The 72,089-nt window shown below is 38.6% G+C and overlaps 2 protein-coding genes and 1 long non-coding RNA gene across 3 annotated transcripts; 1 reads left to right on the forward strand and 2 right to left on the reverse strand.

Moving 5' to 3' along the window:
* Positions 1-10,499: 10,499 nt before the first annotated feature.
* On the reverse strand, positions 10,500-26,417 carry LOC115425637 (creatine kinase U-type, mitochondrial-like). Its single transcript, XM_030143299.1, has 10 exons — positions 26,285-26,417; positions 23,444-23,608; positions 21,489-21,687; positions 21,320-21,415; positions 21,013-21,234; positions 20,237-20,322; positions 15,646-15,769; positions 13,225-13,359; positions 13,006-13,131; positions 10,500-10,773 (listed from the first exon to the last, which is right to left on the reverse strand). Exons 2-10 carry the CDS (start codon positions 23,584-23,586, stop codon positions 10,657-10,659), a joined length of 1,248 nt encoding a protein of 415 aa, XP_029999159.1. The 5' UTR covers positions 23,587-23,608; positions 26,285-26,417; the 3' UTR covers positions 10,500-10,656.
* A 16,729-nt stretch (positions 26,418-43,146) lies between these two features.
* LOC115425670 (zinc finger protein 850-like) lies at positions 43,147-66,797 on the forward strand. The gene is made up of 3 exons (XM_030143353.1): positions 43,147-44,690; positions 56,313-56,325; positions 64,799-66,797. The coding sequence occupies exons 1-3, from the start codon at positions 43,295-43,297 to the stop codon at positions 66,138-66,140; spliced, it is 2,751 nt and encodes a 916-aa protein (XP_029999213.1). The 5' UTR covers positions 43,147-43,294; the 3' UTR covers positions 66,141-66,797.
* LOC115425675 (uncharacterized) lies at positions 45,226-59,259 on the reverse strand. The gene is made up of 3 exons (XR_003936262.1): positions 59,121-59,259; positions 50,067-50,072; positions 45,226-45,241 (listed from the first exon to the last, which is right to left on the reverse strand). It is a non-coding gene; the product is annotated as an uncharacterized LOC115425675 (long non-coding RNA).
* Positions 66,798-72,089: the final 5,292 nt, after the last annotated feature.

Genomic DNA, 72,089 nt, shown 5'->3' on the forward strand with positions numbered 1-72,089 from the left:
GGTTTAAAAGTTTAGCTTCAGCAGGAAGAGAAAAGAGAAATGAGCGATAGGTTTCGTTTTCACTTCCGCTGGCGGTGGTCTGCACCACTCCATACCCCTCTCCGTCTGGGTACGCATCTGCCAGTACCTGGAAAACAGATGGAATGTACGCAGAGGACGGACAGAACGCTGCATCCGTATCTGTCTGTGTCTTTAACGTTACTTGCAGTCAGCGTTACTTTTATCTCCGTCATTTATTTTGAAAAATCTCCACACTCTTCACACTCCACACACATTATTCCACCGCTGCGTACCTGCTGCACTGAACTGGGAATGTCACACGGCCATAAGTGGTATCAGTGCATTTGTATCGGATTAATTATATGAGTACGAATATGAGTACACACTGAGTATCGGAGCCGATAGCCAATACTCGTATCGGAATTGGTGCATCCCTAACAGAGACTGTGAAATGCATATGTGTGGACACTCTAACTTTACTTAAACAAACTTAACCCTTTCATGCATGAATTATGAGAACCTTAATCAAGATTTTTTTCCTGAGTGTTTTTATTCCTCTTTAGGCATGAAAAAAAAAGGTGAATTGAATTTTTTTTTTTAATTAACCTGTTTTTCATGGAGTTACAAAAATGTCCACTCAGCTACACCATGAATTTTATTCTTGAAGCAAAGAAACATGTATTTAAAACCCAATATCATCAAGTGATATGAAAACAGTGAAATGAAACCATGTTTAATGCAACTAATCTGATGTTTTCTCACATTTTAACATATTCTAATACTAGTTATTACTCACTTCATGGAGATAATATCCAAAAAATAAATATTAACTATTGATTTCCACTCAAGAACCAATCAAGAACAGCAAAGTTACAATAATGGTATGAATTGCAGTTTATGAGATGATGCATAAGTGTCCACTGTGTTGGTTGATATGGAACTAAAACAACAAAACCCATGAATATACAAGAGTAAAGCTGTAGAGTAACCGTCCACTGTAGTGGTCACTATGCATGAAAGGGTTAATGTTACCCTGGGTCTTTTGCATCGTACTATATAACAGAAATAATAAAATGATGAAAAAGTTTCTGATGTAACAGGCTCAGCCTCCTGACAGCCTGGCTCAGAGCACTAGGCAGGAAAACAAACTCCCACTGTTACATGAATGTAAGTTTTATGTCATGTATGGAAAGTGCAGCAAATAAACCTCACATGGTCACATGGGCTCAGCATTTCCACAGGGATTTATGGCTGAAAACATATATGTCTGTGAGTCTCAGCTCTATGCTTGTTGTTCCTTATCTGCCTCTTCAGAGAATATTAAAACATCTACTTCACAGGTTAATGTTAGCAACTGACCCCAGAGCCAGCGTATCATAACACATTACACACATTATCCACACTCTGCTTATGTGTGATTAACTCTCATCTGTCACAGTGGTTTATGTTTACAGTGGCACACAAAACAGGACAATGACATGGAAATAAACAGCAGATAAACTGTGATAATTATTAACAGTAATTCACTTTTATTACTGTGATGCGGCTGATGTGACTCAGAGGTTGAGACTCTGACATGTTTGTACTAATGTGAGTTATGAAAGGAATTCTTATATTTGTTTTGTGTGATGAGGTTTGACAGATTTACTGTATCTTTTTTTGCATCTGTTTTTTGGACCCAAGTTGCCTTTGTGGTGAACATGCTGTAAATCTGTCATTATTTGTCAATAGAATTTCACAATAACACATTTTTTTCTTCCTCTAATGTGGTGATACAAACAGTTCACACAGAAGTAAGAAGAGCTGAGTCATGACCGCACGCCTCATGTTCTGTAGAAGGCTAGATTGTGTGATCACACCCCAGCTGTTTGATTTGCCTTTTCTTTCAAACACATGTAAACTTTACAAGTGACTGAACCCATTACAGCCATTATGTACTGGACAATACAGATCAAAGTGGATCATGTTAGAGCTGGGTGTGCCGTCACAGGGTTCTCCTTCAAAAGTTAAATCTTCATCTGTAGTTCACTTGCAATTTAGTTATGCAATCCAGTTTTTCTTTACAAGTACAGATATCAGAGTATATTTAAGACTGATTCAAAGTACAGGTTCTGAAATGGACAGAAAGTCAAAGGTTCCTTTTGTCTATGGTCCAGTCTCTGTTTCATGTCTGTGTTATTCTATTATATTGTCTCTTCTTAATGGATCCTCTAATATAAAACAAAGGTCACAGGTGTGTTTTCAGTTTTTGACTTGTAACCCTTTAAGATCAAGACCACCATTCATTCATGGATTTCCCAAAACTTTTTGTCCTCAACAGGGTCATGGGGTCAGAGACTCCATCTGTGGCTTAAAAGACAATTTTTCTGAAATTTTATATAATATATAATTTTATATTATATAATTTTTCAACCACAAATCTACTCCTATTCTTTATAAAAGTAAAGTGCAGACACTAATTTATGTGGAAGTCTAAAACATCTGTTTTCAATCTTCTAAAAAGTAAAATGATCACATTTTGACAGTATTACTATTTTTGCCATGTTCAGTCTTTTACAGTATTTTAGTCTTATTATGTAATCTGCATTGTATGCCTTTTACATTGCTTTTTTGTAGCTTCCTCTTTTACACTGTTTTGTTAAATGTGATCTGTTGGGATGGTTCGCATCATGGAATTGCCTTCCTCTATGCATCCATTTAGGCTGACATCTGTCTTAATGTTGTGAAGACACACATTGATGCAAATCAAAGTCACTAACAATAATCAAATGCAGTAAAACTAAAGGAACAAGTCTGCACTGAAACTGTAATGAGCTGACCTTACAGATGTTTTGGTTAATACGCATGACATAAAAGTCAAACAATGTTTGAGAAATTCTTAAAATACTCTGCCAATAAGTCTGAATCTAAACACCATGGTCACCATGTAATAAATATAATAGAATAAAACACTAATTTATTAGTAAAGTTTAGAAGGAGCCCTTTAAGCTGTTTAATTAAATTAAATTGAATTTTGTTTTATTTTATTTTATTTTATTTTATTTTATTTTGAGAGGCTGAGTCTTGACACACTTGGTCAAGTCTGGACTCCCTCAATCCTCACTTTACTACCTTTGATTTCTCCTCTACTGCCCTCTGCTGCCTTCTCTAATCAACTACACAAAGAAATGTCATTAAGTTCTTGGTTTCATTACTAAATGCATTGCATTTCAGCAGTTTTTGCTTGTGACTTTAAATTATTTCTGAACAATATGGACAAAGAGAACATTTACATGTGCATTTATTTATTTCAAAACTGTAAAAACAGTTTAAGTTTAGTACATGTAGAAGGTAAACAGGTAAAGTAATTTTACAAATACACATAATTACATATTTATGGAATAAAAAACTCTTTTCTTATTCTTCTTAGTCCACTGGGTGTCTGCCTCATTATAAAAGTTATATCCAATGTATGAGGATGGGAGTGTGAAACTGAAGATGTTTGGCTTCAAATGAAGAGAGTAATGATGGCCAGGGGCGCTAGGAGGAGAGGGAGATGGATTCCAATGTGTTTTGCTCCGTTACATGTGTCTTCAGAACAGCATCTGATACCCACAGAAGAAACTACATTGCACATATCACTTCTCATGCACTCTTTGGTGATCAAATTGTCTGCAACTGCAATTTAAATAAAGGAAGAAAAAATTTAATCAAACATTTAATCAAAGGACATGGTTGTGTCAAATGACAGCGATGCAGTAATAGTTGTCATTTCAGAGATTATAGAAAAAATGTAGGGCAGTGAAAGTGAACCATACCTATTGAGGTGGCGCAGCGGTCATAATTAGCAGGACATTCCCGTATCTGGTTGCATTCACCTGGGTTGGCGCTCCAGCAGGTGTAACACCTTAAACCACACACTGAAGGCAAAGGACGAATCATTTTACACAAGAACAAAAACAACAACAAAAAAAATCATCTATGTATTAATTAATTGGCTTCTGTGCTGCAAATCTACTGTTGTCGTTAATTACCTGTTGATATCATCATACAGATGAAAAGCAGAGTCCAGCACAGTCTCATTTTGAGTCCAGGGTCTCAGCTCAGCACGTTAAAACTTGTCAGATGTCTGGATTCAAATGGACATGATCTACTTCCTTGTATGTTTTTATAGCCCCAGTATTCCTCAGACTGTTGGTACAGAACCAGTATATTGTTATGTGTGCATCTCATGAGTGGGGAGGGGCCACCAGATATGGCTCATTGTTGACACAGTGTTATTCAGTTGTAGGGGAGGCCGGGCTTGATTGGAACACGGCTCTTTTCTGAACCTTTGATTGAGAGGGCATATTAGCAACATTGCATAGTCACCCTCAATGATTAATACACTACTTAAGCCATACATGTCTAATGTCTATCAAAATTTTTATTTATTTTTTAATTGCTCCACCAAAAAATAGTCAATTAAATTCTCCCACAGTGTAACTAAGTTTTGTATAGCAACTGTTTGACAGAAGTAACCAAATCTGTTTCATAATATATATTAACAGAAAAGTTTTAAATTGCTTTGTAAGTCTGCAGTTGCAACTAGACCACATAAAAAGTTGGGTAATGTTTGGCTACAGTTGTCATAGCAACTTTTCAAGAACACTTTTTAGCCCGCTGAAGGCCATCAAAGTATCCCTGAGGTTAGGGTGTCACACTTTTCATTGTATTTGTATCAATATATGTTCTCATTTCTTTAAAGTGTCCCTCCTGATTAGGTAGTATATGTCATAATCTTTCTCTATATCTGTGTCACACACTTTTAACATTTGTTTTTACACATTTGTACACAAGTGCTCAGATGAAGTTTGTTTTGGCATCTGTGTTGTACATTGTTGTAAAGAAGTGTAAAAGAGACACTAAAGAACTACGGAGTAAATGTAAGGATTTTGTATAAGAATGTCAGAGTCCTCCACATAAAGGAATCAGACTTTGTAAATGCTGTCATCATGGATGTAGGTGAGTCAGACAGTCAGCTGAGGAAAAAAATGATCTAATATCAACTCCCAGCATAAACAGAACCCAACAAAAGCTTATGTGCGAATTTTAAATATTGAATCCTTACTAATAACACTGGTCTACAGTTTTGTTTTGTTTTTGTTTTTTGTTTTTTTTTTTTAAGAAATGATCTGCTTCAAATATTAAATGTGCTAAATATTACATCTTTGAATAAGATTAATTGGAAAACAAATGATCAAAGTGCTGGTTTGCTGATGTTTTCAATGTGTGATAGTGTTATTACATATATATGTATATATTGATTTATGTACATTTATACAATAGATTTATAAATGTTCCACTGATAGAACCTGTAAAGTGATTGTATTGTCATGTGTAGACAGTGTTTTGAAGTAGATCTGGTAGCTCTGACACTAATGTTCCTTTGGAGTTGAACCCATTCTGTCGTTAATTCTCAAATTTCACATTTTGACCACAGACTGTATCTTGGAAACTTCAGCTGACCAACATTTAGGTCTGGATTTATCTGTATCAGTGACTCACACATGGTAAAATTTCACTACTTTTATTCTTGAAGCATTTGACTTGTAGACCAGTGGAATCTATCGCTTATTGTTGCTTCAGTTTACATATTCACAGCATTTTATTTTTAGAAACATGGGCGTACACTGAAGTATATTCAAATATTAATAGCTGAGACCTTAACCTTCTCCTTACTGCTGGTTGGAATAGTCAATCATATATTATGTTATGCATAGTATTTTGAGTGCGCCAACCAGCCCTGGTCTCCCATATCAATTCATCATGAATCCATTTTACAAAGAAATTCCACTGTCAGTTAAAGTTTGCTTAATGTGAACTGAAAGTGTTAACTATATTCATCGTCTGTTTGCCAGACAGTTACCTGAAACACTTCAGATGTTTTAAGTGTTCCAAGTGAGAGCAAATCTACCACACCCAGAGATGTCAAAGGGAAACTAACCAAAACATATTTGCAATGACCTTGGCAGTCATTTTTATTAGCAGCTGTAAAAGTCTAAGTTTGGATGACTTTGTATAAGTAGTGTATGTGAGCTAATGATTCTGCCAATGAGAGCATTCCCATTGACTGTCAGTGTGGTCTAAATATTTACTATCCTTTATAAGAGGTTCAATTTTAGAGTCTGTTGAATATATCTTTACCTCGTTCAGTTTGTAATAACTGCAGCATTACTAACACACTTTGTACATGGCCTCTCTGAGTGGCTCGGTTTAAAGGGTCCATTCACCCAAATAATTCTAACACTAATTTCTCGTGGCAGGATGCCTTTATTTAAACTGTGTAATCCCTCGTCTAGTCTGAGCATGTAAATAAGATGAAACCGGCTGCATGGCGGCATTGACCGGCCACCACCGTCTGTCCTTCCAGGAGTCTGACAGTAATGAGCTTGAACTTTGACCCCTGGATTATTCAGCCTATGATCCAACACTAAAGTCTGAATATTTAACACTTCTGGTTGTGGATTTCAGTTCAGATAAACTGGGCTGCAGTCATCCACTTCATACACTTAGGCCTATTTGGACAGTGATACAATCTTTATAATTTTGGCTCTGCATGGCACCACATTGGCTTTGAAATGAAACAACTAAGATACAACTGAGGTACAGACTTTCACATTGTAAGACCGGATAAGTTGAGTTTACTTAAAAAATTCTGAGGTAACTCATTGCCTTAAAAAATTTAAGTAACAAGTAATGAAAACTTGAACGTATTAAACTTAAATAATTGATTTGGATGGAACTGTTATTTTAAGTAAATGCCAAGTTCATTTAACTTAAAATTTATTGCAATGTCAATTGTTTTGTTTAATCATTAGACTTCATATCATCCATTCATTGGACTTAATTCCAAGTACGTTTAAATTGACAAGTATGGCATTATAATTTGTTTTGTGAAATGATTCATCTTAATTTATTATAATACATTTGGAAACTAAAATTAAGTTACTTCAATGACATTAGTCACTACAGACAATACTTTTGATTCTGCATAGTTCAGACCCTATATTGTTCTGAGTCAGTCATAGATGAACAGTAAAGCCATTGTTGGGCCTATGGCTCTCGCTCATGGTGCAGCTGTACAAAAATACAAAAACAAACACAAAAAGGCCAATAAACATTGCCATACACACATTCAGTCCAAATTAACACTAACAGCACAATCCCGCTGAACCCCTGTAAAGAAAAAGAACATATTTTCAACAACATGCACAATACCCACAATGCAATGTGGAGATAAAAAGGTGTGGTCATGACTAAAAGTTAGTGATTTAAATCCATTCAACTGAAACTTTTTCATACTTTTGACTGTTTACAAATTAGTAGAATATACTGAACATTTTATGGTAATGGAATAAAACTGAAATCATTTAAGTACATTGTGTTTTTAAATTACGACATTATTCTTGTAATATTATGGCTTTATTGTCAGAATATGACAACTTTAATTTCATAAACGAATGACATTTTTGTTAAATTATGATATTTTTTTTTATAACTACAACTTTATTCTCATAACATGGTGGTTCTTTTTGTATTCGACTTTATTCTCATAAAATTACAGGTTTTATATCAATATTTTATGACTTTATACTGGTAGTGACCAGTGTTTTTATTTTCTTCTGTGGTCCTAATACTCCGTCGTAGCTTTATTCTCCAATTCCTCCGTATTTGTAAAACTAGGTTGGCCTCAGTTTCAGTTAGTTTACAAATCATGTAGGAGCACAAGGTTCACAATCACAAAATGAAGACAAAAATCGTGAAAGATCTGATCATGAAACCAAGAGCTGCACTAAGAAGGAACGTTAGCCAAAACAATAGGTCATTTCAGGTCTGATTGGACCCAAAAATACAGCATCAATAAATGTTAGCTGACACCAAACAGGATCCACAGATCTAGGTTTGGTTTCCTGGATTTGTGGATCCATCTCCTTCTCTTTTCTTTGTCTTTCGGTGTCTGTAAAACGATAGCTCCCACTGCTTTAAGAACCTGAAAATACAATCAATCTCACAACAGCTCTGCCCCATTTTTCATTCAATATTGTTCTTCAGTTTAGACAGTACTGAAGCCAACGCTGTCACTCATCTCCCTCTTTCTGCCACTCAGTGGGTGGAACCGCAGTGACATCCGCTAGTGGTGACATCACGTACATACCCTCTATTGGTGTTCTAAAACTTTTGACCGGTAGTGTAGATAGATAGATAGATAGATAGATAGATAGATAGATAGATAGATAGATAGATAGATAGATAGATAGATAGATAGATAGATAGATAGATAGATAGATAGATAGATAGATAGATAGATAGATAGATAGATAGATACAAATATGGAATACAGAAAAGCTTTTGTCTTCTATGTTTTGATGGTCAAACATAACAGTACACAACATCATAAAGTGTTTTGGTGATTAGTTACTAAAGATTTCATTGATGTTGTAATAAGGAAATTAGTGCAAAGGAGATACTGAGGTTCAACAACAAAACAGTCACATGTATGGTTTTAAAAAATGTGTATATATCTTTGTATTTGACACATACTTTTTAAAGGTTGAATGTGTAAAATTTGTGAATGTGTGTGAGTATTTGTTGTTTGTGCTGGAGGCTGTCCTGTGCTTTGTTGGCATTTAACTAAGTATAAAATTGAACTGAATCCTCTGCGTAAAAATCAGTGTACAGGTTGGAGATAACCAAGACAGTCAGTGACTTAGCCAACACAAAGTTCACATAAGCTCAGAAGCATCCAAGACGTTATGGTATATTATGGCCATATTGAATAGCATAGCTATTAACTTTACTTTATCATCAGGGTTATTAAACAAAAGGATTGAACTTTTAACAGAACATGCACGGAACAGCATATTAACATGTACTATATAGTTCTCAGATATTCTCACAATGTTGCTGTATTCGTCACTTGAGGCTCAATAGACACCAGTCAGCCATAACACTGTCACCACCAACTAGTGAAGTGGTAATAATGCTGATTATTTAGTTACAGCAGTACCTGTCAGTTAACGGGATACATTAAGGAGAAAGTGAACATTTCGTCCTCATAGTTGATGTATTTGAAGTAGCAAAATGGACAGTGTGAGGATCTGAGCAGCTTTGACAAGGGCCACAATGCAATTACCCAACAAGATCAGAAGTTTTGGAGATGCTCTGACCTGTCGTCACTGTCACAGTTTGGCTTTGGTCTCTCAGATCCTGTCCATTTTGTTGTTTCCATACATCAGTTCTGGGGAGTAAATGTTCACTTGCTGCTCAATATACTGTATCATATTCAACCTTTATCACCTCACCTTAATAGTATCTATGTATATGTAACCCATCAACACACAGAGGTAGACACAAACTTTTCTGTGCCATCACTCTTGGATCATGACATATGAAACAAAGTACATCATTTGGTAGAAATACAAAAGGCTTCCAAACTGTTAAACACAATTTCAAGCTTTTATCGATGAAAAACCAGCATCATTTTCACCTCTCACCAGGACTACAGGGTTAAATGTCACAGTTTTCCTTCAGAGCCATGGAACAGCATTTCCAGGAAATGTGACAGAGATGGTGGTGGAATGTTTTCAGATCTCCCTGTGTGATAAGCTTCATCTTATTAGCCCTGGCAGTCTTCCATGACCCTGAAAACAACATCTCTGTCTGAGCGGAGAAAGAATGAACAGAACAGATTGTGGGAATTCTGTGTGTGGGACTAGATATTTGTGTTTAATTTCCCGTTTGTCTTTTATTAAAGCTTGGTTTTATTATCTTGTTTTGAATTTCCTTGATGATCTTATGGCAGGTCAATTAACCCATAAAGACCCAGAGCTACTTTGGTGGCGGTGCCCAAATGAATTTTTCTCTGTATTTCACGTTTCTTAAGCATTTTTTTTGTTTGTTTTTTTTAACCAATCATGATTTTCCTATGTTTAATTTTCTATATTTCATTTAGATGTTCATGAAAACTCATAGTTAATTCAAAGGTTATTATATAAGAACAGAGAAAACTGAAGAAAAAGACTTTTTCAGCAAAGATATCATTAACTGAACATAAACCCTGTGTGTCCATCCACTGTCACTGATCCAACTCCATGGGTTTTACTGGTGAATCAAGGTTGTAGAAGAGGACGGTGTTTCCACGGTAACTACGGAGCCTCTGAACGTCCAAATGGGTCATATCTGATGACCATGAAGAGATGAAGAACTGTATTTTACACCAATTATTCACATGCATTGATAGGATTATTGGATCAACAGATATCAGTAGATGGTTTAGGTTAAAGCTGGTGGATGTTTGGGTCTTAATGGGTTAATCTGATCTGGACTAATATTTTCATGTCTACTTTGCTGTTCTGGATTTAGAATTTGACTTACAATTTTATTTCTTTTTCATATTTAGTGACCCGCAACAAGTCAACATTTAGTGTATCTTATAACTTTATGGAATCATGGTGACACTGATCTCAAAAACTACCACATCAGGTTTAATCTATTTTCAATTTATTGGGTTAAGAATTCAAGCACAGGTTGGTACAATGCTCTACATCTCACGTAAATCATGTAAGACCAACATTTTTTCGACCGGTGGTTGGAATGCCAGCTCTATTCCAGGTTTCCTTTAGTAGGTGATGTGGTTCACTTCCTGAACTGAGGGATGGGGGAGGGGATCTTGATGTCTTGCCCCCTCTCCAGCCTCTTCTCACATTCAATCAGGTAGTTTACGCCATCGATCACTAACTGCACCAGCTCCACCTGTGAATGTGTTCGTACAGCATTAAAAAACAACATTATTCAGAGTCACCCAACTTTTAGCATAACCTCAGCATGACTCTATGTCACACTGACAAATGCTCAATGTTTTTTTCTTTTTTTACATGAAGTTTGTGTTGGACTCTGTATTGTGTTGGGAGCACATTTGTTTGTTAGGTGACTCCATTTCAAAGCCAACAATAGCTAATGTTGAATACTGCACTTGTAGAGGAGCAAGAGCGTAAGGATATTTGTACGAAAACCAACCCAAGTCCTCTACATAGAAATCAGTGCACAGCCTGGAAGCAACCGAGACAGTCATTAGCTTAGAAATGGAGTTAGCTAATGTCAACAAACACAACACAGACTCCAACATTAAAAGTATTTACTTTTTACATGACCCTTTATTTCTTAGTCAGATTTGACTCTGAGTCATTTAAAAAAAAAAAAACAGTTAAGTTGCGTGGTTTTAGGTCTATGCTCCAATTGAATTTGCATCGTACAGAAATGTGCTACGGTGTACTGTGTTATGAGCTCATTGTGTTTTGACCATTTCTTAGCGCTTTTCTTAGGCTTTTCCAAACCTAACTCGGCCCCAACCCGATAAGCCCAAAAAAAAGATCTCATTCGACATTTCTGTAAACCAAGGATATAAACTTGATGTAATTTATCATTGGCCTTTGAATTTTACTCTCCCTCATTGGGAAGAAGTTAAGGTAGGTGGATGGCAGCTCTATAAGATCCACAACCACCACCAGAGGCAAGTCAAAGATTGTGGCTTGATTTAAATATTACTAAATACAGGATTTTTTTTTTTTTTTTTTTTTCTACATCTCCCTAATTGTTGTAATTTCTTCACTGAAACAATAAAAATATTCACAAAGACATATCAGTTTAATGACTACTACTGATAAGTGTAAAGCACAATGAACCCTGAAAATACTACAGTACAGATGTAGTAATATGTGTATTTAAAGGAGTTAATATGAAACACATTTTGGTTTTAAAAAATTGATATTATGCATATCTGTAGACACACAATGCTGGCATTGTCATGTCTCATCAGATGTGTTAATTATGTTAATGTTCAGCGTTTCATGTCTCATCTTTGGTTTTCAGTGTTTTGTCTTTGTTTGATTTATCACTTTATGTTCAGTTCGAGTCGTTCACGTTTGGTCCTGTTTTGCACTTCCTGGGTTTTTTTTGTACACATCTCTTCCCTTTTGTTTCAGACCCTGACTTCCTCCCTTTGTGTGTTTTCCCTCCAGTGGGATTGTTAGCCCCACCCCTGGTTGTTGTCACCTGTGTTCCCCTACCTCAGGTAGAAATAGTCCTGTCTCCCTTTGTCTTGTGCCAGTTCGTCTGATTCCGTCATGGTGTTTATTGTCAAGCTGCCTACCAGGTTTTTCCATGTTAATCAAGTTTTATGCTTCAAGTTCTTCTGTTTCATTTATCATAGAGTTGTTTGTAGTTTTTTATATCCTCCTTGTGAGCTCCTTTGATTAATCGCTTTTTCATTATTAAAATACTTTGTTAAAATCTTCAGTTTTTTGGAGTTGTACATTTGAGTCCACCATTTCATATGTCAAGGACTTCTAACAGGCATTTCATTTTGGAAATAACATAAAATACTTTAAAATGGTTGAATTTTTGCCGCTTTTTGTGACACTACCATAATGTTACTGTGCGAGGGAAAAATAAAGTGAGATGATTTAACATGTTGTTTAAACCACGAACCTTTACTTTTGATTTCCTGCTTGATTCCGCTTTAACTAGGATTGCATTCTAGCCCCCATCCCCCACATCTCATTCACTCTTTGGCATCTGATGGGCTCTAAAAGCCCTAGAACAGCTTTAAGAAACCTCCAACAGTAGGTAGTGACATGTTCAGCCCACACCACTGGACCTTTGCTCCCTGAGTTCACCCTTTCTGGCAGGATTCCCTGTCAGACAATGCACAAATCCTCCAACCTGAGTGGAAAACTGTAACCCAAACCAAAACTCTAATGCTAGCCATCTATAGTCATTGAAAGTACTTGAGGTTTGTGCACAGAGGAGATGGACGGGAGGTCAGCTCAGACTACAGGAGATGGTTAACCTGGAATGGCCAATACCTGCCTGGATTACAGAGCAGCAGGGGGCCTGGGTGTTCACAGCCCACACGTGTCTGGTCTCTCTGACTGGCTCTTTGCTGCTCATTTCTGTTGCTCTTATGTTCAGTTGTACAGTTCTTACCTCTGATTTGCCCAGACGGTCGAGGTTAGAGATATCAACAGTATCTCCAGAAGCAGCCGTGTCCACACCTCCTGTTCCTCTCTTCTGTAGCCTCAGGTTTTCAAGGATCTTTTTGAAGCGAGGGTCCTACATTGGGAATAGTAAATATTCCTTTTTAGAAATTAAAATAAGTAATAATAAATAATGAGGACTAGATATTGTTGAAATCATTGAAATTACCCTGCTGAGGAAGGGCAGGCGGATGTGAACCCCAGCCCTGAGTCCTGTTCCGAGGTTGGAGGGGCAGGTGAGGATGTAACCCAGACGCTCGTTCCACATGAACTCCCAGCCTCGCTCCTGAATCAGCTGCTCCACCTGCAGCAAAAGGCAAAGGAGACATTTTTATGCATTTTAAAGTGTTAATGTTACATTATGTAAAATTTTTAATCATTTTTATTAGGGTTTTATTTATTTATTTTCTCAGATTTGTATTATTCTCCCATTATGATTATGATTCTTCTGACAGTAAAACAGATTGTGAGGAAAAACCTGAAACTAAAGATGAAATTAAAAATTAAGATAATACAAAAATAAAATGTAAATGTTATTGTATTTACAGTCTATAGCTGTAATCTCAATTTATTGTTTACAGTATGTGTACATTATATGCACAATGTCACATATGAACATTTTCCCCTGTAAGTCGCTTTGGAAAAAAGCGTCTGCCAAATGCATAAACATAAACATGATGCAAATTGGCCTTGAAATTTAAAAAATATGTTTTTAAAAAATCTGTATTGTGGACAGTCATATGGATAATTGAGGATGGTGGTGCAGGTGATAAGTCTGTTCAGTTCAGCCTCAGTCCACACTTTGATCTATATGATAGATACTGAATCAAACAACTCATAAATCATCCATCTCACATTCAAATATTCTGTATCCATGTACGGAGCTCCAAATGGTGATACAGGAAACACCAATTTCAGCCTATAAAATCTGAAAATATGCAAATCTTATTTTCCTGAATTAGTCCATTGCTTTTTGTCTTGAGAAAATTGATACATAAGACACCTTTGCAGCTGTCCGTGGGTACTTCACTTCCTATGGCTTTGGATCTGAATTGCAGGGGGGTACTTCAACCCATTAAACTGGGCTCCAAATTTTTGGGAATTGTCTACTTTCGAGATAAAATTGGCAAAATCTTACATACTTTGATAAGATGAATGCCATGTCTTGTCAGATGTGTTAATTATGTTAATGTTCAGTGTTTCATGTCTCGTCTTTGGTTTTCAGTGTTTTGTCTTTGTTTGATTTATCACTTTATGTTCAGTTCGAGTCGTTCACATTTGGTCCTGTTTTGCACTTCCTGGTCTTTTTTTTTTGTACACATCTCTTCCCTTTTGTTTCAGACCCTGACCCTTTGTGTGTTTTCCCTCCAGTGGGATTGTTAGCCCCACCCCTGATTGTTGTCACCTGTGTTCCCCTACCTCAGGTAGAAATAGTCCTGTCTCCCTTTGTCTTGTGCCAGTTTGTCTGATTCTGTCATGGTGTTTCATGTCAAGCTGCCTACCAGGTTTTTCCATGTTTGTCAGTTTTATGTTTCAAGTTTTTCTGTAAAGTGTTTTTCATAGAGATTTGTTTGTAGTTTTTTATATCCTCCTTGTGAGCGCTTTTTGTTAATCCCTTTTTATTATTAAAATACTTTTGTTAAAATCTTAAGTTTTTATGAGTTGTGCATTTGAGTCCTCCATTTCATATGTCAAGGAGTTCTAACAATGAACTGGAAAACAAATGATAAAACTGATGATTGGCTAATGTTTCCAAAATATTTAATGACAAAGTTTTATTATGTCGATACATGTACATAAATCTTGTGTTTGAAAGAATCCTTCTATCTGAAGTGTCACCCTGGCAAGGATTAAACAAAAGAAGTCTCCTGACTTATTGTAACTAAATGTATTAGGAAAATACGAACTGAAATGTCACTGAAAACATCAGTTCAAACAACAGTTTTTCAGTCTGTACGTGGCACTGTTTGGCTTGTCTCTTGTCTCTTATCTGTTGTTTACACAGTTTGGTTCCACCTCTGGTTCATCAGGTAAAAAATATGAGACAATTTGATAAAAGTATCACACACTGACAGTGATAAAAGCTGCTCCATGTGACTTAGATCAATGCTCATGGTGGCTTATGAATTGTAACAAAGTGTATAATATGTCACAGAGGGCACGTTCTATCCAAACATTAGCACAGATGAATATGTTCAACATTATACAAATGTTTGGAGTCAGAACCCGTAGCTCAGACACATACATCCTTTCAATTAATAATCGTTCTCTCATTACTTCATATAAAATTTCAATATTTGATTTATTATTGTATATTGATAACTTGAGCCAACCATCACTTTGGACTTTTTTTTTAAGTCTTTGAAAGTAGGTAAAGTTGAACTACTTTTATTCTGGAAGCCTTTTGCTTGCAGACCAGTGTTATGAATGCTTGCAATAATAGCTACCCTTCTTTTTCTGATGCTCTAAACTATCTGCAATACTTGCTCTGAGATTTACTGCATGCTTTTCCGTTGCAGATAAACACCAGCGTGTTTTTAAGATGCGCACTGAACCATAAAAACAGCAGCTATCACTGAGACATGCATACCTGCTTCAGACCTCTGCAGAACCTTTCAAACACTCTCTTCATGTTTCCTCCTTTCTCCATAGATATGATCCGAGTGTGGTCCTCCTCATTGATCCAGATCAAAAAGTTCTTCTCATTATTGTGCCTGAGACAATGTAGACAACAGATCCAGTTGTAAATGGCAAATTGCACATTAACAGACCAAACGCCTTTTGTGTTAAAGTGTTGGACGTAGAAAGAGAATAGAGGGAAGGGGTGGTGAAAAAATGGAAGAAAGAAAAGCAATTTGCAAGGATTTGCAGAACTAAAAATAAGACCTGGGTAACTACAGACAGATTGCAGGTATGATGCCCGTAGGGTTGGCTTATTAACATCAGTTCTCAGAATATATGTACTTTTTTATTCCATCTTTTTGCTTGTAAAGCAAAATAAAAGACACATCTCATGGACTTTAAGAGTGTTTTCCTCCTTAATCTGTTTTTGCATGACATTAAATCAAATACAGTGTCAACTAATTTACTGCATACTCCACTTCATTCCAGTCATGTTAAACTCTCCAACCTATCAGACTGGATGATCATTGTACTCTTACATCAAACAGTATTTCTAAAATCTCTACAAAGGCAAACTCTCAAGGTAAAGATGCCATTGCTCCCCGTCGTCATTATCTGCTCTAAAGAGTTTTCTGCATTGTTAGAAATATTTAATGTAAGGGCATCCACTGGCAAATTATTTGTGTTTCTTTTACTGTGTCTTTGGTCATAATTATGGGTGGGACAAAACATTGATATGGGAATATATCAATATCAATCTATTAGGCAGGTAGCACTTACAGCTAGAAGGTTGCATGTTCAATTCTGCTAGGTGCTGTGTGTATTTGGATAGGTAAAATGCAAAGACTGAACTTCCCTATGGAGACAATAAAGCCAGTTAACTTTAACCCAAACCCTTATATTGTATCACATGATATGAACTTCCCAGCCAAAAAAAAAGTTACCCCCTGTACCACCTGTGGTCTGATGAGTCCAGGTTGACCCTGTTTCAGAATGATGGGTGCATCAGGGTGAGGAGAGAGGTGGATAAGGTGATTACCCATCATGCTTAGTGCCTACAGTACAAGCCTGTGGGGGCAGTGTTATGATCTGGGCTGAATGTCAGTGGATTTTTTTCTTCCCTGATAATATTTGAAGATGAGAAAATCAGGGTTCATTAGGCTGAAAATGTGAAAGAGTGGTCCGGGAGCATGAGACATTTTCACAGATGGATTGGCCACAATAGAGTCCAGACCTGAACCCCATTAACAATCTGGGATGTGATGGAGAAGACTTTTCCCTGGATCATCTCTGCACCTGCTGCTGTGCTCCTGCCTCTCTTCTCCTTCATTGTCATCACTCACTTATCCATATAATTATGATAGTGTTTATTCTATTGTTCCATAGATGTTCTAGTTCAGTTATCTGTGCATCAACTGCATCCATGCATCTCCCCCTACTTCCCCCCTTCTCCCCCAATCTCTCTCTATCGCTCTCTCTTTTCTCCTCCTTTACTCTCTCTAACCCCAACTGGTCCTGTCACTCATCCATCCTCCTCAGTCTGGGTCTGCTCCAGGTTTCTGCTGTTAAAGATAGTTTTTCCTTCCTCTGTCTCCACTCACTAGTGTTTGCTCCTGGAGGATTCTGTTGGGTTTCTGTAAACTGGCTTCAGAGTCTGGTTTGGACCAACTCTATGTAAAGTGTCATGAGAGAACTTTTGTTATGTTTTGGCGCTATATAAATAAAATTTGATTGATTGATTGATTGATTGATTGATTGATTGATTGATTTTACACATCAGTTCAACCCCACCATCATCAGTACAAGATGTGGATGAAAAATCAATGAAACTCTGAACAGAGATAAAGCTAACACTTATCGTGACTTTGCATAAGCATTATGTGGAAAAAAGTGATGTGTCCTGTAATGAAAACTAAAAGCACACCAACCAAATATTGCATGTGACTTTTTTTGACCCAGACAGTTTATATGAAGTTCAAGGTTCTTGGTTCAAAGTATCTTTATAATCCCCAGGGATTGATTCACAGGCAGCAGTAATAAACAGACAACAAGCAACAAACCAACCAACAACAACAAACACCACATCGAGTTCCAAATTACAGTAAAACATTTGCAAGGTTGGTAGCAGTAAGAACAAGTGGTGCCAGGCACAACAAACCCCGCCCCTTGCACACATTTCACTGATTTCAAGTAAATGAAAAGATTTTTTTAAAAAATCATTAAAAAATTTGAACTTTGACCTACCTTTCCCAAAATGTAATGACATCTATTCTGGGTCACTGGCAATCTATAAACCCAATTTGGTATGAACTAAACCAATAGTTTTGCCGCCAAAGTGTCAACAAACAAGCAAACAAGCTGAACCAAAAACAATACCCTTTGTGGGGGGTGGGGGGTAGAATAATTTCTGAACCTGTTTGTTCTGCATTGTGGTAAATATCTGTATCTCTATCCTAAAGGCAACAACATACAGTCACAACCCAAAGGAAGGCTCAGATCAGCTTTGATCAGGGTTTCTGACCTGATCCTTCATTATTATTGACACCAAATATCATTCTTTTGTTTTGATTAAAACATGCAGACACTCGACACACACAGGCTGAGAGTCTGTGTTAAAGAGCCACTGAATCAACTTTATACCCTATCGGATCTCAGGTACAAACTCTGTAAAACTGGCACCACAGTGCAGCGAATAAACATTTTAATCCTGTTTTTTGTTTTCTTTGTTTTCTTTCCTTTTTCGTGGTGTTTGTCCTTTAATGACACAGACATCAGGATGCAGTGTGTCATCATATCACTGCATGATGATACCATTGTCAGCCACCTTTAATGTGTGCACAGCCTGACACAAAAGTCCACACCTCCATTTAACTAAGAAAACACACAGTTCAGATCCTGCCACTGGATAATTACTGCACACATTCATATGTTCCTTTCATCTGAACTGATGCAGTAAGTAGCCTCTCATTTCATGAACAACCATCAGTTTAATAGTGACCATGTAGACAAAAGGACAACGCCAGGATTCACCAGAGTCAGACCAAAACCAGAGTCCAGACCTGAACCACACAGTCCAGACCAGAACCACAGTCCAGACCTGAACCACACAGTTCAGACCAGAACCAGAGTCCAGACCTGAACCACACTGTCCAGACCTGAACCACAGAGTCCAGACCAGAACCAGAGTCCAGACCTGAACCACACAGTCCAGACCAGAACCAGAGTCCAGACCTGAACCACACAGTCCAGACCTGAACCACAGAATCCAGACCAGAACCAGAGTCCAGACCTGAATCACAGAGTCCAGACCTGAACCACATAGTCCAGACCGGAACCAGAGTCCAGACCGGAACCAGAGTCCAGACCTGAACCACAGAGTCCAGACCTGAACCACAGAGTCCAGACCTGAACCACAGAGCCAAGACCTGAGCCCACTGAGAATCCTTTCGATGTGATGGAGAAGCTTTTACTCAGCAGTCTGACTCTCCCATCATCCATACAAGACCTTTGCAAAACAAAATGTATGCAGTAGTGGATATTAAATTATGTGAAATGTTTATTATGACACCACATAAACATTGCGGGGCACAAAGGATGCCACAGTGAGTCTGTGCAAATGGACTTTTTTTTTGGCTGGGTGGTGTATATCATGGGTCAGTCAGAGACTCCTACCTCTAATCACGATCATCAGAAGTGTGTATTTGGACTGAAGCTCCCAACAGTCTTTACTCTTTATCAAATCACAAAGACACACCTCTTCACTTAGTATTTCTACACATCCTGAACATACTATAAAGATACTAGAATTTGACAGATTATCTATAAAATCAGTCAAAGCTCTAGTACAGGGGTGTCAAACTCATTTTAGTTCAGGGGCCACATTTAGCCAAATTTGATCTGAAGTGTCCAGACCAGTAAAATAATAACATAATAATATACAGACAATATTAACTCCAAACTTTTCTCCATGTTTTAGAATGAAGAAAGTAAAATTACATATAAAAATGTTTACATCTAAGAACTATCCTTTAAAACAATGTGAATAACAGAAACAAACTGAAATTTCTTAAGAAAAATAATTGCAATTTTAACAGTTTTATACCTCAGTTTATCATTTACACATGTATATTATAACTTACAGATCACAGTGGATCTACAAATACACAGAACATTTAATAACAGACTGAATATTGGTACTTCAGACATTTCAGATTCATACTTGTTCAGGTTATTCTTTTTTTATGAGAAATGATAGTTTGTTTTAGTATAAATACAGTAAAATGACATAAAAATGTTTAGATTTACGAAGAGAAAATTTTCGAGTTGTCATTATTTATAGGTTCTTATAATCGTATTTTACTGATCTTACCCACTTGAGATTGAATTGGTCTCAATGTGAAACCTGAACTAAAATAATTAATATTTTCAGTGTAATTTTTGCATTTCACAAATTCATCCCGCAGGCCGGAATGGACCCTTTGGCGGGCTGGATTTGGTCCCCGGGCCGCATGTTTGACACCCCTGCTTTAGTACCAGTCTACAGTTTCTCCTGGCCTTACCAGATCCCACGAGCATCAGGCCAATCTCTGGCCATTCCAGCTGCTGTTAGCAAAGGTGACACTGGTTTATCAAACAGGAAGTGCTCCTGATTGATCAATGAAGGGACAGAAGAACCAAGGGGAGTATTAGATGGCAGAATTTATCATGGGTCAACAGAGACCGGCTTTGTTTCTGCATATGAGTATGTGTTTATGTGTTTACAGGATGGGGAAGCAAAATTTACAATGAACATTTAGTTGTTTTTTCTCAGCAGGCACTACGTCAGTTGTTTTGAAACCAAACATATATTGATGTCATAATCATACCTAACACTATTATCCATACCTTTTCAGAAACTTTTGCCCATATGAGTAATCAGGAAAGCAAACGTCAAAGAGTGTGTGATTTGCTGAATGCACTCGTCACACCAAAGGAGATTTCAAAAATAGTTGGAGTGTCCATAAAGACTGTTTATAATGGAAAGAAGAGAATGACTATGAGCAAAACTATTACCAGAAAGTCTGGAAGTGGAGGAAGCAACAAAAAACGTACCAAAGCTTTTATTAAAGCTCTCAAATCCAAAATCCTAAAGGATCCAACCAAATCCATGAGAAAAATGGCAATTGAACTTGAGTTAGACAACAAGACCGTTAGAAATGCAGTAAAATATGATTTGAAGATTTAAATTCTCATGACTTTCAATAAACTAATTGGTCATACACTGTCTTTCAATCCCTGCCTCAAAATATTGTAAATTTTGCTTCCCCACCCTGTATGTGTGCAGTGGTGTACTAACATCGATGAGCTGCTGCTGTTCTTTGTCCGTCATGTCTATCAGGCTGTAGTAGCGTCCAGACAGGTCTCCCTTCAGACCAGACAGAGCCGTCACCACCACGCGCTCCACCTCACGGCGTTCAGAACGAGTACATGCAGGAGGAAGACTCAGCCCACGGATACTACGACCGGTACGGACACGGGAAGACAACACGTAGCGCTCATCGAACATTCCTGAGCTGATCTGAGAAACAGAGAAGTTGGAAGAATGGAGACAGACATGATGGATGGGACAGAGAACTGGGAAAACAAGGAGAGTGACATCGAACCTTGGACGCATCCAGGTCAGTGGGATGCTTCATGGTGCGAGGGTCGTAGCCGTTGTGTCTGTCCTTGATGACAGGGTTGAAGAGCTCTGCAAACACCTGATAAAATGGGAATAAACCGTCACTCCTTTAAGACTCAACAGTTTGCAAAGCCGACCATTTAAACACTGACCTCATAGCTCTCCTCATCTCCAGCAACCATGCCCACAGTCTTGATGAAGGGGTGTCCAGGGTTGTCCACCCCAGTCTGGATGCACTGGTCTATGGTCCAGTTGTTGGGAGTGGTCTTGTCCCTCAGACGTGCATAGATGGTTGGGGTCAGGGCTGATGCCATACAGTTGTTGTGCTTCCTCAGGTCGGGGAAGTCAGCACTGCACAACATTTAGACAAAAGTGACTTCAACAATCATATTTTTTTTCCATTTCATTTTTCATAACCATTTCTACACATCAGAAAGGAGAAGAGGAATGATGACAGGAATAGCACTGCAACACATAAATCCTCCTAGTATCAAAGCAAGTATTAGGATATGAGGAACACTGTTGTTCTCCATTCATATAAATAATTCTGTGATCGTTTTTGTTTTGGGGTTTTGTTTGGTTGGTAACACTTTACTTGAAGATCTAGTTTATAATGTATTAAGCGCACATTCATAAGACATTATAATGCATTTATAATGCATTATAAAAGTCATTACAACAGTTTATGATCATGTACAACAACTTATACCAAGGTTAGTAAAGTATTATAAGTGTAGGCATAATGTATTATAAATTCAGCTTTCATCATGTTTTCTACATCCATACCAAAGTGACAACAGTGTCTGAAGAAAGAATCTCCAGTCCTGGGTTGCGTAACACGTTCTAACCATCAGAACTCTGGCCAGTTACATAGACACAGAGAACAGCTGTGACATGTAGTTTCTGAAACTGAACAATGCCTTAGAAACATCAATAGTACATTACAGGAGGACTTTAAGAGCTTTTAGTAAAGTGACAACACTGTCTAAGGTTATTAGCAGTTGTATGATATTATAACACAAGTATGATGACGTATGAGCAGTATCTGCTACCTCTAAGTAAAGTGTAAGTCCAAAATTATACATCAAACTGTTCTGAATAACTCTTTATTTTGCAAAAACAAAAAAAAACATTAAAAGAACAGAGACAGTAAATAGAAGTGTTACATGTTGCTTTATACATAAATAAAAAATAATGTGGCAGCCCTAAATCTTTGTTAATTCAAACACATACTTTTTTTTTTTAAAATAAATATGAAATCCCTAAAATAGATGGGTAGAGAGACCAGTGACAAAACCTAACAAAAGTTCCCCACCTAAAAAAATAAATTCCTTCACACTGCTTTGGTGTGGAGGTATAAAACATGATGAAAGCTGAATTTATAATACATTATGCCTACACTTATAATACTTTATTAAACTTGGTATAAGTTGTTGTACATGATCATAAACTGTTGTAATGACTTTTATAATGCATTATAAATACATTATAATGTCTTATGAATGTGAACTTAATGCATTATAAACTAGACCTTCAAGTAAAGTGTTACCATTTCTTTTTTTAATCAAATACTGAATTTCATGTTATGCAGATGATAAAGTTGTCTGTTGTTCAGTTTCATTTAACTTAGATTTGAGTTAAATGCAGACAAATCTGTCCAGTCCTTGTGAGGGTCGTGGGGATGTGGACGACTGTCAGTGAAGGTGACATACAGCATTTTTTTAAACAAATTTTCTTACTAAAACTTGCAGCTCCTCAATGAGTCATAATCAAAATGATCACTCCATACAGTCCATTCAGTATAAATATTCATGGATCATTACCATTGTTACTGATCACAACATGTCATTCAAGTTACACTGGAAACCTTATGCGAAGCCCATACACTTGTTTTTGCCAACTTTTTTTGGACTTGCACTGGGTTCTGTTCACCTGCTCTTCATTACTCACCCCGCCAGTAGCTAAAGAAGGTAGATACTGTCCCAGTTGAAAATAAATACGTACAAAAATGAAATAAAGATGTGTAAAGCACCATCACTTATTGTCATCTGCAAACTGTCATTTGAAATATTGGTATTAGTCAAGATTTTTGCAAACAGGCCAGTACCTGGGTGGGTAGGCCCTCCTCCTCTCAGCAGCAGCAGTCATGTCACTGAGCAGGTATCCAGACGCCAGGGCTCCTGCTCCAACGCTGGCCAACATCACAGCCGTGTTTCGGCCAGACATCATACGGGTGAATGAGTTTGCCATGGTAACAGGTCTGGGGTATTACCTGTGACCAATGATACAGCAATGATGATGTCCCCCCACTTTACACATACTAGATTATACTTGTTCATGTGGGACCACAGAGCTGAGAAGAAAAAGCACTGACAAGCAAAAAATGTATATGTATGTAAAATATGTAGAAATATTTTATAATTATATGCATTTTTCTATAATTTTATCAACTAAAGGTCTGTAAGTTCTGTAAGTCAAAATGAGCAAAATTAAATATTTTATATATATATATTTGTATATATGTTTATTTTGGAAACATATTGCTGCAAGGCACACAAATAAATAAATGATAAGAGTAATTTGACATTAGAACATAAAATAACAATGTTACTTTTTCAATAAGAAGATAAGATAAACACCTCATAACAAGATGGTTTTTTTAGTTGTCATAAGAAAACATTTGCTCATAACAGTGGCATACAACTCATGTGAAACATGCTATTAATTTTATCATTTCTTATTTTTGTACTTATTTATTACTTATTTATTTCTATTTTATTTTATATTACCTATGAAACGATTATATAGATACATTTATTTATTATATCAAAATAACTTGTTCAAAAATTTCATACAAAAAATGCACTCCATGATGTTTATGTATATACAATTATATTGTTATTGTATTGTTTTGCCTTATATATATTAACATTAAACATAAATATATTGAAACAAATATACATATATAGATTTAATATACTGTTATAACCTTTTTTATAGAAATAAACTGTGTAAGTTTTGAAGTCATATTAATCTGTTATCATGGCCTGGCAGTAATAACCTGGTTTACCTTTAAGATAATAATTCATGACATGTATATGTTCTCACTCCATATATACACACGTGACTAAACTACTAATTGCATTAGTCTATCAGACGCTCAAGTACAAAATACGCCTACAGTCGGTGTGATGAGATAATTGTAGAAGCAGATAGAAGCCATCTGATTGGTCATCTCAGGATATCCACCAGCTCAGGGGATCAAATGATTTGTGATTGGATACAGATTATGATCCAGTATACTGATCAGCTGCTCCATTCACACTAACAAATCCTCAACTGTCAAACGAATAACAGAAATAATATCAGGTACAGTAGGACACAGTTTCAAATGGACCTGCTAGATGTAAAATATTCAAATATTTATTCAGACTGCATTACAAATACATATGTGACATTGTTGTGTCTTTGGGAGTTAGCCTTGTTACCACAGGATGCAAGCAGACAGGTTAGTGATGGCAACAGTTGGTGAGGTTAATCTTCTTTCTTAGAGTTGGCATCGATAGTGCAACACATGACTCTATCTGATATTCTGGGTTGGTCAGCTGAGGTTACACAAGACCAGACGGAGGAAAATAGAGACAGAGAATCAGCAGGTGGTGAGTAAAGTCAACTAAATACTGCTGGAAAGAAGGGAAACTATGAGCTATGAAGAAGAAATGAAGATATGTGACAGAGATGGAGACAAAAGTGATGAAAGCGCTGAGTTTAGAAGAGGTCAGACACATAAAGAGTCATGATGAGGTCAGGGGTAGGAGGTTCAATGAGGAAAGAGAGTGGAAATGCTAGGATTAGAGAGATGTCCATCAACATCAACGTCTACTGTACAGAAAATTAAATAGTCTTAAAGGGTTTTACATGAGAATGTCTTTAACTTAGAAAAATAAATTTAAGGGAGGAAAAATACACTGTTTCAGGGCAATGAATCCTAAAAACAAAACTGTTCCTGTCAGTCAAGTTGTCATTTTATGTTGAGAGATGAGGCCTTTTTCATTAGTTCAAAAGTGACACAACTTAAACAACTACTCAGTTTAACGATATTAAGCGATTTTTTTTAATTGTTCAGTGACTGGACAACTAAGAAACCTAGCCAAGAAAAATTTGTTGACCCCATTGAAAGATTATTTTTCTTAAAATAAGACAATTTAGTTATACTTGAACTTTATTTTTGAATATTCAGCTTCTCTCTAGGGTTGTTTGCACAGTGTAATGGATGACACAGTTTCAGAATTTAAAGTGATGTTAACAGTTGTTGATTATTAGTTGGTTATATGTGATTTGATGAACACCTCCAGAGGCCATGATGCAAAAGGCTGTACTGTGCACTGAAATGAACATGATGAAGGACTAAAACAATGATAACAGGCTGAATAATAAACAGAGCAGACCATGTCAGTGCAATAAATGACATTACAGATGATGTAAATCAGTGTTTCTGATACATATTTTTCTGGAGACACACTGTTTCACAATCACAACCAAAGTCACACTAGGCCTTAATCATGAGAAGAGGGTTCCAGAATATTTTAAAGTCATTTCAGCCTCAGGTTAACATTGTCTTGCCTACAGGTTAATCAGTCATTAAGAGGAAAGCATAACTTTGTGTAATGCATACATTGTTATGACACATGCACACACTAAACAACTTTTTTTTTTTTTTTTTGGCCAAATAAATGCACTTAAGAGAAGGCAATAGGCTCTTTGTGTACTGCATATCCTTATACCAGTTAAGATTAATATTTTTTTTTCAGAATTTTCCACATTTTACTGCTCATCCATTGCCTCAGATCTATGAGGTTACAGTACTATAGTCTCTAATACGACAGGTATTTGAAAAGTAAATAAAAGTACAGAAATATTTGAGTAGAAGCTGCAGTGCATCACTCACCTGAGGATTGTTTGAAGGTTGGAGGCAGCAGATAGGTCCACTCGGTCCACAGAGACTTGGAGAGAGTGAGGAGGAGAGCTCACGGAGCCGCAGAGACGGGATCAGAGAGAGCTGCACTCCGGATTAGCCTCTCACTGCGAAACAGACAGACAATCCTCTTTGTACTGTCAGTCAGCATATCTGCCTGCCTCTTCACACACACATGTTCACACACACATGTTCACACACACATTCATCTGAGCTTTTCATTACCGCACAGATTAGAGGTGCAGCTGGTACTTCACACAGTAAATATCATTAAAGTTAAATGATGTGTCCCTGCAGTCGGTATAGATGGCTGTGGAACTCTTCTGGCTTTTATATTATTTATTTGAATCTTGGGCTACTCGTCTAGGTTCGAGCTATGATCCTAATCACTGGTCGTCTAAAGATGAGGCAGAGTCTGCAGAGGTCTGATGCAGCAGTTTTTATTGAATGGTAAGCAGCAAACACAAAGAACATGAACTTACTGTTTAATGAAGTCTTACATTCCCTTTTATACTTTTTAGATCTCCATTCCGGACGTTGAACCAGGTGTTCTACACTCATTACTGTAAAATTCTGCCATCCTGTCACTGACTGTTTTACTCCACCCTATAAACTCATGATCATAATTACACACAACTGCATTTTCGCACACATATTATGTTTAACCCTTCGGTATCCCGTCCAGCAAGGCCCTCACTAAGCACCAAGTGTGCCTTTTTCGCACACTTGTGGAATAATGTCAAAAAAAAAAAAATTCATACAGTTTGTTTTTAATTCTTTTACACTTTTTTTCTATTTCAACAACTTGAGCCGTAAATAAAAATACCAAATACTCAATAATTGTCACATTTTTTAACCCTTTAAATGCTGTGTTTGTAATGTAAACAAACCTTTTTTTTTTTTGGATGCAAAAAACAAAAAAAATTATTTTTTTCCAATATACTAAATAAAAAGTGGAACACATATTATTTGATTTTTGCAGCCTGGCATATGTCAATGATTAACTCCAACATCGGTTAATTTACATTATTATTTTTGGCGCTAGGTTAAAGGTTCAAAAATACTAGCATCTTTCACCAAGTGTGCGTAAAATGCACACCTATAAATCAAACTATTAAATATTCTATATATTGATTTATTTTTCTGCTCTAATTTGATTTTATTTTTGTAAATCAAGGTCAGCCCTAATCATACGTATCAAATGGAAGAAATAGTGCGTTTTAGGCACACTTGGCAGACAGATGCTAGTCCTTGCAGATTCTACAGCTGATACAGGGGTTGGACAAAATAATGGAAACACCTTAAAAAATCAACAAAATATAATTTAATACGGTGTAGGTCCGCCTTTTGCGGCAGTTACAGCCTCAATTCTCTGAGGTATTGATTCATACAACTTGTGAATTGTTTCCAAAGGAATTTTAAGCCATTCTTCAGTTAGAATACCCTCCAACTCTTTTAGAGACGATGGCGGTGGAAATCGACGTCTTACTTGAATCTCTAAAACTGACCATAAATGCTCAATAATGTTGAGGTCTGGGGACTGTGCTGGCCATAAGAGATGCTCAGCTTCATTAGAATGTTCCTCATGCCATTCTTTAACAATTCTAGCTGTATGGATTGGGGCATTATCATCTTGAGGTGAAGGTGTTTCCATTATTTTGTCCAACCCCTGTAGATTTGATGGATAGTGTGTTGAACAGATTTACACAATAGAATCTACAAGATGGACCAGAATGTTCTGTTAGATTTGAAAAGTCCAACCTAATGATTTGACTGGATTTTCCACCATGATATTCAAGTGAGTTCAGGTCAGAGGTCATGTTTGGTCATTCTACGGAGCTGGATACGTATTAAAGGCACTATTTCACTATTATGTGTATGAATGATATAGAAGTGGATCCAACTGCATCAGAGCTTTGATGGGATTTGGAGGAAATATTGGTGGTTGAAGGTGATGTCAGATGGAGCTGAGTTCAACATGTGGAGGTTTAGAGAGTTGGACAAGAGCAATATATGGAACCAGAAGATGGATCCAACAAGGAAACAAACATTCATCAATCAGCTATGTCTGAGGAAGTGTAGGACAGTGGGACAGGTGGGGACTGAAAGGACAGGTAGGGACTGAAAGGACAGGTGGGGACTGAAAGGACAGGTGGGGACTGAAAGGACAGGTAGGGACTGAAAGGACAGGTGGGGACTGAAAGGACACAAAGCCTTTCATTGTACACATAATGACAATAAAGGCTATTCTGTTCTATTCTATTCTATTCTATTCTATTCTATTCTATTCTATTCTATTTTATTCTATTCTATTTTATTTTATTTTATTCTATTCTTTTGTAATCTATTGTACCCTATTCGATTCGATTCAGATGTCTGCGTTCCTTGCCCATGTGATTTCAGCCTGTACCGATGGGCAAATGAAGCTTTCATGAAGCACTGAACCACTTGAGCCAGTTGTTTCAAAAATGGCTTCATTCCTCAAAGCTTCAGTTACAGTGCCCTCTGCTGGTGAAGTACTCTGCTAACACTAAATTAGACAGGTTGACAGGGAGCTTTAATTACATACACACACAATGTTAAAGAAACTAGCTTACATCTGTAGAAAAGACTTTTTGTTTTGAAGTTTCTGTCGCTCTGGGATTTAATTGTTTGACTGATGCACAAAGACTGAAAATTATATTCTGTTTACAAATAAAGATTGTTGAATGTAGACAGATGAAGGCGTTAGGTCCGAGTGCTGGGAAAATATGGCATAGGGTGGGTGAGCTTGTGGAACTTGGGTAGGGGGTGATCATGTGGGATGGGGACAACTCAAAGATTTTTATGGAGATTCGTAATTTTTTCAACCATTTTTGGGTTGAACTGGTTTCTTTTTTGCTTACAGCTTCTCCATATTTGGAAAATACCTGATCACATGGTACAGATGATGATGATGACGTGCATAAAAACGCTTTAGTCAGTTTGAACAGATGAGGGGACACATTTTGATGGTTGTGACAGTACATTAGGTGATCTTCTGATGTCTCCAGTGGTGGATGGGTCATGTACCGCTGCACCTCCACTACAGCATCTGCCCTGGCATTCTTTACCCTCCTTCCTTAGAGAGAGAGAGAGAGAGAGAGAGAGAGAGAGAGAGAGAGAGAGAGAGAGAGAGAGAGAGAGAGAGAGAGAGAGAGAGAGAGAGAGAGAGAGAGAGAGAGAGAGAGAGAGAGAGAGAGAGAGAGAGAGAGAGAGAGAGAGAGAGAGAGAGAGAGAGAGAGAGAATTTCCAGTGTGTCTGGAAGTCTATTCATTGTAACCAGATGGTAACTCAAAATTAATTCTTTTTTTTTCTCTCTAACTTGTCTCGTCCATCATCCTAACAGCAGAATGGTGGTCTGGTTCCTTTTGGTGCTGAATAAATTTGCTTTGCCAAGGGTAACTTCATAAAGTATATGAAGCTCCACTTGATATTCTACTGTCTTTATTATGAGTTTCCTTGAACCACATTTCGATGCCGGAAATGACATGGGAGGGGGCTAGAAAGAATAAGGTGGCGAAGACCCTCCCAAGAAAATATCAGCCATGGTGATAATTATAATGGAAACAATAACTACAACCAGAACTGAGTAAAACTGGGCAGAAGAGACAGAAAAACAAACAAACAAACAAACAAACAAACAAAACTACAATAAAATAAAATTAAATGCATAACATACATACAAAATACATACACACAAAATTAATTAATTAGTCGGAATTAATATGCAGGTTCATATCATGTTGTGTAGGAAAAACTGATAACCAGCAGTCCAAGGAGTTGAGTCGAGCTTGTTGACCAAAAACATTTAATATTCCAGATCTCAAAATAATTACATTTTGAAAAATTTAAGAAAATAAAGAAAACTCAGGAGGTTGTGATGTAAAAAAAAAAAAAAAAAAAAAAAGTGTGCGGTCTCAGTTTGGCTGCTCTTTTTCCTTCCAGACGACAGCAGGCTCTTCTCTGGTTAAACCCCAGTATCTACATGTTACTGACCTGAGTGTCTGTGCGTTACGTCCTCACAGGTTTTCCCTGGATCATCTCTGGACCTGATGATGTGTTCCTGCCCCCCCCATCTCTGTGAGTCCTTCCTGCCTTCCTGGTTAAATAAAGGCTAAATAAAATAAAAACAAATAAAAAGAGCTCTGGAATGTTCTGAGCATGTGAGGTCCTTTGTGGTTTCTGTCATCAGGAACATTGGTTTGTCTTACCAAATCCTCCCTTAACAGGTGTTGTGGCTTTTCATTGAAGTAGACGAGTGCTCTGAGGATGCATTCTCTCAAATGTTTCAATGCTGGGACATGAAAAAAGTCCAAAACAAGAAAAATACATAAAAAGATAAGCTTATGCTCACATTTTAAACAGGAGTTTACATTTACTGCCCACATGAGATCAGAATCACAAACTAAAAACGTAGTGTGACTCTTTTAATATGACCACACCCACCACAAACCTTGGCCATGGCTGCCATGAGGCTGCTGACTTTGTGCCCCGCTGCCCCACCTTCTTTCTGAACACCCTGGAACATCAGCTGGTTAGAGTAGTGATCCAATTTGGACATGAATGTGGACAACAAAGGCACAATGGTAATCCAGCTTGGACCTAAAACACAGTTTGAGTGACAAAAGGCATCAGTTTTCCACATACACATGAAGTGGACCTGAGGATGTTTTTTTTTTCTATTCTGTTAAAAGTACAATGCTACATTAGTTTCAAGTCTCCCATTCCTTTCACTGATTATATATGATTATATGTGGTTGAAAGGGAAATTAGAATTGTGAGTAAATATGGAACATCAGAACACATGCTGAGCTCAAAGCCAACATCATTTCTCAACCATGTTATGGGTGTTGTTCTTACCATTCACCAACATCCACAGAACCACTGCTGGATCTACACACAGTGTGTGTGTATCTATAAAATGTATAATTTATTTGACATTCCAAAGATCTTAAGACTTGCTACGTAACAGGCAAACATACTGAATGACTTCTGGAAAATAAACAATGGATGACTCACCTTTACTGTTTACTGTGAGTCATCATTTCATAAAATACATTTTAACAACGGTGAATAAGAACAGAGATGAATTTTCACAAATCAGCCACACTCACCTCATCCTGTGAACAGAGGGCCGGCCATCTGTCTTTAAACTCTGCAGTGAAAGGCGCGTCTTGAAGGCCTTCCTGTCGTCTGTAGGCAAAGGTGGTGTCCATTTTCTCTTTTTTCTTCTTCTTGACCTCTGACAGTAATGCTTCCTTTCTTGCTCAGGTCTGTCCTCAGTTCGTCCTGCTGGATAATCAGGACAGTAGTTGACTTCTGCCTTTTGTGGCTTCTTCACCTGGCTTGGATTTTTTCTGTTGCCAAGTTTTTCTTTCAGGGACAGGGTCAGTCAGTGTTCCGTAGTTTTGTGCAGTAATTTGCCATTTTGTATTTCAAACTCATTTTCCAGCTGTAGAAGCCAGAAACAGATCCCTGCTCCTTTAAACAAGGATGCTTTGTAATTAAAGCCCGAGTAACTTTATCAAACTCTGAACTTGAAGGATACACCTTGTATTTTTCTATTTCTGATGCCAAGCTCTCAAGAATGTCTGACTTCAGCTTGGAGTTTGGATTCAGGAGAGTGCCACTGATTTGAAAGTCACGACTGGCCTTCTCCAGTTGGATCTGTAGCTCATAACTAAACTGAGGTATTGGGAAGGTTTGGAGCCATGGCTGAGATCTAAGTGATGTCCCTGAAGAAGACCATTCAGGGAAGGAAAGTATATCAGTGTCTGCTAAAGAGGAAGATGAAGAGCATAATGAAGTGCTTACATCTGGCTCATGGACTGAAGCAGAGTGGCTGGTTTCTGAGGTCTGGGCTCTTGTCTTTGATTTCAGATGTGGTTGTCAAGTTTACAAAGTCATGGTCAAACTGGATATCTTGGTATTGCAGCCTAAATGCTTCCGATAAGCCAAACTGTGTCTGAATCTCTCCTTGAAGTTGTTCCACTGCGTCTGGTATTTCAGAAGGCAGAGTCCATTTTGAAGCATCATCTATCCCAAGTATGACCCTCAAGGTTACAGTCATTTTCACATCTAATCTGAGAAAGACAAACATGACATAAATATGAATACAATTGATAGTAATTAGGGATTTGGCGCTTCCAATATTGGGATCTTTCAACACTGACCTGATTAATCATAAATGTAATCATCTCCAAAGCAGGTGAACTGATGTCAAAGACACAAAATCGCCTTGTGCCCACCTTACTGCAAAAAGTTCTCCTCCTCAATAAAAATGTATAACCCCTGCCTTGTCCCCTCATTAACAAGTCCACAAGCACTCCAATGTCCAAAATGACTTGTACAAAACTTTCACTTCAATTTCACATTTTCACTCATACTTCCTTGCAACAATATATTTTTGTCAATTCTGTATTTGACACACTGTATGTCATATTATTTCAGTTATATTCAAATAAACTGGAATACATCCACCTTTCTTTTATTTAGTTAGCACTTTTAATTTATCATTTGGTGTCCAGTCTGCCCACTGAAGCAACACACTCCAGTCTCTGTATCCAGGCAGCCTGCAATGATTTTTATGTCCACCAGATGTCACCATTGAACAACAACCAACACAGTGTCAACACAACTGAGGGAATATGTCACACACTCCATGAGGTGTCATTTAGATATTCCTCAGGAAAGGATAGTGCGTCTATTCAAGGTCTGAAAATCCTCTCCTGACGTAAATCACTGCATATTAACTGTGCTTTTAAATCTTTGGGATCGCGTATGTCCGGACAATCCATGTCTAACAGCTTGTTTCAGGTGGGAGGAGTCAGGTGAAACTCGGGGTTTCTTAAACAAAACCTGCCAGCCAGCAGGTTATGTTCACGGAGTAAGTTACCATGGTAACAGACTCAGGGTTTGACTTACCTCTCTTTCAGGAACAGAAAACCCTGAGTTTCCCTCATCTCAGGTCTCACATTCTGGCAGTTTTCACATAACCCGCTTTCTGGAACAGGCCCCTGTTGTTTTTCCTCCAAAGACACCGCAACATGAACAACCACAGTAAACACCAGCATCTTTAGTAATTTTAATCAATGATTTTAGTCAGAAATCAGCATTTTACAATCAGTGTTTGTTAACGGTGTGTCGAAATGAACAGAAACAAATGAACAGATACAGAAATGATACCAATGAAAATGAGCAAATGTAACTTTCTTCTGTTTCAGCTCTTCTACGGCACAATAATATGTCAGAAATGATTTAATGAAAATATATGGAACAAACAAATGCAACAGCCATTTCTGTCCAACTTCATCTCAGTGTATTTATAATGTTGTAAAGGAACCTACAAAACCAGGACCACGGCCACAATAAATCCAATATCATTATCGTTACAGTATTTTATCATTAACTTTAGTGCACATAAATATTTTCTAAACAGAGAATTTAATTTTATCCAATTTCACTTTTTTATGACATTATTTAATATATTTAATTTTTTATAAAATTGTGTTTTTATTTTATTGTAGCATTTAATTTTTTGTGTTTTGTTTTTTTGTAGTTATTTTCTTTTATATTACTTAATTTTTATTTCATATTTTTATTTTATGTTACTTTATATAATTTTATATTGAATTTTACTTTATTTAATTTTTAAATTTTGTTGTAGTTTTCTTTCCTTGTTTTCTTTGTTATTCTGTTTTATTTTCTTTTTTTTTTTCATTTGTTCAACTCCACTCTACTGTTTTAACCCATATATTAGTGGATCCTTAGCACAGTTGCTTTACCTAACATCGAAACCGCCCTGAGGGAAAAATGTTTTTCTTTTTATCTTTGGTGTCCTGTGATAGAAAAATTCTGTGATACACGCTGAGAAAAAAGACAGAGTCTCTGGATTCAGGAATCAGAAGATTTTACTTGCAAGGAGTCAAGTACATACAGTGAGAGGCAGCAGCTGACTGACTAACAACAGGATGTTTAAGATCTGATGAAAGAACATGAGTATTACAACCATTGGACCAAGTGTACAAATATAATGACGTAGATCAAGTTCACCATTGGCTTAGGTATTCAAAACACAGTGATGCATGGGTTCAGTCAGCACGTTTGTACTCTTCTCCCACCTACACCATGGTCTGATCTCCTCAAGGGCAGCAGGCCGCTCTGGTCCCAAACTGGATGGAAAACAAGCAGATAGCAAAGAAATGGTCGACATATCCTGAGTGGATCTGTCCGGGCATTCTTACAGAATATGTCATCATAACCCATCCATGACTCGTGCTCTGGACACCTGGTATTTACAGGATGTAGTCTAATAGCCTAACATTACATTTTTCTAACATATCCCTCCTGTTTAGACTATACTCAGTAAATATACTTTCAAATCAAGAGATTCCAGAAATATTTTTATTATTTTTACATTTTTTTTAAATTTTCTATTTTTTGGAATCACAATAAAAAATCGAATTATAATCAATAACAAATGAGAAGAGAAAAAAAGGACAAAACAATCAGATTATAATCAATACAAAAATAACAAATGAAGGAAAAACTTAAAAAAAAAAAAAAGTATATATACATTTTTTTAATATAAAATATATATATATATATATATATTTTTTTTTTTTTTAAAAATTATATAAAATTGATCACAGATATTTATATTCATGATGATGTAAAAATCAACTAAAATGATTCAGATTTATTCAGTGATTATGAATAATTCCCATGCAATATTCCCCCTGTAAAACATTATCAGTTGATTAACGTAATGGCATTCAGTGGTAGGATTGAGTTCAATGAAAACATATTTATAACATCAACAAAACACATTTATTATATCATTTAATTCATCAAAGAGCTTTTGTTACTTATACAGGGTGGGGAAGCAAAATTTACAGTGAACATTTAGTTGTTTTTTTCTCAGCAGACACTACGTCAATTGTTTTGAAACCAAACATATATTGATGTCATAATCATACCTAACACTATTATCCATACCTTTTCAGAAACTTTTGCCCATATGAGTAATCAGGAAAGCAAACGTCAAAGAGTGTGTGATTTGCTGAATGCACTCGTCACACCAAAGGAGATTTCAAAAATAGTTGGAGTGTCCATAAAGACTGTTTCTAATGGAAAGAAGAGAATGACTATGAGCAAAACTATTACCAGAAAGTCTGGAAGATACTATTAAAGAAGAATGGGAGAAGTTGTCACCCGAATATTTGAGGAACACTTGCGCAAGTTTCAGGAAGCGTGTGAAGGCAGTTATTGAGAAAGAAGGAGGACACATAGAATAAAAACATCTTCTATTATGTAAATTTTCTTGTGGCAAATAAATTCTCATGACTTTCAATAAACTAATTGGTCATACACTGTCTTTCAATCCCTGCCTCAAAATATTGTACATTTTGCTTCCCCACCCTGTATATGCGACATCAATCACATACGTCCATTGCAAGCTTATGGTTAATAGAATGGCAGCTTCAGCAAATAAGAACATCATATGATACTTTGTACTTCCACCTTAGCATCAACATATTACTCTTCAGCTAGATTTTCATAATATACATCATAATGCGTTCACCTAAGTATCAGTGAGGCCTAAGTACTTTTCAATATCAGTGTCGCCACCAGTTTCCCACATTTGTTCTAGTGAGGCCCATCTTCTTCCCTGCCATAGGCAAATATCCCCTGGTAGAGCATTATGTTGGTGGTGGCCGCGTCGATCCAGCGAAGGATGAGACCTCCAATGCAGGGGGATACGTCAACAACCACACACCACAGTTAAGGCAATCCCCACCCCCACAGACAGAACCACAGTTTGTATTAGTGCAGACCATTTACCAAACACATCATCAAACATTTTGGTGAGGGGATCGTCAATACCGGAGTTCTCAGCCAGTTCACTGGAGAGGGCATCCAGACCCTCTAGAGCCCTTGTAATACTACCGTCAGGTGCTGTGTTGTTTGGGATGAAGGTGCAACAGAATGCGCCAAACATTTTGCTCCCAAACTAAAGGAAACTCATTTCTAAATTGCATGTTCAGTTGACCCTGCAAATGATTTTTTGCACAAAAGATTTGATTTTGCTGTGGATTCCTGTGTTTTCTGTTCCTCTGAAGCTGAAATCATTGAACATTTGTTTTTTAAATGTTCACACAGCATTTCCTTTTGGGCTGATATTTACAGTTGGTTGTCCTTAAAAATTGAAAAGTATCACATACACTATTTATTTTATGGATTCATTAGATGTAAGCGTCAAAGATATTGTTAACCTTATTGTTTATTTATTTTATTATTTGGTAAATTTCATATTCATTGTTGCAAGTGGAAAAACACAAACCCCTTCTTTAATTTGTTTATATATGATTTTATCAAGTATTACAAATCTCTACAGTATGTTGTAAATATGCCCAAAAAGCCAGATAACTTTATTCTACATTGTTTAAGTCCTTGCTGTTTTAATTGTATCTTGCCTTAGTCCTTTGTGCTCTATTGTCCCTTCAGATTTATTTATTCATTTATTTATTACATATTTTTCTTTCTGTTTCTCTTTTTTCATTACACTTCAAATGCCTGAATCTTTTTGTTTATTTTGTTTCAGATATTTGCATTAGTTCTGTTTCACCATTCCACCATGTCGCCTAATGTATTCCTGTATTACGCTTCTGTAATATTTTCCCATTCTTGATCTGTTAATTTGCTTTGTGGCAAATAAAAGTGTTAAATAAAAAATAATAATAATAAAAAAAAGGGGGGGGGGGGGGGGGCGTATTAGTGGCTCCTTTATTCGTGAACACTGACTCCAAACAGTCATTTCCGGTCCAGATGTCGCTGTGGGTCTTTAGAGGGTTCGTGTTTCCATCACGGAAAACTGTATAGGCGGAACCTTCGGACACGGACCACTTCCACCCGGACTGCATTAGAGTGTCGGTTTCCTCCTCAGACACAATCCGAACCATTGTTGCTGAATTGGAGAAAAACCTAATCTGGAAACTTTTCAAATCGTCTTGACGACGTTTTTTTTTTCTTTTTCGTCAGAGCCTGGTGACAGATGTGTGTCCTTTTTGTGCTTCTACTTCAGACTTTGATGGGATTTACAGACTGGGACGTGGAAGCTCGGCTCGTCCTGCACAGTAAGTGATCTGCATTCAAGGAAAACATTCACGGGCGGTAAGGCCGCGGTCCAGAGTTTTTTATATTATCTCCATGAAGTGAGTAAGAACTAGTATTAGAGTATGATAAAAGGTGAGAAAACATCAGATTAGCTGCATCAAAAATGCTTTTGTTTCATAGTTTTCTCACAGTAAAGGGTCAAAATATCCAGCCAGAGAGTGAACTGAAATTGACTGCTGTTCCAACATTTATTTCAATATAAAGTAGCTCCTTGTTTTAGATAATCCCTTACAGACCAACTAAAGCAAAAAAGAATTTAAAAGTAAAAATGTGGGTCATTTAGCAACACTAATCTGTCAAATTGTCTTCAAAAATGTCCCGTCAGAGAGATTTCAAAAACCGCGTTTTAATCCTATGTCACTTTCTGATATTGCGTTTTAAATACATGTTTCTTTGCTTTAAAAATTAAAGCTGCAGTATGTAGGATTGTGGCCAAAACTGGTACTGCAGTCACATTCAAAATACTGTAGAACGTGTATCCCCTCCTCCTCCCCCCAGACTAGGGGTTGCCAGATCCAGCATGAGCGTCTACTACTAGCGTTTCCACTAGTGCTTGCCACCACACCTTACATTTCATACAAAAAAATCATCACCAGACTTATTCTACATCAGTCTAATATATAACAGGCCAGGACAAACGTCCTGCCCACTCAAATGAAAGTTTGGGAAGATTCAGGAGATAGAGAAAAGGGAAATGAACATTAGGTTTCACTTTTACTACAAGCCGCACGATCGCTCTACCCCCACCACCACTACCACCACCACCAAACCACGGACGCCGAACTACGGAACCCCCTCCCCCCTTCCAGACTACTGACCCCCCCCCACACACACATACCGAACCACAGATGCTGAACTCCCTGACCCCCCAAACCACAGACACCGGATGACCGACCCCCCCCCCCCCTTTCGGATTACACACCGCTACATGCAGAGGTCACTTCCACAGAAAACACTGGCTACCATGGTAAGAGACAAGTCCTACAGCGGTACCCGGTCTGTTCACCCGTCCCGGACCGGCAGTCTCTTCACTGGGGCCAGGAAAAGACACTGCAGCCCGGCCCCAGGAGAAGGGACCGGGTGAAGAGGCCACGACCCCGGCTCTCAGTGGTTCTTACCGGTGGTCAGACTAAGGCAGGGCCGGCGTCAGTCTTCAAATCCTTCTCTGCTTTCAGCCGTCTCCATGTTTCAGTCATCTCCTATACATCTCCTTGTTTTGTTTCTCACTTTGTCACAATGTATTTGGGAATAATAAAAGGCCTTTTAGAATTATTAGCGTCAGACATTTTTGATCATAAATGTTCCAGCTGCAGCTCAGGGTACTGGCAACCTGGATGCTGAAAGGCTACTTACTCTGTGATTGGCAGAGAGGTGATGGGCGGAGCCTCAGACCAAAACACACAATGTCAACATAAACATTATTTCGGGGCTGACACTGAGCTTTTCAAATGCAAATATTCTGGCTGGACTACTACTGTCAGTGACATCAGTATTTGAAATGAACATGATTCCTTAACGTCTGGTGACAGTCAAGGCCATTTAATAATAACTTAGAACATAATTCCTACATACTGCAGCTTTAAACATGGTGTCCAAATAAGTGGACATTTTTGTAACTCCTTGAAAAGCAGGTTACTTTAAAAAAAAATATTAATCAAATATTATTCTTTTTGTCATGCCCAAAGAGGAATAAAAACACTCAGGAAAAAAATCTTGACTAAGGTTGTCATAATTCATGCATCAAAGGGTTAAGGCAGCTCCTTTAAAGCAGTTAGTGAAATTAACCTTTTGTCCAAAGCATCTGGTTTATGACTGAACCTCCAAAAATGTGAGCTCCTATCTGTTCATACCAGTACAGCTAATATCCCAGTGAAAGACCAAGTTAAGTATCTGGGAATTATAATCACAAAAATCCAACTAAAAGAACTGGTTTAAGTATTATTCCAAGGTCAAAAGATGAACAGAAATGATTCAATCACTGGTTCATCACAGACCTCTGTCTACTGGGTTGGATTCTTTTATCTACAGCCCAAGGCTTCTCCACACTTCTGTATCCGTGACACTCATTACACACATCTGCAAAAGTAATCAAGTCATCTAACTCTATAATATTTGAATTTATTTGGAAAAATAAGACTCACTACCTGCGTAAAACTCAACCTGTCAGAGATTATGATAAAAAAGCCATGGAATGTGAATCAGTTATGGCATCTCTGAGAATGCAGTGGTTGAAAGACTGTCTTTCCCAGCCCCATTCCAAAGAATTTATTCAGTAAAGTTGGAGGGATTGACTTCTTTTCCAAATGTGATTTTGAAGTGCATAAAATTCCTATTAAGTGATCGAACTTCCACAAACAAGCATTGAACTTTAGCAAAATGATATTTACCCATAACTTCTGCCCACACAACACTATTTTATGGAACAGCAGATTGATTATTATAAATAGAAAGTCAGTTTTTAAAGCTGAATGGTTTCATAATGGTTTATTATTTGTTTTTGATTTATTGAACACGGAAAGACTCCTGTTATCATATGAAGAATTCTCTAGGAAATACAATATATATAGCACAAGAAAAGAATATGATCAAATCTGTAAAGTGATTCCAACATCATTAGTTCAAATAATCCAAGGTGCTATGCCCCGCCCCTTATCTGTTCCCTTCTGACCTGGTTTGAAAGTCAATGACGTTGATCTGTTAGATGGAAGGTGCAACAATAAAATGATCTGTCTAGCTTTGAAACATAGAAACGTTGGGGACTTGAACACAGTTGCTTTACCTAACATGGAAACCACCCTGAGGGAAAAATGTTTTTCTTTTTTTCTTTGGTGTCCTGTTGCTCCCACAGTAAAGGAAAGTCATTTCTAAATTCCATGTTCAGTTGACCCTGCTAATGATTATTTGCACAAAAGATTTCATTTTGATGTGGATTCCTGTGTTTTCTGTTCCTCTGAAGCTGAAACCAGTGAACATTGTTTTTTAACAGTTCACACAGCATTTCCTTTTAGGCTGATATTCACAGTTGGTTGTCCTTAAAAATGGAAAATATTTTGGCTTTTTCTTTATATGATATTATTTATCAGGGTTCTCACTAGGATTTTTTCACAGCATAGGGGCACCATGTACGTAGGCGTGCGCCGCGTACATGGTGCAAGTTTTGTAGGGGGGTCCGGGAGCGTAAGGCAAGTAATGTTGCCAGGCGGGCATCAGACAATACCAAGGCACACAAAGGGGTGTTGATTATATTGTTCTCATTTCCTCTCTGCAGGCCTTTGCACCAAGACAAAGGAATGTATTTTTTCAAATTCAAATCTCGTTATCATTACGCTGGATGATCACACACACACACACAAAAAAAAAAAAAAAACACCGCTACGCTGGTTGAAAGACATGTTCACCTGCTGTCAGCCAGATGTAAATCTGAGTGTCATCTGCATAGTTATGGTAGGACACGTTATTACTGTGTATTAACTGGCCCAGGGGCAACATGTAAAGACTGAACAAGAGGGGTCCCAGGATGGACCCCTGGGGGACCCCACAGGTCACTGCTATTTGGTTTGACACACAGTTTCCGATGTAAACAAAATACTTCCTGTCCTCAAGGTTTTACTTGAACCATTTCAGGGCAGGACCACAGATGCCTACCCAGTCCTCTAACCCCTGGAACAGGATCACATGATGGACTGTGTCAAATGCAGCACTCAGATCCAGCAGGACTCAGACTGTTACTGTACCTGGGTCTGTGTTCAGACAGATGTCATTGGTCACTTTGATCAGAGCAGTCTCAGTGCTGTGATGGGGTCTGAAGCCTGACTGGAAATCATCAAAGTAGTTGTTCAGTAGAAGAAATTCGGAGAGCGGTTGGTAAACGACTGTCTCAAGGACTTTACCTAAAAACAGCAGGTTTGATATGGGCCGATAGTTGTTCAGTACTGTGGCATCAGGACTACTGTTCTATAGGAGAGGCCTAATGACAGTTTTTAAAGCCCTGGAAAATGTTCCAGATTGGACTGAAATATTAACTAAGTGAGTGAGCTGGTAACAAACTGTTCATCACAGATTTTAGAAATCTAGTGGGCAACTGGTCGAGGCAGCATGTGTCTGAACTCAGACTGGAGATGGTCTGTGGGACTGTTTTGTCAGTGACAGGTGTGAAATGTGTCAGCTCTAGGTGTGTGGAAGGCTGCAGTGGGAACGGTGTTGTGGGGTTAACTGAGTGTTTAATGCCCTGAACCTCGTCATTAAAGAATGTTGCAAACTCATTGCACTTGTGGAAACTAGTTCTGTGCACGTTAAAGGGCTGTGATCTGAGATCCGAATATTATGGTATAAGTAAAAGGAGCATTCTCCGCCAGTGGGATTAGTGATTCTCCAAATGTCAGACAAATTAGTATTATTGATGAATGTATTCAGAAAGACACTCAAATTACTTCTCTGTATTTTGCAGGTGGAAGTTCTATCTAAATACGGGTCTATGTTTTGGCGTTTTGATGTGCAGGTTGAATGTATCAACCTCAGATTTGGTCAAATTGGATTCAGTACGTCCAAGCTTGTGGCCTTATGTGACATCATATGATAATGGCGGTGCAACGAGTTCTGAAGTTTTGTCATGAAACAAGTAATTGTTGTAACTCATTTGTAGGGCTGTGTAAAAAAAAAAATTGATATAATCGATCTGAGATCGATCTCATTTTAATTTTGCGTAATCGATTAATAGTGGATGAGACTGACTTTTCAGAGCAGGACTGGGAGTACGCGGAACCGCGGGCGGCTCCATCTTGCCAACTTCTGGGGAAGACTTGGTCTCACTCGTGACTGGTCTGGCGCGGAAAAGATGCAGAGGAAGGATGGGGAAAACCCCCCGCTGGAGGTCCTCCCGGCTCAAGCTCGAACTCACAGTGTGAAGGAACTGGCCACCCAGAGGTTCTCTGAGGCGTCGCAGAAGCCAGTCGTTCTTGGAATAATAACTTGGATCCATACTATCACCTATGGTTGAGTATGGAGTTAGAGGAAGAGGAAAGCGACAATGTCCGACCGCTATGCTACACCCCCCCCCCCCCCCCCCCGACCAACATTCTCAGAGCGCGCGCACCCCCCAGCCCCGCTCCGCTATGACCAACAATCACAGAGTGAACACCCCCCCCGTGAGTAGAAGCCTCCAGCCATAAAACAGAATAAAGATGACAAAGAAGTCCGTTCTGAGCCACTGTAGAAACATTTGAATGTTTCTGTCCTGTTCATTATTTAAGGGCACATTCAGTAATTTACTGCTGAAATGTCATATTTATTTCCTTTCTAATATCAATATTGATCCCAGTATTGATGTGTTGCATGACTTCAGTACTCAAATAATCAGGTTACAACTCAAAATTGTACTTTGGTGTCACTAAATTACTCTGAATCAATCAATTAATACTGAATCGAATCAAATTGTGATTAATCGATTCAGAACCTCATGACTCAAAATCGAATCGATTTTGGAAATTTGCCATGATACCCAGCCCTACTCATTTGTACATTGTTTAATCTGCATCAGTTTTCACATGTAGAATGAGAGGACTGAATTTTTATGTGTTTGAAAATGTCTTATTAATTATCTAACTAGTTAATTTTGTCTGTCTGCTTAATCTAGTTTGAAAGGAATGTGTTTGTTGTGTTTCATTCCATTGCATTTCAGTGACCACCTCTTCTGTTCCTTTGTGTTTTGATGTAGAGAGAAGCCAAAGGTGGATTTTAAGTGAAACCTAAAAATTGTGTCTGGACAAAAATCACCTGATTCCATCAAACATGGATGGAAGACCCACCTGTGAGCAGTGTGGAAAGACTTTCACCAGAGCAAGTGACCTAAAAATCCACCAACGCATCCACACTGGAGAAAAACCATATGCCTGTGACCAATGCGGAAAGAGTTTCACCCACATGAATGTGCTTAAACGCCACCAACGCATCCACACTGGAGAAAAACCATATGCCTGTGACCAGTGTGGAAATGTTTTCATCACAGCAAGTGACCGAAAAATCCACCAACGCACCCACACTGGAGAAAGACCATATGCCTGTGACCAGTGTGGAAATGCTTTCACCACAGCAACTAACCTAAAAATCCACCAACGCATTCACACTGGAGAAAAACCATATGCCTGTGACCAGTGTGGAAATGCTTTCACCACATCAAGTCATCTAAAAATCCACCAACGCATCCACACTGGGGAAAGACCATATGTGTGTGACCAGTGTGGAAAGAGTTTCACCGGAATGAGAGAGCTTAAACGTCACCAACGCTTCCACACTGGAGAAAAACCATATAACTGTACCCAGTGTGGGAGTGCTTTCACCGTAGCAAGTCACCTAAAAATCCACCAACGAAGCCACACTGGAGAAAAACCATATGAATGTGGCCAATGCGGAAAGAGTTTCACCCAAATGAATGGGCTTAAACGTCACCAACGCATCCACACTGGAGAAAAACCATATGCCTGTGACCAGTGTGGAAATACTTTCACCACAGCAAGCGACCGAAAAGTCCACCAACGCATCCACACTGGAGAAAAACCATATGAATGTGAACAATGCGGAAAGAGTTTCACCCAAATGAATGTGCTTAAACGTCACCAACGTATCCACACTGGAGAAAAGCCATATGAGTGTGACCAGTGTGGAAATGCTTTCACCACAGCAGGTGACCTAAAAATCCACCAACGCACCCACACTGGAGAAAAACCATATAAATGTGACCAGTGTGGAAGTGCTTTCACTACAGCAAGTCACCTAACAACCCACCAACGCATCCATGCTGGAGAAAGGTCATATGTGTGTGACCAGTGTGGAAATGCTTTCACCACAGCAAGTTCCCTAAAAATCCACCAACGCATCCACACTGGAGAAAAACCATACGAGTGTGACCAGTGTGGAAATTCTTTCACCAGAGCATATACCCTAAAAGTACACCAACGCATCCACACTGGAAAAAGACCATATGAATGTGACCAATGCAGAAAGAGTTTCATCCAAATGAAAGGGCTTAAACAACACCAACGCATCCACACTGGAGAAAAACCATATGAGTGTGACCAGTGTGGAAAGAGTTTCACCACAACAAGTGATCTAAAAATCCACAAACGCAGCCACACTGGAGAAAAACCATATGCCTGTGACCAGTGTGGAAATGCTTTCACCACAGCAAGTTACCTAAAAATCCACCAACGCATCCACACTGGAGTAAAACCATATGCCTGTGCCCAATGCGGAAAGAGTTTCATCCAAATGAGTGGGCTTAAAAGTCACCAATGGATTCACACTGGAGAAAAACCGTATAACTGTGACCAGTGTGGGAAGTTTTTCACCAAAGCTAATCACCTAAAAATCCACCAACGGATCCACGCTAGAGAGAGACCCTAGCAGTGCAGATTCTGAGACAGATCTTTTATCACAGGTTCAAGATGTACTAAACATGAACGTGTCAAACATTTCCACAAAAGACAAAAACTGAACGGTTGTACAAAAAGTCCGACATTGGACTCTAGTGGAAAGAGTCAGTGTCATAATACACTTAAACAGTTTGAATGTTTCCGATGTGATGAAACATTCCCGTCATCCTCTTCCCTCTGCTGCCATCAGTGCAGATGTGAATCAACATCTGGACCAAAATGTTCCTCGGCATCAGATGACAAGAAGAAACAAAGTGTGTGTGAACCAGCAGCACCGATGTCTGACAAGAACATCAGACTTCAAAACCTCCAGATCAGACTTCACAACTGGAGAGACCAGGAGACCATTTTTAATAAGACTGAGGGTCTACTTTCGCCAGATGAAACACTGGACAGTTTTGCCCTGACATATGCTGAGACAATTTGGTAGAGTTTTCTCCCAAGTAAACCCAACCAACTGCCTTTTAGACCCAATTCCTACATCGCTTTTTAAGTTATTTTATGGATCCTTTGAAGTTTATAAACATTGTTAATTGCTCTCTTTAGACTGGCACCTTTCCCACTGCCTTTAAAACAGCAGTGAGGCCCCTTCTGAAGAAGAGCAATTTGGACCCTGACACTTTTAATAATCATTCCACTTGCGCTCCTCAGCGTCCCCTAGAGACTTACTGAGGCTGGAGATGGTCTGTTGGAGTTCTCCTTTCTCTCTGTTGGTCCTTTCGACATCAGCTGGAGTGAACTTCTGGTTCTGCAGGATGTGCTGCAGTTCATTCCGCTCATGTTTTAGATTCTCCAGATGGCTGATTGCAAAAACACGGAGATGAGAAAAATGATATGAAAAAAAAAACAGATCTATTCTGTTTAGAAGTAGAAGCTAAAAGTTGTTTTTTTTTTAAGAAAAATCAAAATCATGTTTGGATCATATAACAAAACTGATAATTGAGCCTGAAATATAATAATAATAATTATAATAATGGATTGGATTGGATTTTATATAGCGTTTTTCTGGACACCCAAAGCGCTTTACATGCTTTACGTTATTGATCCATTATTCATTCACTCTCACATTCTCCCTCTGGTGGTGGTAAACTACATATGTAACCACAACTGCCCTGGGGCAGACTGACAGAAGCGTGGCTGCCAATTCGTGTCTACGGCCCCTCTGACCACCACCAAACAGTCATACGCATTCATACACCAGTGTGAGTGGCACTGGAGGCAAGGAGGGTGAAGTGTCTTGCCCAAGGACACAACGGACGGACTAGGATGGAGCAGGATTTGAACTGCCAACCCTTCAGTTATTGGACAACCCGCTCTACCACCTGAGCCATGGCCGCCCCATATAGAACTTTAAGGATGTGTGAAAACACTGTAACTGATTTTAGAATAGAATAGAATAGAATGCCTTTATTGTCATTATACACATCTACAAAGAAATTAAGAGACAACTCTGTTGTGGTGTGTAGTGCAAAACACTTTAAAGGAAAAGTGTAAACATGTATACAGAATAAAAAAAACATGTCAGCCAACCAAAATACGGTAGAGGTGAATATATTGCATTTTGAGCAGTTGCATAAGATGATTGGTAGTCACACTGAGTCACAGGGATGATTCTGTGATTACTCACCTCTATCTCTTCCCTCACAGTGAACAATTTCGAAGTGTACTCCACCATAAACATTCCATTTCTTTACAAACAAAGCTGGTAGGTAACTCGGGCATTTTTGGTAATTGTTCCAATGTATATTGTGGGAAGCGGAGTTCCATGCAGCTGCATTATGGTTGCAGCGGCAACAAACATGGAAACAGCTTCATTGCCGCTTGCTACTGCCGCTACATGGAGCTCCACTTCCCACATTGCGACAAATTTCTGAAAATGTCCGAGTGACCTACTGTTGGTAAATAAATAGATGGTTTATGGTGGAGTACACTTTGAAATTGTTCACTGTGAGGGAAGAGATTCAGGTGTGTAACCACGGAATGACTTACGGATTCATGATGCTTAGGCTATGACTGGGGTTTTACAGATTTGATGAAAAATTGGTGCCGAAATTCATACACAGCTTTAGTAGATGTAGGTTGTATCAGCTTCACACAGTGAGATGATCCAGTACAATTTCTAACACTGTCAAAACTTAGTCCCAGACTGTTTTTGGATGTCTGTGAACCTCTTTCCCCTGTGCGACTGTTTTGTTTCCACATTGAAACAAAGTGCTAGGTTTTCTCATATTTTGTCTGACAACGCAAAGTCACAGTAAATAAAGGACTTAAAGTGCAGAACTGAGTGAAAGGTGCTTTTATTTCCTCTGATTACCAGTGTTCTCCAGGTCATCAGTCAGTTCTGAAGCTTTGCTGTCCAGGTTGGCTTTGAAGGAATCCAGGCTGCTACCATAACTCTGCAGTTTCTTGAGGTCTGACTGCAGCTTCACCTTTTTCCATCCTCTTAGTCATTAGACGGTCCTGTTCAGAAAACAAACACTTAGTTGCACAGATGTTTATCCCTTTGCCTTTAGCGTCTTTGAGTACTTAGAAAAGCGCTATATAAAACTGATGTATTATTATTATTTAAATGATTGAATAATCCACATCAAATATCACTGTGCACAGAGTTAAAGATGTTCAAACATGATCTATTTGGGGTTTTTTTCTCACTTTTTGGCTCTCCTTTTCCAGTCTTTCAACTTCATTGGTTAGTATTCGGTGCTTCTTCTCGACTTCAGCATTGAAGTGCTTCATCCACATTGTAAAGCTTCTCTTTAAATACACACACACACACACACTCATCAACTAAACTCTCAAATATAGGATATGTATACTTTTCCCCTTGATTGAATTTTTTTTTTTTATCCAATATTAGAGCAGAAATAGTGAAAACGTAATTTTTTTCTACAACCAAACTTTGTTAATTTAAGAAGGACGCCCAAACGCACCATATTTTTATATGTACTAATTTCATAGAGATATGAAGTCCTTACTTAATTTAATAAGAAATGCCTCATCATCATATTCAAATGTATCATGACCCTGCATGAACTTGGAGTATGTTTTAACTGTGTAGTCATGGAAGAGCTGCCGGGGCAAAACAAAAGGAAAAAAACTCTTAAATGTACAGATTAAAACACAAAATAAGAACAGTGGTGTACGTTTACTAATAATGACTACTGTAGGACCATGACAAGGATGACAACGACTTTACAGAAACAGAAAAAATGAACATTTGAGTCTCAGGGCAGTTGAAAACAAAAAAACATACCTTGTTATATTCAGGTCCTTCCTCAATATTTTCACTGCTGTCACAGAAGTCACTAAATCGCAGCTCCTGCCGACTCAAACTCCAGGTGATCTGAGCACAAACATACAATACATCAGCACAACACTGCTTTAAAGACGTCCTTCCAAACTAATTACATACACTGATGAACTACATTCAGCTAAAAAATGTTTGGAGCTTTCAGTGTTCCTCGACATTTTCTATTTAAATTTACAAAGTGTTTCTAGATTAAAACCTCCAAACATCACGGCAGTCTTTTTTCTATATTTATCACAGACTAAAGGTAAAAAGGACCGATGGCCCTGTAGCTCTCCAGTATGTTCTATCAAGAATAACTTGAAGTTATGAGGTTGTCTGGTTCTGCCGCTACGTTAGAGTCCTGTGATCAATCTCCCAATAGAAGTGGGTGGTATTTTCACTGGAGGACAACTCAGCCATTTAAATCAAAGTCCATGCATGACTTCCTATCAGTGCTCAATAGTAACTATACTGACATCTCAAAGCATTTTCATTTTATAAGCCATTAAAATATGGCCCATTATAAGGCAAATTTTTAATATTTCAAAAACTCATTAAAATTTCAAAAAAATCTAAATTTTTCAAAAATGTGAACATACTTTGTAAACATTGTCCCAAGGAAGCTACATAAACAATTTGAAATTAATCTGACCAGTAGTTTTGGAGAAGATTGTTGAAATGTACATTGGTGACCCTGAGTTTGACCCTTCACTCAAGGTCAAAGGTCATGGAACCACATGAAAGTCCATATACAACTTACTATCAGTGCTCAATAGTAACTATACTGATATCTGTAACCTATTCCATGTTATAATCCATCAAAATGTGGCCCATTATAAGTAAAGGCAAATTTTAAATATTTCAAAAATCTCAAAACTGTGAACAAACTCTGTAGACTTTGTCTCAAGGGAGCTACATATAAAACTTGAAAAAATGAATCTGAGCAGTAGTTTTGTGTGAGAAGATGTTTGAAGAAATTGCTAACGATGAAGACGACCCTGAACTCAGTGCTTTCACAACAGCTCATGGCCTCTCGGCCGGTGAGCTAAAAGAGATTTATGTTGTTTATGTCTGACGTTTTCACTTATGTGTATGTTCATTACACATGTGAATTTTCACATTAAGATTCAACTTTTAACAATTCTCAATCACCTCAACTGAAATTACTATTTCACATGACTTTTTAATCAATTAATATAAGCAACTGTGCAAATCTGAGCTTTATTTAAAAAGTGCTCTCAGAAGACCACATCAGACCACAACTAGCTATAATACTGTTAATATGAGAAATTAAAAGAAAAAAAAGTCCATACTTTGTCATGATGCATAGCAACCTTGTTTTTTCACCCCTTTTTGTTAAATTCTGTTTACTGTAAAAATTAACCTGCTGTTAGATCACAGTGTTTGGGGTCACTTCATTTAGATTAAATAAAATGTACTGTAAAGTGTTGTTTGTGGCTCACCTTTACAGTATCAATGAGCCACATGAGGGCACCCAGTGCCTGAGGCCAGGTGTGAGGAGCTCCAACAGAATGCATCAAAGGCTTTGAGAAAACAAATGGATACCTTCAAAGTAGGGGAAAACAGACAGTAAAAACAGTCAGCTGTGGTTCTTTAAATGAGAACCCATATCCACAATTAAGGTTTGGTTGCTCATTGAAGGGACTGATGTGACAAATCCATAAACAGACAAACTGGAGCCTTTTTTAAACATTACTATCAGAATAATCTTTTTTTGTTACCTCAAAGCTTTTAGGAGAGCTGGAACCTCTTCCTCTACTTTTTGGTTTGGCATCTCAAAGGTTGGATGTACTTGGTGGTAGATGAACTCAAATATCTTCACAAACTCCTTGGTGGAAGGAGACTGCGTATCCCTGCTTAGTCAAAAACTAGACAAAAAAAGACACAAATAAACCTGATACGGGTTTTTTTTTAAGGCCGATGCTGATTTTTAAAAAATTTAGTCAGCCAATAGCCGATATCTACAGCTGATTTTTGAGGCCAATGTTTAAAGCCGATTTTTTTTTTTTAAAGGACATTTACTGTAAAATAATATTGAAACAATCAGATAATTGAGATTTTTATGCAGCAATATAAATGAAATTATTAATATACGTACTGTTTGAAAAATTAGGCTATTAGACTATATCCTGTAAATATCAGGTGTCCAGAGCACGAGTCATGGATGGGTTATGATGACATTTTGCAAGAATTCCCGGACATATCCACTCAGGATACGTCTACCAGTTCTTTGCTATCTGCTTGTTTTGTTCCCATTTGGGACCAAAGCGTACTTGTTGTCCATCCAGTTTGGGTCCAGAGCGGGCTGCTGCCCTTGAGGAGATCAGGCCATGGAGCAGGTGGAGGAAGAGTACAGACGCGGTCACTGAACCCATGCATCACTGTGTTTTGAATACCTAAGCCAATGGTGAACCTGATCAACGTTATAATATTTGTACACTTGGTCCAATGATTGTAATAGTCACGTTCTTTCATAAGATCTGAAACTTCCTGTTGTTAGTCAGTCAGCTGCTGCATCTCACTGTATGTACTTGACTCCTTGCAAGTAAAATCTTCTGATTCCAGAATCCAGTGACTCCGTCTTTTGTCTCAGAGTATATCACAGAATTTTTCTATCATGTACACATAGTACTCTTTTAACATTTATGGAACTTCAAGCGCTGCCCACACAGGTGCCTGATCAAATATCTTAGAACATTTTTACTACTAATCAAATATCAGCTTGCGAAAAAAAATTAAGGCCGATATATCAGCCTACCTCTACAGAAAATGATGAGAAATTGTTTCATAATGACCAGGATTACACTCTCAAATGTCTTTTTTGGTCCATAACCCACAGATGTTCAGTTTAGCAACAGAGATAAGGAAAGAAAACAAAATATTCTCTGGACTTGCATTAAGGGAATTTGGGTTTGGTTATTGATTACTTAAATAATTTACAACTAATCAATTATTGCAGCTGGATTTAAATAGAAAAAGCAATAGTTATAGTAAAGTCAGCAAAACTTTTTTTGCATGATTATAATTAATGTACAGTGACAGAGAAGGTGTTGAGACCTCATGTAAATGTCTGATGCATTGCTGAACATCAGATTTATCATGGAGAGGCCTGGCATCTTTGATCTTCTCCGTTCCTCCAAACCCTGACATGGTGTTACTGTTACGACACAGGCTGGCTTCACTAGTCCTGCACTTACAATATTAAAAGACTGCCATTGTGTAATTCTTTAATCAAATACCAATTTTGCTCAATAACATAACAACAGTATTTTACCAAAATGTAGTAGGAAATGAAAAAGAAAACACTATAATGTTAGTATTATGTAATGCTGCTTTAAAAGTCTGACAATTTTCATACCTGGCACTAAAAAAGCTGGTCCGCCTCTCAGAAGTACTAGATTGTGGTTTGGGAATGTTGAGTTTCCCAAATGAAAGTTGTTTGCTGTAGAAACATTAATTATTTACTTACCAATTCACATTTTAACACGATGCCCTTTTCAACTTTTTTTTCCTATTTCTTGTGCAAATGATTTGGCTAATAACTCATCCATGCCTACTTCATGCTGTTATGTTTATGTTGTGAACTTTCTTTACGCATGTTGAAAGTACCATGAATAGACCACGCTCTTCAGTTCATATTCCTACATGAATACACTAAAACACAGCAAATTAATACATAGACCTTTGGATTACAGTAAACAGCACTGATACTGTGTTTCATTCACTGTGTACAAACTGCAAGTCAGTGACATGGTATGAAACAGTGAATGAGAAAATATGAAGTCTTCATGTTTGAACAAGGTCCTAAACCCACAGTGATTAGAGAAATGTACTTGAACCTCTGAGGTGTTGTGATGATGAGGAGATCGCTCTGGCCAAAGTGAAAGGAAAGGTACTGTATGTACTGATTCCATTTACTACTGACGTACATGATGTGTGTATGTGTAGGTGCTGACCAGTATTTTTTGGCACCATTGATGCACAGTCACTTTTCCTTAGCTGCTGTGTTTATTTTACTGTCCCTCATGTTTTTTCCTTTGATTCCAGGAGGAATTGAAACTCACAGAGTACCACAAGTTGGCGCGTAAACTGAAGCTGATAAAGCTGTCTGCAGAGAATGCCTGCGGTCCTGATTTTGAAATCAGGCCTGTTGAATATGGCTCTGGCAGCATGGTCCAGCATAAAACACACATACAGGGACTGAATACTTTCCAGAAAAAGGTGCATTATCCTGTAGTGAATAAGGTCTTATTTAGTTCATCCTATTACCTTCAGCCTTGGCCTGTGGAATACATATGAAGCATTGTTTTCTCATTTTTGCTGTTTTGTAGATGCTCCTTAGAAAGTTGATCAGTAATGTGGAGGAGAACAGTCAGTTAGCCAACATCCAGTTCAGTCTGGAGGAGTCCAGTCAACAGGTAACAGGAGTGTTGACTGGTTTGCTCCAGTAACTTTATCCCACATTGACTAACGATCATTGTTGCGTTATAACGCAAAAACTATTGCGTTATAACGCAATACTTTTGAACTATTGCGTTATAACGCAATTTTTTCCTCAATGTCCCTTCCCAAGCTCCGTACTAATTTGCTTTGTGCCAAATACAAATAAAAAGTGGGGGAAAATATTAGTGGCTCCTTTATTCGTGAACACTGACTCCAAACAGTCATTTCCGGTCCAGATGTCGCTGTGGGTCTTCAGAGGGTTCGTGTTTCCATCACGGAAAACTGTATAGGCGGAACCTTCGGACACGGACCACTTCCACCCGGACCGCATTAGAGTGTCGGTGTCTTCCTCAGACAGTCTGGACTAGTGTTGCTGAATTGGAGAAAAACCTAATCTGGAAACTTTTCAAATCGTCTTGACGACGTTTTTTTTTTCTTTTTCGTCAGAGCCTGGTGTCAGATGTGTGTCCTTTTTGTGCTTCTACTTCAGACTTTGATGGGATTTACAGACTGGGACGTGGAAGCTCGGCTCGTCCTGCACAGTAAGTGATCTGCATTCAAGGAAAACATTCACGTTCCACAGTCCTGGGGGGGGGGTCCGACCTCCAACTGGATCACATGCATTGGAACGGCTGTGGAAGCCGGAGGTCCTGGTTGTAAAGTGGGTCCAGTTCCAAGTACCCAGACCTCACCGCAAACTCCAATGTGACGTCAACACAACAATAGCGGCGCACAGTGCGCACGTTCCCAATGAACAGAACCTTCCCAGTGTTTAATGAACTCCTGGCTCATTTGTCCTCTTCCATGTGCTTTGTGTTTATGAGAACACTGTTGTGTCCACAGTCCAAATGCCTCTGCACTATCAAAGCAAACAGGAGCTCACATCTGCCACCTCCATGTTTGTAGTTTCTGTTCAATGTGGATCAGCTGGAATACTTGGAGGTGGGATGGAGTTCAGTCCAAGTCAGATAGATTCTACCTGCCAGCACTCTGGAATGCAGCATATGCACAGCCCCACTACTGCTGAACTGAAGGAGGCTCCTTTAAAACAACTGGTCCCATTCACCTTTTGTCCAAAGCATCTGCTTTATGACTGAACCTCCAAAAATCAGCTGTGATCTGTTCAGACCAGTACAGCTAATATCCCAGTGAAAGACCAAGTTAAGTATCTGGGAATTATAATCACAAAAATCCAACTAAAAGAACTGGTTTAAGTATTATTCCAAGGTCAAAAGATGAACAGAAATGATTCAGTCACTGGTTCATCACAGACCTCTGTCTACTGGGTTGGATTCTTTTATCTACAGCCCAAGGCTTCTCCACACTTCTGTATCCATGACACTCATTATGCACATCTGCAAAACTAATCAAGTCATCTAACTCTATAATATTTAAATTTATTTGGAAACTAAGACTCACTACCTGCGTAAAACTCAACCTGTCAGAGATTATGATAAAAAAGCCATGGAATGTGAATCAGTTATGGCATCTCTGAGAATGCAGTGGTTGAAAGACTGTCTTTCCCAGCCCCATTCCAAAGAATTTATTCAGTAAAGTTGGAGGGATTGACTTCTTTTCCAAATGTGATTTTGAAGTGCATAAAATTCCTATTAAGTGATCGAACTTCCACAAACAAGCATTGAACTTTAGCAAAATGATATTTACCCATAACTTCTGCCCACACAACACTATTTTATGGAACAGCAGATTGATTATTATAAATAGAAAGTCAGTTTTTAAAGCTGAATGGTTTCATAATGGTTTATTATTTGTTTTGGATTTATTGAACACGGAAAGACTCCTGTTATCATATGAAGAATTCTCTAGGAAATACAATATATATAGCACAAGAAAAGAATATGATCAAATCTGTAAAGTGATTCCAACATCATTAGTTCAAATAATCCAAGGTGCTATGCCCCGCCCCTTATCTGTTCCCTTCTGACCTGGTTTGAAAGTCAATGACGTTGATCTGTCAGATCGAAGGTGCAACAATAAAATGATCTGTCTAGCTTTGAAACATAGAAACGTTGGGGACTTGAACACAGTTGCTTTACCTAACATGGAAACCACCCTGAGGGAAAAATGTTTTTCTTTTTTTCTTTGGTGTCCTGTTGCTCCCACAGTAAAGGAAACTCATTTCTAAATTCCATGTTCAGTTGACCCTGCTAATGATTATTTGCACAAAAGATTTCATTTTGCTGTGGATTCCTGTGTTTTCTGTTCCTCTGAAGCTGAAACCAGTGAACATTGTTTTTTAACAGTTCACACAGCATTTCCTTTTAGGCTGATATTCACAGTTGGTTGTCCTTAAAAATGGAAAATATTCCGTCTTTTTCTTTATATGATATTATTTATTATATGGATTCTTTAGATGTAAACATCAAAGATATTGTTATCCTTATTATTATTTTGGGTAAATTTCATATTCATTGTTGTAAGTGGAAAAACACGAACCCCTCCTTTAATTTGTTTATATGTGATTTTATTAATTATTACAGATCTCTTAAGTTTATTGAAAAAATGTCCAACAAAGTCAGAAAACTTTATTCTAGATTATCTAAGTCCTAGCTGTTTGAAATGTATCTTGCCTTAGTCTTTTGTGCTTTGTGTTCCAGTCAGATATATGTATATATATATATATATATTCGGTTTCTTTATTTTCAAGACACTTCAAATGTCTTAAACTTTTTGTTTATTTAGTTTCAGATATTTTCAATAGTTCTATGTTTCATCATTCCATCATGTCTCCTAGTGTATTTCTGTTTTTTTCTTCTGGAACATTTTCCCTTTCTTGTTCGGTAAATTGCTTTGTGCCAATAAAAAAAAGGAGGCAGCTCCTTTATTTCCTGTCTGTCATTCTTGGACACACTGGTTCATCCAGGTGTGTCTGCTACTTGTTGTTCAGACTACTGTGGTCAGACACACCTGGATGAACCAGTGTGTCCAAGAATGAAAGACAGGAAATAAAGGAGCTGCCTTAAGTTCAGGAAGTAGTGGAGCTGTGCATAGAGCCCAGTGGGACACACCTTTAAAATCTAATACTAGGGCTGCGTATCATGGCCAATTTCCATAATTGATTCGATTTGGATTCATAAGGTTCTGAATCAGATAATCACGATTTGATTCGATCTAATATCGATTTGATTCCGTATTAATTAATTGATTTCAGATTAAATTAGTGACACCAAAGTGCAGTTTTGAGTTGTAACCTGATTATTTGAGTACCGCAGTCATGCAACACATCAATACTGGGATCAATATTGATATTAGAAAGGAAATAAATCTGACATTTTAGCAGAAGGAGCTCAATCTGCTCTGAAATAATGAACAGGACACAAACATGTCCATGTTTCTACAGTGGATCTGAACAGACTTCTCCGTCATATTTATTGTGTTTTATGGCTGGAGGCTTCTACTCACTGGGGGGGTGGGGGGGCCTCCATGACTGGAGTGGGGGGTGGGGTTGCACTCTGTGATTGTTGGTCGGGAGTGGGGGGGTGGGGTGGCGTAGCAGCCGGTCCTTGTCTCTTTCCTCTTCCTCTAACTCCATACTCAGCCATAGGTGACAGTATGGATCCAAGTTATCATTCCAAGAACAACTGGCTTCTGCGACTCTCCTCAGAGAACCTCCAGGTGTCCAGTTCCTTCACACTGTGGGTTCCAGTTTGAGGACAGGAGGACCTCCAGTGGAAGGGTTTTCTCCACCCTTCCTCCATGTCTTTCCTGCGTCAGAGCTGTCACGAGCGAGACCAAAACTCCCCGTCTTCCCCAGGGGTTCGCAAGACGGAGCCGGTCACGCTTCCGCGTACTCCTGGTCCTGCTCTGAAAAATCGATCTCATCCACTATTAACCGATTACGCAAAATTAAAACGAAATCGATCTAAGATCGATTAAATCGATTTTTTTACCCAGCTCTATCTAATACGTGTCTATTCTAGACATTATAGTAGAGGCAAAACTGAACACTTGATAATAGAGACTGGATGTTTGTTTGTTTTTTAGCTTACGGCTGACAGGCTGTAAGCTATTGTCGTCAGGCGGCGTCAGGCGGCGGCGTCTGTTGTCGTTGTTGTCATCTGTCATCCGTTATAAAACTTTCAATCGTCTTCTTCTCCAAAACTACAATTCCGATTGACTTGAAACTTGGTATACAGCTTCTTTATGATGATGTCAACACAAGTTCGTGAAATTATTTGGATCAGGATCTGATTCTGGATTTGGTGCAACTTTGAAAAATGTCCCCATTATAAGAGATAGGAAGTGGACTGATGCAATAACTCAGTAAATATAAATGATATCCAATGTAAATTTCTCCAGTCCAGCCCTGATGGGGAAATGACCAAAACATAATGTCCACATGCTGATCAGGATCTTCTTCTGGATCTGGAACTGATGGAAAATTTAACATGGGCTCTTATGGGGAAAAAATTTCAATTGTCTTTTTCTCCTAAACTCCAGTTCTGCTTGACTTCAAACTTGGTATACAGCTTCTGTATGATGATGTCAACACAAGGGACTGAAATTATTTGGATCCGGATCTGATTCTGGATTTGATGCGACTTTGAAAAATTTTCCCATTATAAGAGATAGGAAGTGGATTGATCCAATAAATCAGTATCAATGATATCAAGTTGGAATTTGAATTTTTTACAGATCTGATTGGAATATGACCAAAACATGGGCTATTTCTGTAATAGAATAAATACACAGACCTGGGTGATAATAAATGGCATCTGGATACATTTCCCAGAGCTTTTCATTTGGCCCGTAAGCTACAGGGCCATTGGTCCGATTTTATATACAATATTTTATTTAAACAAACATTACAACATCAGAAGTGCTGAGGCCAGGTATAACAAAATGAAGTTATACTAAATTAAAGCAGAAATCCAGTTTCCCCCATGGCCTAAATTGTTTTCCCCTGGGAGCTGAGGAAGCAGCAGAATTTCTTCTCTAATCTCCTCCCCCTGCAGTCCAAACATCTTCCATGGCCAGGACAACAGTAGGAGTGAACTGATAAGAACTGATAAGAACTGGTACCAACTCAAGGACAGAATGACCCACTGGAGTCTCTTTATCCTGCACACACATTCCACAGTTCCATAGCACATACATGCATTTCCTTGCCCCAAACCCCAAATCTCATCTTCTGTCTACCTTTTACCTTTCACCCTGTCCCTCAAATTCCTTTCAAATCCACAAAAACATTCCAGCATGTGTCCACATGTACTGTGTGAAAACTGTATGATGTCTTATATTTGTGCTTTGCATTATCTTGTTCTTCACTGCAATTTTTGAAGAAAAGTGTTCTGTGGTGGCGCACCAGTTAGGAGCAGCGGCCCCATGTCCCTAATCATGGAACTCAGTTTCGTTTGATGTACTTTGTACTGTCACATGACAGTAAAGGCAATTCTGATTCATTACACGAACAATGACAAACTCACATGAAAGCATCATTATTTCACAGTTTAAGGTAAATTCACACCTCCTATGATCTGTCCTTTTTCCTAAACAAAGGGATTAGTTGGATTTGTGTAGTTGTAATGGTGGACACTGGAACTGGAGCTGGACTGGCACAAAGAAACAGAAACAGAAAACTAAAGGATAGAGTGAAGGAGCCCAGATGAAAACAGAGGGAAACCTGTGCATTGAACCCATGGAAAGAACTAAGGATAGAGTTAAAGGAATGAAAACACAGCTGCAGTTGTCCCTCTGCCTTCTCCACAGCTATAGAATGCTTCTGTTCTTTACACACATGCATGGGAACATTGGATTGGACTCTAGTGTGTGTTGGTAGCTCAGTCCAACACTTGGGAAACACTTGTGTGTTAGCCACAGGGCTAGCTCTTTAGCATTAGCCACAGGGCTAGCTCTGTGACAGACGGGGCTAATCTGTTGGATTTGGAGCATTGGTTCAGTCCAAACTAAGGGCTTTGGAAGGTCACACTGAAATGGGTCTGGATGCAGTTGAATGTTGATGCCAGGGCCTGGATACTAAAGTGTCCTTCAGGAACCAGACCGTTCTCCCAGTAGAATACTGTGAATGCAGAAGGCTGAAGCAGCTAGAGCTGATCTGAACTAATGCACAATGAGGAAGACGAAGAAGGACTGAAGGCATTTAGGAAAAGGACTGAATACTGTGGGTTAAAGCTACAGCTAATACGGATATGACTGGGACAGGTGTGAACCAGCGGTCTGTGAGGAACACTGAGGAGAACAGAGGAAAACACACATAGAAGCAGGAGTCGCACCAACAGTTTAGTTTACCTGTGGTTTTCACTCCAGTTACTAAACTACGACACAAACGGACTTTAGGAAGTTTGTTTGTTGTCTCGTTTCAAACGTCACTTTGCTCCTGAAACTTTCTGTGTGGAAAAAAGAAATGCACAGTTGGAAAGAGGATCCACTCTTCAGTCCTGAACTTCAGAACACCTTGGACACAGTTCTGCCCTTATGACAGTAGGTGCTAGTGCTCATGGGAAATGGAGTCTGTGTCCCTTAAAAACGCCAACGATTCAAACTGAAGGTGTCGCTGTAATCCACTTTAAACCAATTCTCTGTACAGGACCTTTAAACTGTTCCAGCTCTCTCAGATTTCGTACTACAACCCCCTTCGCTTGCTCAGAGGTCCATTTAACTTGATGAAAACTTTTCCAGTCCTTGACCAGGTGGCTTGAATTTGAGTTTGTTTTCTCAGCAGATGGCCATTTCTTGCCATCTCAGCCTTTTTCTTTGTCAGATGCTCATTAACATAAACCCCTCAGTGCCCTTCAGTTTTCTTGATTGCTTCAACACATCAATCTTGTGCTAAAGATTAACAAACTGAACACCAGTTGAAGACTTTTTTTTGTCGTCTTTGCGAGGAATTGTGTGACATGCAGAGGTGTGTTCTTTCCCTACAGATATGTTCTTCCTGTTCAGGTATTGAATCTCTTGCTCCTGGAGAGTGTACAGTTCCTCAGGTGGTGTGTCTTCACCATGCTGGTCACTGGCTACAGCCCTGGCATAGCTGCCATGTTTGGTTTCCACACCACTGATGATGACATCATTAATGCAGGAATACTGCTGCAACTTATCGATCCGTTGTTCCAACAGCTCAATCTTAATCTTTGTGCTTCACAGTTGTCTTCAGCTCACGGACCTCTTCCATTAAGCCCACAAGATCGGCCTGCTGTGACCACTTTACTAGATTCCTCAGACAGAAAACTGAGGGACTTTTTAATCTCCTCCAACTCCTCTGCCAACCTTTTGGTTTACATGTTTTCCACGTAGGACACACAAAAAAATATCTATGGAGACTCCAGGAAGGCTTGAGGGCAAAAGGTTTAGTCATCGGCCACCATGTGCTCCTAGGCCTCAAATGATACCTCCATAAGTCCTCCTGCTTTGGAAGAAATTTCAAAAATATTTGAAGCAAGATTTGACTTCACCAGCAGTAATATTTCCAATGTTAGCTGATGACACTGTATTTCAGTGATTTATAAAGGATTGAATGAAGATTCAGACCAGGGAAGAAGCAGTGGCAGCCATCTTGTCAGTCACTCCTGTCTGGTATAAAACCAGTCTGGTCCAGTTGCACTAATTTACCTAAAAGGGGGCTCAATCTGTTAGCCAATTTTTTTTTAACACATATCTTTATTAAGGTTTTGACAAATTACATATACATACAATACACAATTACATATATATTTCCCCCTGTAAGTCGCTTTGGAAAAAAGTGTCTGCCAAATGCATAAATGTAAATGTAAATATTTTCTGACATGAATTGACAACATGGTGTGGGTCTCCCCTGAACACAAATCCCCCGAACCCATCCATGAATTCAGTGATGGACAATCAACACTTTTCCAATGTCTAGCTATAAGAGGCTTTGCATGTATTACACAGAGGTTCACCAGCCTACTTTGGTGAGTTCTAAGGGCTAAAGTTTCTGGAAGAAGACCTAGAACACAGATCTAAGGGCACATTGGGATTTCTTTGTCTATAATATTGGAAATTGTGTTCATTAATCCTCTCCCAAATTCTTGCATATGTTCACATTTTTAAATACAGTGATACAAGGTACCTCTCTCAGTTCCACATTTTATACAGGTGTCTGGAATATTGGGGTTGAATTTGTGAAGTTTTTCAGGAATTATATAGGTTCTCAAACGCCAGTTATATTGAATTAATTTAAATCTGCTATTAATGGAGATTGTCTGCACCTGGAAACAAGCTTTCTCCCATTCCTGCTCTGTAATACCTGTTTGGAGGTCTTCTATCCATGCTAAGCTTCTATAATTTTAGGACTCTGTAGTCATTTTTATCAATTTTGTTTATATATCATTGAGCTCTTCCCCTTACTATAGGGGTCTGATGTTGCTATTTCTTCTACAATACTTAAAGGAGGACATTGATATGACTGCATCTTGGAGCAAATAAAACTACGAATCTGAAAATATTTGAACAAATGGGTTTGAGGGATTCCAAATTGTGTTTGAAGAGTTTCAAAGGACATTGGATTATTATCTTTTTATAAAGGTCTGAAGTCCTTTGTAATTCTAACTGCACCCATTGCCTGAATCCAGGATCAGATTTACCTGGTTTAAATAATGCATTGCTCCCAATGGGGGTAAATTGTGATATCCCAGGTTGTTCTCTGAAGATGTCTTGTGTTTCATACCAAACTCTAATTGTGTTTTTTTTTACAAATGGGTTAACTGTGTTCTTCTTAAGTTTCTTCAAAGAATCTGAATACAGATACCTATCTAGAGTAAGTCCTCTGGCATTTTCTCTCTCTATCTGAACCCAAGGTCAATTGGAATGTTCAGAGAACCAGAAGAAAGCCGATCTGAGCCGGGCTGCCCTAAAGTACCATAAGAGGTTAGGTTAGCCAAAATTTTAGAAAAGAATTTCCCATCCTGATTAAGCAGAGGTAGGACAAAAAGAGCCCACGTCTTCTGGGTCTGTACCCTTTTTGTGTATCAGTGTAATGAGCGCTTCTGTTAGGGTGGGAGGAAGGACCCCGTCAGAGTGGGCTAGAGTCAACACTTTATGGAGATATGGGCAGAGAATTTGGTTAATTTTTGATACAGCTCACCTGGAAGGCCATCAGGACCTGGAGCTTTATTGCTTTTAAGTGAAGTGATGTTTTTGTTTTTTTTTTTACTTTTTCAATAGAGATTTCTGAGTTCAGCTGAGCTGATTCATTTTCATCTAACTGGGAGAGATTGCATTTATCCAAGAAATCCTGCATAGCCGTATAGTCTGTATTGTTTTTGGAAGTGTACAGATTTTTGTCAAATTGAAGAAATTGATCATTAATGTCCATGGGTTTCATCAGAATCTCACCTTTATCAGATTTAATTGTATGTATTGTGTGATCACTTTCCTGTTTTCTGACTTGTTGGGCTAAAAGTCTGTGGCTCATATTTGAATTCAAAAAATTCTCTTTGGTAAATAAGAACGCCTTACTAACTCTTGCTGAGAGTATCTTTTTCTATTCATATTTTAAGACTGATACTTTTTTTGTACTTCATTGGAAGGATTTTGTTCATTCTCTTTGTCCAGAAGGTTGATTTGGTTGTCCAGTTCAAGTAATCTGGTGCTTTGAATGCCTCCCAGAGAATAGAAGGGATGGTTTCTGAATTATCATTAGTATCAAAATTGAGGGATATTTGAGCTTCTAAATAATCACAGAACTCTTCTTCAGTTAGTAACAGAGGATTCAGCCTCCAGTTCGTACATGGCTTCACCATGTTTTGAATATTCACAGTGGGAAGGCAAGGGCAAGGCAGGTTTATGAGTCTAGCCCAATTCATACACAGGGCAATTCACAGTGTTTTACAAAAATGGAAAAGAGACAGGTTAAAAACACACAATTACAATTAAAACATAATCATTCATTCATTCATTTTCTGAATCCGCTTTATCCTCACTAAGGTCACGGGGGTCGCATGGAGCCTATCCCAGCTACATAGGGGCGAAGGCGGGGTACACCCTGGACAAGTCACCAGTTCATCGCAGGGCTGAACATATAGAGACAAACAATCACTCTCACATTCACACCTATGGGCAGTTTAGATTAACCAATTAACCTATCAGTGCATGTCTTTGGATGGTGGGAGGAAGCCGGAGTACCCGGAGAGAACCCACGCAGACATGGGGAGAACATGCAAACTCCACACAGAAAGGTCCCACCCCCTGTCGACTGGTGTTGGAATCGAACCCAGGACCTTCTTGCTGTGAGGCACGAGTGCTAACCACTGCACCACCGTGTCGCCCAAAACATAATCAATAAAACATAAATAATAATCAATTTAAACAAAGTAAAAGGTCAGAGGTCAGATAGAACCCTTTCAGTTGTTCTATGCACAGTTGAACAGAACTGTTTTCAGCCTGGACTGAAACACTGACACAGTTCAGGTCTGTCTGACGTCATCAGGAAGACTGTTCCAGAGTTTAGCTGCAGAGAACTGAAACACATAGAACTGAAACACAGCTGCACCCCAGCTCACTCAGTTGATATTTCAGTCCAATCTGGAACATTTTCCAGGGCCTTGAAAACTGCTGTCATTAGGCCTCTCCTTCTGCTGGACTCTGGGACCAGCAGAAGACCGGTCCATGAGGTTCTCAGGGTCCCAGAAGGTTCATATGGGACCAACATGTCCCAGATGTACTTTGGTTCTAGACCACGGACAGACTTCTAGACCAGCAGAGCTGTTTTAAAATCTATTCTCTGAGCCACAGGAAGCCAGTGCACAGATCTGAACACAGGACTAATATGGTGGTCCTTCCTGGTTCTAGTCTGGACCTGAGCAGCAGAAGAAAGTCAGAGAGCTGTTGGTAAACGACTGCCTCAAGGACTTTACCTACAAATGGCAGGTTTGATATGGGCCGATAGTTGTTCAGTACTGTGGCATCAAGACTACTGTTCTATAGGAGAGGCCTAATGACAGCAGTTTTCAAGGCCCTGGAAAATGTTCCAGATTGGACTGAAATATTAACTGAGTGAGCTGGGGTAACAAACTGCTCAGCACAGATTTTAGAAATCTAGTGGGCAACTGGTCGAGGCAGCATGTGTCTGAACTCAGACTGGAGATGGTCTGTGGGACTGTTTTGTCAGTGACAGGTGTGAAATGTGTCAGCTCTAGGTGTGTGGAAGGCTGCAGTGGGAACGGTGTTGTGGGATTAACTGAGTGTTTAATGCCCTGAACCTTGTCATTAAAGAATGTCACAAACTCATTGCACTTCGATGTGGAAACTAGTTCTGTGCACGTTAAAGGGCTGTGATCTGAGATCCAAATATTATGGTATAAGTAAAAGGAGCGTTCTCTGCCAGTCGGATTAGTGATTCTCCAAATGTCAGACAAATTAGTATTATTGATGAATGTATTCAGAAAGACACTCAAATTACTTCTGTATTCTGCAGGTGGAAGATCTATCTAAATACGGGTCTATGTTTTGGCGTTTTGATGTGCAGGTTGAACGTGTCTACCTCAGATTTGGTCAAACTGGATTCAATACGTCCAAGTTGGTGACCTTATGTGACATCATATGATAATGGCGGTGCAACGAGTTCTGAGGTTTTGTCATGAAACAAGTAATTGTTGTAACTCATTTGTACATTGTTGAATCTGCATCAGTTTTCACATGTAGAATAAGAGGACTGAGTTTTTAAATGTTTGAAAATGTCCTATTAATTATCTAACTAGTTAATTTTGTCCATCTGCTTAATCTGGTTTGAAAGGAATGTGTTTGTTGTGTTTCATTCCATTGCATTTCAGTGACCACCTCTTCTGTTCCTTTGTGTTTTGATATAGAGAGAAGCCAAAGGTAGATTTTAAGTGAAACCTAAAAGTTGTGTGTGGACAAAGATCACCTGATTCCTGCAAACATGGATGGAAGACCCACCTGTGAGCAGTGTGGAAAGACTTTCACCAAAACAAGTAACCTAAAACAACATCAACGCATCCACACTGGAGAAAAACCACATGAGTGTGACCAGTGTGGAAAGACTTTCACCAAAAAACGTTATGTAAAAAGACACCAGCTCACCCACACTGGAGAAAAACGACATGAGTGTGACCGGTGTGGAAAGACTTTCACCTTAAAACGTTATGTAAAAAGACATCAACTCACCCACAATGGAGAAAAACCTTATGAGTGTGACCAGTGTGGGAATGCTTTCACCACAGCACGTAACCTAAAAATCCACCAACGCACCCACACTGGAGAAAAACCGTATGAGTGTGACCAGTGTGGAAATGCTTTCACCAGAGCAAGTGACCTAAAAATCCACTTACGCATCCACACTGGTGAAAAACCATTTAAGTGTGACCAGTGTGGAAAGACTTTCACCATAAAATATTGCGTAAAAAGACACCAACTCACCCACACTGGAGAAAAACCTTATGAGTGTGACCAGTGTGGGAATGCTTTCACCACAGCAAGTAACCTAAAAATCCACCAACGCACCCACACTGGAGAAAGACCATTTGAGTGTGACCAGTGTGGAAATGCTTTCACCAGAGCAAGTGACCTAAAAATCCACTTACGCATCCACACTGGAGAAAAACCATATAAGTGTGACCAGTGTGGAAATGCTTTCACCACAGGAAGTGACCTAAAAATCCACGTACGCATCCACACTGGAGAAAAACCATATGAGTGTGACCAGTGTGGAAATTCTTTCACCACAGGAAGTACCCTAAAAATGCACCAACGCATCCACACTGGAGAAAAACCACATGAGTGTGTCCAGTGTGGAAATGCTTTCACCACAGCAGGTCACCTAAAAATCCACCAACGCATCCACACTGGAGAAAAACCATATGCCTGTGACCAGTGTGGGAAGAGTTTCACCCAAATGAATGGGCTCAAAAGTCACCAACGCATTCACACTGGAGTAAAACCATATCCCTGTGACCAGTGTGGAAATGCTTTCACCACAAGATGTTCCCTAAAAATCCACCAACGCATCCACACTGAAGAAAGACCATATTTCTGTGACCACTGTGGGAAGTTTTTCACCCACGCTGGTTACCTAAAAATCCACCAACGGACCCACTCTGGAGAAAGACCATATTTCTGTGACCAGTGTGGGAAGTTTTTCACCCAAGCTAATCAGCTAAAAATCCACCAACAGACCCACACTGGAGAGAGACCCTACCAGTGCAGATTCTGTGACAGATCTTTTATCACACATTCAACATGTACTAAACATGAACGTGTCAAACATTTCCACAAAGGGCAAAAACTGAACAGTTGTAAAAAAAAAAAACGTCAGACGTTGGACTCTAGTGGAAAGAGTCAGTGTCATAACACACCTAAACAGTTTGAATGTTTCCAATGTGATGAAAGACTCTCATCATCCTCTGCCCTCTGCTGTCATCAGCACAGATGTGAATCATCAATGTCTGGACCAACATGTCCCTCAGCATCAGATGACAAGAAGAAACTCTGTGTGTGAACCAGCAGCACTGATATCTGACAAGAACATCAGACTTCAAAACCTCCAGCTCAGACTTCACAGAATCCAGATGTGAAGACAAACATCAGACTGAAGGCTGTGTTTTGTTGTCCTCAGAGTACAGAAGTGTGTTCTAATGCACCACCTTCACAAAATAGTGATGTTACTGAACCTCAACGTGCCACGAGGTGAAAAGTTCAACTAGTGGAAGTCAACAAGGACCTGGTTTCTATGGCGATACTACTTCTCATTGACTCTGTGGACTTTAATCAGTAACTTGTTGTTGTGATTCTGTTCCTGGTTGGGGTTCACACAGTTGGATTTACATCAGTTAGAAACAACATGATGAACATAATATAACTGAGACAGAATGACTGATGAGCCGGTAGTGGTTTAGTCCCAAACTGAGGCCGACAACATGAAGGAGATCACATTCCATTGGAGGAGGAAGTCTGTTTAGGAGAAAGTTCACGACCACCAAAGGAGACGTCACAATGAGTCAGTGCTCCATCTAGTGGTCCAATCTGGTTCTGGTCTGGTCCATTGTTTACCTGAACATCAAACTGGATTCAACATGTTTCCACTGGTCTAACCCTGACCTGCAGAATGTGTTTGATTTGAGTGAAAATGTGTTGAACTGCTGATGACTGTGGTAAAGAAGAACCACTGGATGAATCAGAACGTTCAGGACATCAATGGAACTGGAACAAACATTTAGTTATGTTCTGTTTTTCAGTGTTCTATTTAATCACCTTGCTTTATTCTAATTCTAAAGTGGACCTGAAACATGAGACAAAAGTATTTACCATAAAAAGTATTTACCTTTAACAGCATCCACTCATTGTTTGTTCCAATACTTCTAAATGTTTTATTTTTTCCAGTTATTGAATTGAATGAATTATTTATTTTGGTTTGTACATTAATCATTGCACATAGTACAATAATTATAATAAACATAAAAACCAAAAAAGCAATAGGCTAGAAGCAAAAGCTTATTTAGTGCCTCACCTTTTCCCCTGATCCACTGCTGATATTAAATGAAATGTGTTCAGTATCCAACATTCTCATTGTAACCAAAGCATCAACAACAACAAAAGCACATCTACCATCTCACCTTCATATTCCTGAAGGATTTTATACTTAAGGCATTTATTAACCTTTGTCAGAGAAGTGAACAACTTAAATTCATCAAGTCCATCCCATAATTTCACACCCACAGCCCAAATCCATCTACACTTCACATCTCTCCTCACTTTAGTCCATTCACAAATATAAAAACCTCTGAAATTAGAGTTACTCTGTTTTAATTTAAAGAAATCTTGAATGCAATTTGGAACAATATTATTTTCTACTTTATAAATCATATACAGTATCCTGCAATTTGAAGGGTTTCAAGTGGAATGAATCAATTATTAGTTACAGTGAACAGTGATGAAAAGGTCAGGTTCAGCACAATGTGTCTGTTTTACAATGTGGAAATATTTTGTGGTTAAGGTGAGCTGAGTGTAATCTTAATTATGAACTTGGAAACTTACTGTGGTCAAGAAACGCGAGCCTCGACCAAAGCGTAACTCTTGAAGCTCTTTGTGGTTAAGCTATGCTATCTAAGCTGAACTCCCTGTGCAAATGTCAAACCAAGGCCTGACCCTTGATCATTTTACCCAGCAACTGTTAACCAATCATGTGTTTGTTGAACTTATGTAACTGAATATGGGAGTAACTAAATATGGGAGTCTTCAAAGAGTCACTAAAGTCTATAAAATGTAATGTAGAAGATTTTTATTGGTTAAACGAATAGTGTGTTTGATGGGATACTAGTGGTAAACTTCCTTCTCTGACAACTCCCAATTTTTGGATTTTTGTGAATCACTGCTGTTTTCAATAAAGCAGATTCTGGGTTCACCTTTTTTAAACTTCAGCCTTGCCTATTGGTGGATTTTTTCTTCATTCTCCTATTGTGTTTTTCCATGGGCAGCTTTAAGTGGTCAGTTTCTTTACCACAGTAGTTAACCCCCATGGCTTGGCAGCCCGGCCTCTGGCTGGACCTCAGTTTTAACGGGGTATCTGAGCAGGATAGAGAACACCGGCGGTCATGCACTTTACAGGCACGTAGAGTTAAGGCCAGGGCACAGCAAAGATAGTTACCTGGTGTTCAAATATAAAGGTATCTGGGGCAGTAATCCATGAACTAATATTATTGTAGTTTTTTGGGATTATTGTGCTACGTGCTTAACATGTTATCATGTGCATCACTGAGTGTTCTTTAAGTCTTATTAAAGCATAGACTCAGAAATTCAAATAATGCTGAAATTCAAATCACGCTGAAATTCAAATTATGCTCGAATTCAAGTAATGCTTGAATTTAAATAATGCTGAAATTGAAATAATGTCGAAATTTATTTATTTAATAGAGACAGTGCATATTAATGAACATCTACAACAATGTCAGCTGTAAATATGCCAGACTGTAGCAGCAGTGCTAATTTCCATCTGTAGTCCCTAGGTAGGTGACAGGAAAGACAGTTGACAAAAATGCAAAACATCATAACACACAGAACAACACAGTGAGGATGATCTACTGATGGTCACAGGCTTGGTTTTCCTTCATTGTTTAAGTTGTGATTTGAAGGAGGCAGATGACTGAGTGTCTTATGTTGAGCGGTAAACTGTTCCAATATTCAGTCCCAGTGACTGAAAGTGCAGTTTGTCCAAAAGTAGTGCGTCTGCGTGGCACCTCACAGTCTCCTCGAGCTGTGGCCCTGGTGACCATCCCACTGACAGAGTGGGATTTGATCAAATCTGTCCAGGGAGGAGGGGCAAGTCCATGCAAGACTTTATGTATCAGGCAAGAATTTTTAAAATTCACAGAATTATTAAAATTAAAAAATTTATATTTATCTAAAACCATGCAGTAATGATTTTTTTTTTTTTTTTAATCAGATATTTTTTTGGCTTTTTTAAAAAGTGATTCTATGGGTTTGAGTGTTGTGCCAGCAGCAAGTGACCAGGAAGTTCTACAGTATTCAATATGAGAGAAAATCATGGAGTGTAAAAACATCTTAGCAGCATGTAGGGTCAAAAAGGGTCTGACTTGTTTAAAATTTTGCACATTAAAATTTACTGTTGAAATAATGCTGAAGTTGAAATAATGCTGGAATTCAAATGCTGAAATTCAACAGACTCCTGCTCTCCAGGAGGCACAGACTCAAGCACGACCTCTTGATTTTTTCCCCATTTTTCTTGGTTCTCATCATGTAATTGTCTTTTGTGAATCTCCTTCGGGGCGTTTGTGAATTTTGAGGAAAATCAAAGTCTGTGATTTGAACTGGTCCGTTTTTGTACAAGTGGACACCTGGTGCTGTCATCAGTCAGGTTTGTCCACGGTGCAGGATCATCAGCCACAGCTGGAGGACCTTCCTTTGTTGATGATTCAGGTGCAGGTGAGGAGGTGGTGGGAAGAACTGGAGTGCTCTCAGTTGTTTGGGAAGTGCTGGCTGGGACATCCTCTTGGGTTTCCTCAAAGGACTCCCTAGAATCTACACTGAATAAGACCATAATGATCAGCCTAATTATTACCATTTTAAATCATCCAAATTAGATATTATATTAGACTGGATAAATATACTCAGGGAAAAAAGAAACGCACCATTTTCATTTTCTGGATTTTTTTCAGAAATATGACAGTTATTGCAAAATTGCAAACTACAATGAGTTCAGTTCTATTCTGAGTCCAAATGAAATGATTCTTTTCCTGGTTCTGGTTGATTGATTTGGATTAGCAATAAGAACTGTATTTGTGTATTCCTCACCTGTGTCTGCTCATGACTGAAACTCACAGATGAATTGGACCTCTGCTCAGCTGTGCACAACCATTCCCTATAAGACACCAAAATGGAGCAAAAACACATTTGTCCATAATGCCACAACTACTGCAACCAGAGAGAGATGGGGCCATTGGCATGTTTCAGCTGGATGGAGCAGACGGGCCGTAGTCGGGGGGTTTGGACTCCACCCCTCTACCGTTGGATGCCTTGCTGAGTGTTACCACACCACCGGCTCCTCCAACCACCGTCCCACATCTGGATGACTGCGTGTTACAACCGCTGCACAGACACCGTGACAATCAGCTGTCACATCTCCGTGACAGGTTTCCGCCGGCAACAAGAACTGTAGCCGACACCATTGGGACACATCACAGGCTAGTGTCTGCTAGAACCATTTGTAATCGCCTACGAGCTGACGGTATCAGGCCATATCACCCATATGTCATGTTATTGTTATCAAAACTGTGATAAACATTGACTGATTGGGCCTGAATATCAGGGATGGATGTATGGTTGATGTGCACATGTTAGATTTACACCAAAAAATAAATGAAAAAAAAATTGTAAAAAATCAGTGGTGCGTCCACCGGTAGAGTGGTGGAGTCCAAACCCCCCGACTACGGCCCATCTGCTCTGTCCAGCTGAAACATGCCAATGGACCCATCTCTCTCTGGTTGCGGTAGTTGTGGCATTGTGGGCAAATGTGTTTTTGCTCCATTTTGGTGTCTTTTTATAGGGAATGGTTGTGCACAGTTTTGTTTTTTAATATTTTATTTTGGTTTTTGAATTTTCATTTTACAATGAAGAAAGAAAACAATGGAACAAACAAATGTGACAAATACTGCCCCCCTCTCTCCCTCCCTCCCCTGCTCACTCGGAAAAAAAAAAAAAAGCTCCTGCTCTTACTTTTTGTTCAAAAGGACACATGGCATGACACAATAAGACCAGTTAAATTACAATTGCACCTACATAGTCTAAGTAAGGTTGCCAAATTCTGACAAAAGTTTTATATGACTTTCTTAGACTATATGCTAATTTTTTCCAAAGGGACACAACTGTTCATCTCTGTGTACCATTTGGTTAAAGGAATGGGAGAATCAGACTTCCATGTAGCAACAATAATTTTTCTAGCCACTGCCAAGGCCATTTCAAGGAATTTTGTTTGATATTTGTTTAGTGGTTCATTAATCTTCATAAAATTTCCAATTAGACAAATTTCAGGATCCAGGGGTATTGAACTCTTGGTAACATTAGACAAAATATCACACAGGCCCAGCCAAAAATCTCTGACTTTCACACGTGACCAAGTACAATGTAAAAATGAACCAATTTCTACTGCACATCGGAAGCATACATCAGAGTTCAAGTTTAGACCTATGGATTTTTTCTGGAGTCAGATATAACTGATGCAGAAAGTTGTAATGGATGAGCCTGTATCTTGAGTTTATAGTGGCTGATATGCTGTTCTCACACAAATCGGACAAGAGGGCGTCTTCAATTGTGATGTTTAAGTCTGATTCCCACCTTTCTTTGGATTTATAAATCTTTGGTTTAGGACATTCTTTTATCAAAACAGAGTACACTTTAGAAATAGATTTACATGGGTCACCATTATGCAACAATTTTTCAAGCTCCGTGAGGTTGGGTAACACAGTATTCTTACCCAATGTGCTGCTTAGAAATGATCATAATTGGAGGAAACAAAAAAAGGTCTTGTTTGGCAAATTATATTTGCCCTTCAGTTGTTCAAAAGTCATCAAAGATCCTTTCTCAAAGCAGTCCTCCAGGTTATGTATTCCATGTTGATACCAGATTTCCAGAATCTTATTGTTTAGAGTCAATGGAATGAGATGGTTTTGCTTCAAAGGAGACTTTGACAGTTCGACTTTTTGTCCAATGCTTTTATGTATATCATACCATAATTTACTAAGGTGAAATAGAATTGGATTGTCTGTTAATTTAGGCAAGATTTTTGAGTTGTACTTATATATAAAATCACAAAAACCATTATCTCTCAAAGAATGAAAAGCAATGTATGTCCAAGATGGAACTTTGTCACCTTCAAACAAGGATAAAATAAATCGCATTTGAGCAGCAAAGTAATATTTTTTGAAATGGGGCAACT

The sequence above is a fragment of the Sphaeramia orbicularis genome, chromosome 9 (assembly GCF_902148855.1).
Source record: "Sphaeramia orbicularis chromosome 9, fSphaOr1.1, whole genome shotgun sequence".
NCBI lineage: Eukaryota > Metazoa > Chordata > Actinopteri > Kurtiformes > Apogonidae > Sphaeramia > Sphaeramia orbicularis.

Coding starts and splice junctions, on each gene's coding strand:
- LOC115425637 (XM_030143299.1), bottom strand. CDS start 23,586: ATGGCAAACTCATTCACCCGTATGATGTCTGGCCGAAACACGGCTGTG. Junction 21,688..23,443: donor AGGAGGGCCTACCCACCCAG/GTACTGGCCTGT, acceptor AATGTTGTGCAG/TGCTGACTTCCCCGACCTGA. Junction 21,416..21,488: donor GAGATGAGGAGAGCTATGAG/GTCAGTGTTTAA, acceptor CCATTTTATCAG/GTGTTTGCAGAGCTCTTCAA.
- LOC115425670 (XM_030143353.1), top strand. CDS start 43,295: ATGGATGGAAGACCCACCTGTGAGCAGTGTGGAAAGACTTTCACCAGA.